General features: G+C 48.2%; 4 protein-coding genes across 5 annotated transcripts; 3 read left to right on the top strand and 1 right to left on the bottom strand.

Annotated features, from left to right (window-relative positions):
- The first annotated feature begins 7,493 nt into the window (after positions 1 to 7,493).
- On the top strand, positions 7,494 to 19,564 carry LOC119109588 (classical arabinogalactan protein 1). The gene is made up of 3 exons (XM_037233277.1): positions 7,494 to 7,569; positions 18,192 to 18,515; positions 18,901 to 19,564. The coding sequence occupies exons 1-3, from the start codon at positions 7,503 to 7,505 to the stop codon at positions 19,032 to 19,034; spliced, it is 525 nt and encodes a 174-aa protein (XP_037089172.1). The 5' UTR covers positions 7,494 to 7,502; the 3' UTR covers positions 19,035 to 19,564.
- A 102-nt stretch (positions 19,565 to 19,666) lies between these two features.
- Bub3 (mitotic checkpoint protein Bub3) lies at positions 19,667 to 28,363 on the bottom strand. 2 transcript variants are annotated; one of them, XM_037233275.1, is made up of 3 exons: positions 28,255 to 28,363; positions 22,144 to 22,406; positions 19,667 to 20,656 (listed from the first exon to the last, which is right to left on the bottom strand). In XM_037233275.1, the coding sequence occupies exons 2-3, from the start codon at positions 22,387 to 22,389 to the stop codon at positions 19,916 to 19,918; spliced, it is 987 nt and encodes a 328-aa protein (XP_037089170.1). In that variant the 5' UTR covers positions 22,390 to 22,406; positions 28,255 to 28,363; the 3' UTR covers positions 19,667 to 19,915. The 2 variants fall into 2 exon arrangements, with proteins under 2 accessions (XP_037089170.1, XP_037089171.1); XM_037233276.1 differs by lacking the exon at positions 28,255 to 28,363 and adding an exon at positions 23,160 to 25,127.
- A 10,521-nt stretch (positions 28,364 to 38,884) lies between these two features.
- On the top strand, positions 38,885 to 47,919 carry LOC119109804 (uncharacterized). The gene is made up of 3 exons (XM_037233558.1): positions 38,885 to 39,091; positions 47,410 to 47,699; positions 47,904 to 47,919. The coding sequence occupies exons 1-3, from the start codon at positions 38,885 to 38,887 to the stop codon at positions 47,917 to 47,919; spliced, it is 513 nt and encodes a 170-aa protein (XP_037089453.1).
- Positions 47,920 to 63,491: 15,572 nt separating this feature from the next.
- LOC119109096 (uncharacterized) lies at positions 63,492 to 67,194 on the top strand. Its single transcript, XM_037232641.1, has 5 exons — positions 63,492 to 63,559; positions 64,003 to 64,060; positions 64,600 to 64,734; positions 65,059 to 65,272; positions 67,134 to 67,194. The coding sequence occupies exons 2-5, from the start codon at positions 64,029 to 64,031 to the stop codon at positions 67,176 to 67,178; spliced, it is 426 nt and encodes a 141-aa protein (XP_037088536.1). The 5' UTR covers positions 63,492 to 63,559; positions 64,003 to 64,028; the 3' UTR covers positions 67,179 to 67,194.
- The last annotated feature ends 4,610 nt before the right edge of the window (positions 67,195 to 71,804 follow it).

The following is a 71,804-nucleotide window of genomic DNA, read 5'->3' on the forward strand; positions in this document are numbered from 1 at the left end:
CCTGATCTAACTAACATAATTGTGAAATACATGTTTGGTATTTCCTGATGTCTGGAATCCAACTGTGCAGCATTTGTGTCCTGAGTTCCTCATAGAAAGTGGTATTACACAAGGACGTCCGTTCAGTTGCATGCATTGGCTATAATGCAACGAGGTACTGTTGCAAACAACACTTGGAAAGCAATGTCATTCGCAGCAGTGAGGTTGCTGATGCTGAAAGCAAACTATCAGCTGATGCGGACGACTTGATAGTGATTTTAGACAGGCCGGAGCACTCAATAAAGAACATGGCGACCGCATTAAAAGGTTTCGTGCAGAAGCTGGAATAAGCTTAAACGTTGCAAAGCATTTATTTGTGTCTAGTGCAAATAACCAGCACCTGCCCACATTTTAAGATTTATACTATAACCGGCGTGAGAAATGAGAAATGCACGATCTCCTAGGGGTGCAAATTCCCACTTATATAATAACACGACCGAAATGAATTGTAGAGATATGGAGAATGACGTAAAAAAGTCACGTCCCAATGGATTCCAATAAATATGACACCACTTGGCAGAGTATTTCTTGCAAAACCACTTTATATACCAAACTGTTCAAATCATCTGGGGAAAGGGTGACAAAGAAAGCGAGCATTTGCAAAGGCACAGTTCATAGAAAGTGGTACTAGAGCTTCTGATGTTGAATCATTCGCCAGCGTGTTTAATATAACCTGAATTAGAAGATGATGGGACCCAAAACACGCTAGCTGGAAGCTCTTTGTTACCAAACAATGTCAAATTTGGAGCAGATTATGTCTTTTCAATGTCCAATAAAAGCAACCATATCCGTAGCAAGAATCGCACTGACTGCAAGGATCTGGCCTTTGTGACATGTGGCCAACTACGACGAGACTTAAGCACAATGAACGGAGCATCAGCAGCCATCATTTTTTAGTCATTTCTTGGACCTTGAAACATACTTGCTACACAGACAATTGCTGGTAATGGAGAGAGACAACTACGTATTAGATGCCAAGGACCTGTACAATTGTTCTGCTGAATTGTGATACACAGTTATGGAGTTGAAGCAAAAGTTAGGGTCTCCTCAGATGCCACGGAGTGTCATGGAGTGAGTGAATACCATGATCAGTAAAACAAACGAAGTCTGGCGGTGCTTGCAAGGACCAGGATCAGTCACAGCATCTCCTACAGCATTAAGGTAAGGTTGCGAATGATGCCATGAAATGGGCTTAAGGGGCTCTATTTGTTTCCAAACTGACTGCATTTGTTCATGCGGAGCAAAAAGTGGGAAGTGGAAAAATGGTGTTTAAGTGAAAAACTTAACTTTGTCCAACTTACCGTTATGACGACAACAGGCAAGAACTTAAGAGATACATACATATGTGTCGATCCCCGGCCCTACCAGTATAGGCGCGATCACTTTCGTTCTGTGACAGATCCCCATGCCTGTCCCGTTTCAGAACACCCAGCATGGCCACCTGTTCGTTGACGCTACCATATATCACAATATATATATCACAATAGCCATTTTAGGAGGTTGGCGATCAGGATGTACTCAGACGCTTGTCGAAGTTTCGCGTGTCACCGGAGCCCAACTTCTGCGGTATGTCAGGGATTTTCAGATCAGAGTGTGCGGAGCAGATGACCCGTCTTCGGCGGCGGGGCCAGGTCAAGAAGTGCGACAGGATGTGCAGCACAAATCGGGGTGCTTACCAGTGGACATTGACCACGGACAAGTCATAGCTTGCCCACGCTTGGGACCTCTCTACCATGCACTCACAGCTTAATGTAGACAAGTTCCCTTTACGCGATCCTAAACACACTGACCCTTCACTCTTTTCGCAACTACTTTGTGTTATTTCAAGGACGAAATACTGCATGGGCCACGTTAGCAGCATTGATTGCAAGACGCAAAACGCAACAGACCGAATTGAACCGCATGCGTTGAATCCGGTCTGATAACACAATAATCTGAGCAAATCCTGAGGAGCAAAACAGTGAGACAAGGCCGGACCATTCAGCCCACATCACCACAGCTAGAACAGCATTTTACGCTTGGGTTATATAGGGAGGCAGTCAGTGAACCCGTGTGCCGATTAGTCGTTCCTCGAATTTTCCGCTTTGTCACATCGGACCTGTCTTGGCTTCTTTGCGGCCGCCAGGCTCTGAATCTTCTTAACTCTGTTACTTCTCCAATTAAAGGGAAAGAAGTGCGGGTGTCTTTTGGAAAAGCGAGAAAAGAAAGAGATAAGCCAAAAGAAGCTTCAAAAACGATACTGCTGCCCATTCGGGACGCCTACAACTCGCCTTTAGCTCAGCGCTCAGCGAAAACAATTATCGTCCGCTAACAAATACGACCATGCATCGGATTTGATGAGGAGGCTGGGGTGGCCGAGTGCCGAAAGCCTGACAAAGACCAAACCGTGTATTTCTCACATGGTGCCTGTCCCGGCGAGCCAGCGGAATTGGCTGCAGCAATCAGCACCGTTGGTGAGACCCGTCACCGAACTAGCCGTCGAGGACATCACCCGCGTGCATCCCTGACCCGCAGCGAAGTGGGCAGGAGCTGTTTTGGCTGTCGGGGTGCGACATTACGGTGCGCTGCCGCCCGAGCTGCCTCGGGCTCGTGCGCTGCTGTTAAGCCGCTACCTAGGTGGGCATCTCCCCGTGTGTCGCCTGTGTCGGACTGATGTGCTGCTCTTCCAGATAATGTTGAATTTGATGATCAGGCCTCATATGCTCAGAATGAGTGTGGATGGTAATATTCTGCAATAATGCCGACGTACTCCCGTTGTTTTATCCATTTCCCAGTGGCTCTAATAGCCTCTAGTAACTTACCTTGAGTTCTGCAATCCCCACGATCTAAGCGCGTTATATCTTGTGTACAAAGAATGGCGGATCCAGGGGGACGGCAATTGTCCCTTGCCGTCACGTTAAAATGACCGAGGTCGGACACAATGCATATATATATATATATATATATATACGGATTTTGAAGACATTTTAGGCAATTGGTTCGTCGCAGTTTGTTTATAAAAACATTCCTTGATGTAAAAATAAAGTGACATTTTCCTCCTGCCATGAAGGCGTTCAGATCCGCTCTTGTGCACACATGAGAACAGGAATGTAATTCACCTGAGAGCAAGTATCTCTTAAATACACCGTGAAACGTGTTTCGGAGAACACAGCGCTAAACATTCAGTATCATGCAATCAGCGAAAAGTGCAGACTCATCTTGCACGGAATTCATTTAAAATCCTGCACTGATCTATTTTGTTGTAATGGCCTTGGTGATGTGGGCCCCAAACGTTAATGCATTAGCTTTACTCAAGCGCCTTACCGTCCACCGAAAGATAAAAGTCATGCCGGTACATCTTCAGTGGCAGCAGCGCAAGCGATGTGCTGGAGGCCTGCAGCCGGGTGGCGCGCCCGCCTCGTGGGAGTGCCGCTCTGCCGACGGGTGGCGCGCCCGCCTCGTGGGAGTGCCGCCGTCTGGACCGTGGACCATTCTGTCAGCCGGACACCCTTGACCCGACCCCGTCGCCCGTCTGCACTCCAGTCGGCTCGTGCTCAGGTCCACTCCGCGGGCCGCTCTGCCCCGGGGCTGCCTCATAGCTGGACTCGTCCGTGACCCGGCTGCCTGTCCGCTCCAGCTGAACGGCAGGAGCGGATGGACATTGCCCCCCCCCCTCCCCTTCCCTCACAATGCTGTCCTCGCCCCTGACGGGTACGGACGGCGCTCGCTGGCGGCGTCCGTGTCCTTGGTGACCTGCGCATTAGTGCACCGCCGTCCCGTCACCAACGGATTGGTGATGACAGGCGTGATAAGGCCGATTTTCCGCGCGCGCCATCGAGCCAGCGCAGGTGGCCCAGATCGTTCCGTGTCGCCGGCTAGAGGCGGCTGGCATGGACGCTGCGCGTGACATTTCAAGCGGGCTATGCGATTGGATTGCTGTTAACTGCAGCTTGATAGTTAAAGCTTGCATCACTAATAAAGTGGACGTCAATCGGCTCTCAATGAATGCTGCGCAAGCTGCGCTAGTTTCAGTCTCGAGACGCGTGTTGTGCTCATGCTATAAGAACTTGGATGCAATCGCTAGTTATTACGAAAATAAGCTAGTAATCGGATAATTAAGGACAAGCCTAATAGCTGACCATGTGTATACAAGCAAACATATTAAACTCGCGGATAAATTCGCAAGAACACAATGAAAAAGGACCAAAACACGAACACATTTCGCTAACCTAACACTTCCAGTACCGCCACTGCCATCTCCCGGCGAGTTTGACTACCACAAAGGAGTGCTAGGGTAGCAATTTCGCACAGCTGGTTTGGCAGCACCTAAAATACCCCAATCCTTCAAAGGTGGAATATTCCCTGTATTGTAACAACGTCCACTGCGCGTCGTCCGCGAATTCGTCGGTTGCCGTCCACCGCCCACGCCAACCGCGGATCGCCGTGCAGCGTCCTTAACGCTCCTCGAAATAAGAAAAGCTGAAGACACGTTTCTGATTTCCAAACATACGCAGTGCATTCCGCGCAGTTCCCCAAAAATATGGCGGCGGTTACATGACATGCTGGAGACATATACTCACTAAACCGCTAGGGGTAGGTCGTATCACCCCCCCCCCCCCTGGCGGTCTCATTATCCAGAAAACGGGTGTTTTGATTCAGAAAAGTGTCTTCGGAGCCGATTTCATCAAATCTAAAAAAGCCCGATCAGTAAAAGGGATGATTAATCTCTAGCTCAGTTATGGATCTTCCTTGGTCTGAATTTTGGTGATCTGCAGGTGGCTAAAAACATGTTTTTGGGGAAAAGAGGCCTCCCAAAATATGAGGGAACAAAAACATACTCCTGTTACTCCTGCCTACCGACAGAGGGCAGCTACCCCTCTGCCTTTCTCCGTGCTGCCGGCTCTGCATTACACATCAAACGGCTTTTCCACCTTTATTATTGCATGCGATTATTCCAAAAGATGGCGTGCCAGCTACAATTATGTATATATTTTACTACCCTCCTTAGTCCTCGCCGGGCCGTCGGAATTGGAATTGCGTCTCCAGGTGGCCAGACAAGGAAACGCAGCCTACAAAGTAGCACGATTGCAGGAAGCAGGCCATTGCTCCTGAAGTAAAATTATCTGAGAAAAACAGTTATGCGTCCTCTAAACTAAAGCAGGCTCTTCTTTATTCGCACATTTGGATACCCAATAGGCCATTGATCTATCATAAGTCATTGAGATTTTTGGCGGATTCGGAGAACGTTAGAAAATGAACACAAAGACTGCGATGCGTATGTGGAGATCGAAGCAAGTATAGCATGGAATGGGGCCAGTATCTATCTGCACCGCGTGTCAAACAGCAGTAAGGAGACTATCATGGAGCTATTATTTCGTACGTTTGGCAGTAGTTTCCTTTGATGGCAAGCGCAGATAAGACTTAAACGCCACAAACGTTAGGCTGCGTTTTCTTCCAGCGAACAGCATGGCACAACATGGTGGTACGAGTCGTTGCAAGAGAAATGCCAACAAATTTGCATGTGCATTCAACTATAGCTTACTCGGAACTGACTAACGTATAGTATGGAATAATAGACCATTGACCGATAATAGCTAAGCTTTTTATATTGAGGACAGCCTTTCGGTCTTAGACATCCATCAAGTTTGAGCACCACTGCCATACAATGAAACTGACAAAATCGAAGCTCATGCATTATTCTTGAAGATGTGTCGTCGTGTACGGAAATTTGTTGACATCAATATGCAAACGAAAGAAATAGGATGCTGGATGTCTAAATACATGCATGAATGCCGTGAATAATGCACCCAATTCCATCCATCACCTTCTTTAGTTCGTATACACTAATACACAATTCACTAACCAATTACAACCGTGGTTGAGTGCGTTGAGGCATGCAACATTGGAAACATGAAGTGCATATCATACGATACAGTGCCGGAGGAGCAGCAAGGCACCACTTGGTGATGCTACAATGGAGACCATACGATGGTGGTGTGGAGTTTTCCATGAAGACGTTTGCGCTTACATTGCAGGCTTCCTGTACATCTGGCTCCGTAATGTTTGGATTGCCACGTCCTTGTTTTTACAAAATGTCCGCAAGAAACGCTGTGACGCCGGTGGTTGCATCAGTCTGGTTTTGCTGAGCACGGTCGCAAAATACGTGTCCTTGGCTGTCTTTTGGTCACAAACGTTCGTCGATTCGTAATCCGAGGTAACGTTTGATTTCCCTTCGGTAGTTTACCCGCTGACATAACTGGCAAAAATTACTTATCGCAACCTGCCGCAGTGCAAAGCTGAATTATTATATTTTACCGCTATACAAAAGTGATACATATTATGCACAATGCAGCTTTGGCATTGCAAATGATGTCTCCATGTTGAGTGATGCAGTGATCCCCTTGCCCTATTTCCTTTTCTGTTTTCCTTTCCCCTTTTCGGGAAGTCCGACGTCAGCAACACGAGACTCCACATTGCATGGCCGCATCAGCCTTGTCGGATAACATTTTACAGAGCCAACGTACAAATTCCGAGTTGTTCTCACGTATTAAGATGCAGAATGCCGTCTGATATTAGAGAGCCTGTGTGCTGCTGTTCGTTATAGCTGGTGTTCTCCGCAGGCTTTCATATCATCAGCTCACATTTAGGTGATTGTTATGCGCCTCACACTGAAAGCCAGCTGCGGGCCTTCAGCGACCCACTGATATATATATATATATATAGAAAAATATATAATGATAGATGATGATAAAGAGATATACTAGCATCGCTATATATATATGATATTTATCTATATACCCCGAAGCTGGCTCTCTCTCGCTCTCTTGCGCTCTCTCTCTCCTCTCTCGCTCTTCGCTCCTCCGGCTCTCCTCTCTCTTCTCTTTCGCTCTTTCCTCTCTCTTCTCTCTTCTCTCTCTCTCTCTCGCTCGCTCTCTCTCTCTTCTCTCTCTCTCTCTTCTCCTCCTCTCTCCTCTCTCTCTCTCTCCTCTCTCTTCTCTCTTCTCTCTCTCTCTCTCTCTCTCTCTCTCTCTTTCTCTCTCTCTCTCTCCTCTCTCTCTCTCTCTCTCTCTCCTCTCTCTTCCTCTCTCTCTCTCTCTCTCTCTCTCTCTCTCTCTCTCTCTCTCTCTCTCTCTCTCTCTCTCTCTCTCTCTCTCTCTCTCTCTCTCTCTCTCTCTCTCTCTCTCTCGCTCTCTCTCTCTCTCTCTCTCTCTCTCTCTCTCTCTCTCTCTCTCTCTCTCTCTATATCTATATCTATATATCGTCGGTTCGCTTCAGCGGCATAAATTGTCATCCGGCTACAGCTAGTGGTTTCAACGGCCACTTGGCTACAACCAGTTAGCCTTCCGTGGCTCGCCTTGCACCCGCCGCCAGGTGCCCAATGTCACGTGCTCAACGGCTACGCCGGGCGCCTCAGTCGTGACGTCACAGAGCTGCCGTCGGTGAAAGGAGGGCCACGGCGTCTCAGTGGCGCAACAGCCTCGGTCATGGAGGGTAGAACGCTTCTGCTGCTGTGTCTGCTGCTAGGCGGTATCGTCGCCTTCCCCGAGACGGGTCAGTAGGCCGCTCCCCGGGCTCCGGCCACGCTTCTGCTGCTGTGTCTGCTGTTGGGCAGTATCGCCGCCTTCCCCGAAACGTATCAATAAGCCGTCCCCCGGGCTCCGCCCGGCTACGGACGGGTTTGCCCAATCTGCTAGCGTGGCGGGAGTGATCTGGTAGAAATGGGGCCCAAGGGCTAATCCAGTGACTTGCATACCGTGCCTGCAGATGTGGTTGGCATAGCTGGTCGTATCACGTTTTGCATGACTGACTAAATAAGCAAATCACTAAAACAAGCAATGATATGTGCATGGGGCAAAATGACAAACTAAACAAGCGCATGAGCTGGAGCATAGTTTCACAAAATGTGTGGGTGTGTAAGGGTACAAACTGCGCGTGCGTGTGTGCGTGTGTGTGAAAATAGCCATTGAAAAATGCCGCAACCGCACCAGAACTGCGCAACGCGTAGCATTGCTCTGCGTCTTCGGTATAACATAACATTTCGGCGGCCCTGTCGGGTCAACCCGCGACCTCCCAGAGTCTCATCAATATCCGTTCGGCGAATGCCAAAAATCAGGTGAAACAAAGCAAACGCATGTTTGGAGTGTAATTCGTTCCAAAATCATATCGAGGTAATTACTGTCGGTCAGAGAGGGTTTTTTTTTGGTCACTGACATTAGTTGACTCCGGGCCCCAGGACTCCAATCAACGGGATGACGAGGCCTTATCTGACCCATCTGCATGCTGGTAATTAGGGGAGGAACTTTGTATTTCAGTGAGGGCATGCTCCTCCCCTCCAATAATGAGGTCTTCCCTATCCCTTCCATCCAATGTGGGCTGGGCTCCCACAATACTGAGCGGGGCCTCCACAATGTAGACGTTGACGTCATCACTCCATCAATTCTTTGAAATAGAAAAAGCTTGAGCTTTGGCAACGTTAAAAAACATCTCAAATCCAGGATTTATACGCGCCCTCCATATTTGAAAAATCTCAGCACCAAACCATTTGGTTAAAAAGGCTCATGTACTGTGCTGGTTAAATGAGGCGCGAGCACCGCATTTCAGACAATTGTGACTAAATGTGAATTCAAGTGTGTATTGCCAATCGTTCTGGTGCTGCCCAGGTCACTGATCGAGCTGTGGATACTCCACAGCCACAGCGCGAGCGATAAAGAACACCAGTTTGGTTGAGTGTACCACCGGGCGGATCTAGGATTTCGCCGAGGCATGATCCTCACTTTACTGTGGTGCTTCCTGGAACTTGTGCAATACTCACACAAAAATTCCCTAGATTTTGGTCACTTCATTTTCACGTCCTTATTTTGCAATCAGAAACCACCGCCCGCTGTCCATCGTGGAGGGATAAACATGAGTAGATATGCATGGGCATGGCGCACGTGCATCTTTTCCCCGACGCTGATGGACCCTTGCATTAATATGTCGGAGAAGGTATGGCGAAAGGCGCCAAAGTAGAGCGCTAAATGCCATCAAAGTCAGGCACCACACAACTCGACTGACCAGCCACTGTCAACTTTCGTACAACTAAACCAGCAGAAAGCCGCATCTAGTAGACCTCCAATTTTTCAGTAAGTGAAGTACGAAAACCCCTAAATGGGTTCCACGTGTTAAAAAACAAGGGATATCAGGTATAGTGCGGCGCCAGCACACAAAACCGTCCCGCATTAGAGGATAAAGATTCATCGGAAAAACGCGGCTACTGTCATCTGCGGTGAAACTGTTAAGAAAAGGAACGCGACGCACGTGATCGCGCACCGCTCTATGGAGCGCCAGCGACTGCACGAGTCATATTAGCATTCAGCTGGCAATGGCGCAGCCGGGGTGCACCGGCCGCCATCTCGTATGCCTGGAACTTTTGCATCAGTATTTGTTTGATCTCGTCAGCACCCATTCACATATGTCAAGGCCCACGGGCAGTTTTGTTATGATGAAAACATGTTTTTACTGTTGCTGTTGCCAAATGCATTTACCACGCTCAATGTTTAGCGTATCTTAAAGCGAATTAATTGGCGTGTCCGGTTTTTGCGTTTAGATTTCCATTCGTTGGCTGCTTATGTGTAAAACATATGTATCAGGTCAGTGAATAATAGTTTTTTTCGCAACGCCGAAACAGAACGACCTATTTACGCGGCAAACTTTTGTATGCACCTTTTCGGCTGCGTGTTTGCGTATCGCCGGGATATTTACTCTTCTCACACCTCAGCCCTGCCATTATCGTTTTATTGGCTCCATTATGAACATATGCAACTGCTAGTGCAGTTCTCTTACATGCAAATCTACTTTATGGATCTAAGTGTAGGTAACATACCCTGATGCGGCGGGCCCTCGACTTGGACATCCGGCACAGCATCAACGAAGTAGCCGTCACTGACGCGAAAGGATCCATTACCGGCGCAGGGAGTCCACAAATTTGCCCCGAGACACCCATTCGGCTTATCGGCCTTTGGTTGAAACGGTGCGGAGGGCGCCTCGTTCGGCGCTGGAGCCTCTGAATGACACATGCTTAACTCATTGTGAATGCGAACCCATGCGTTATCCTTTCACATGCCTGCTTGCTTTGCCAAGTGGGCACTGACCAACGCAAGAGGCCTTTTAACATTCGCTCCTGACCCTGTCCAGCAAACGTGCCTCTAGCCGAGTTAAGGCTCATTACAATCACAGAGTCTCCTGTGGACCCTTTACCGTTTTAGGGGCCCGACCCAAGCAAGATGCTACTGATGTTACTGATTTGCAGGCTCCGGCCCTGTCCCTACTTATGAAGACGCCATAAAGCCCGGAACAGCGTGAATCGACTGTTCGGTATAAGTGATCGCGGTCAACCGTCTGACAAAAGCCTCCATTGTCCCAGGCGGCCCCTGATCGGTGTAAGAGGCCCGCCGACTGAATTTTGAGGGTCTGGCCTTCCGACTGGGATCCTTTCGTATGCCTCTCCCGCCCTGCCCTTCGGACCCTCCGATCAGACCCTTCGTCTCTCCGTCTTCGACCGTCGTTTCGCCTTCGTCTTCGACCGCCGGTCTCTCTGGATCTCAGGGCCTAAGGTTGGTCACGTGTTCCTGTCCCCCCGATGGTGGCGCCCTGATTCCTCGTACACGATTTAGGGAAGGTTTGTGGTGCCACCTGGCAACTGACACCATTTACCTTATAAGGTTAGGAGCCCTTCTGGTGCCTCCCCATAATCGGGTATCTCTTGAAAATTCAGGTCATAATGCCTGAAATGACGACTTTGGATATCTCTTCGCCGAAGATGCCCACCCGGTTGTTGTTGTTGTTGATTGGAGTTTTAGGGCGCGTCGACTACTGTGGTCATTTTGCGCCCATAACAACTAAATGATTAGTTTCAGAGTGTGACTATGAAATGACTAAAAATATATATTATTCAGAAATGAAAACGGCTGCGTTGTATCAGGAACGCGTCATTGATACGAAATTTTCGGCAGCCTATCGGCAGCCTACAAACTTCCTACAATGCCCACCCAGGATTTCGTCTGGGTGAAATGCACAGAAGTTGTGTTGCCCCTGATTTTGCTGCCCCTTGAAAATGTAGATGTTTGGACACTTTAAATAACCGGTTTGGATTTGGTGCCTCTTGACAGTAACAGTTATGGTGCCTCAAAATAAAGTTTTGGTGAGCCATCGGGAAATGGGCCGATCCCGGCCTTGGTCAAAGGAAGGTAAGAGCACTGCGGTGCCTTGTTGAATTTATTATCCCATGACGGTAAACGTTTTGGGGCCCTTTGTGGCGTCCACTGAAATTGCCTCTTGAAAACAAAGATTATGGGGCCGAAAATAAAATAAACATGGCACGGATATTGTAGTGTCTTTGGAATTCGGCGTGTCTTGAATGTAAGCATTTCGGATTCTTTTGGCCCCTTTAATTTGGTGCCTCTCGAAAATGGAGGCCATGTGGGTCGGAGGGCCGGAACTGAATATTTCGGTATTCTTCTTTCATGAGATTTTGGAGCCACGAAGAGACGTCAGTGGCTGATACTTCCAGGAAGATCCCAACAGCTGCTCAAATTTTATGCATCCCATAGCCCTCTGGAGGGGCCATTTGCTGACACGCGCGGTATCCAATGCAGCAGCGAGATACTGTGGCTAGATAGCGGTTGGCTCTTCTCCTTCAAATAGTCCGTCTTTGAACACAAAAAAGATGAGAAATCTTCATGTCACATTTTCTGAAACTACGAGGCGCCATGAAAAAAACGTCACTAGATAGGTACTAACACCCATCTGCTGCTCTGTGACCATCCTCCATAGATGAGCTGTAGCGGATGAGTACAACTCGAAATATTGCTTATCATGAACATAATCGTTGCACTCATAATCTCTCAAATTGCACAATCGTTGCATTATCATAGCACTCAAAGTTATTTTAGCATTGCCTCCTGGTATAATGAATGTCGTCAGCTCATCACTGAACTTGAATTCATAATACCGGAAAACCAGGACTGAAGGCGTTATGTTTATATGAAGTCCAATTTATGACCACATAATAAAGAAAGCGAATTCCGTGAAAAGTACGCCTGGGGAACAGAATGAATAAGGTCAATGGGTTCAGCCCGATGTGTCACCATTCCGCATCCTCGTGATATAACGTGAACTAAAATTATCCTGCCGTATCAAACTTGTCAAAATATTGAAAACTGTATACATGCGATGATGCTCCGCGCAGTTGCGTTACTCGAAAAAAACTGCAGTCACGTTGCGTCTATCTTGGTATGCGAGGCCACTGATCGGTCTTGACCTCTGAGAGGTCAGAGGTCAATAGATCGCCTAACTAGGCCTGGTGCAATCTGTGGACTTAAGTCTGCCCCGCATTGATGTTGAATTACCAAGCCTGTTCATTGCACACCCGGAAAAACTAGGAAAACGGCCCCGTGCAAACAATCGATAATTTTTTACATCTTCGTTACGTGACATGATATAAGGTCGCAGTTGGTCTCCAAATGTAAGAAATTCACTTTTACGCACAAATGTAAGGTTGTGGCGCTCGGCCGCGCGCCATTTTCCCCTTAAATCAACAAAAACTGGGAGGGACTGATGCACCACGGTTTTGCAAGGGCCAAACTCTTGGTTCCCACAGAAAGGGAACGAATCGCAGCGGATGTCTAGATGCAATCGGCTGGATTAGCATTAACATCACGCGCCGAAATTCATTACATATTTTGGCGTGTAAACAGCAGACACAACCCTTTCTCCCAGCAACAAGCCCTTTTCCCTACCTTTCTCCCAGCAACAAGCTCTGCTTAGCTGGGTGGACTCCCTGGACATCCAGCTCAAAACCCAGCACAAAAATGACCAGGTAATTGCCCCCTCCGACTTGTGACTGTATAGCCCTTACTAACACGGGGAGTTGAGTGGTTGTAGATTATTGGGCGGTTGTAGCGGGCTGTCATTAGCTGACCTTGGCTAATGACTACTTTAAGCCTTTTCATCTATGATTTTTCCCTACCTATCACATAACACAATTCCTTCGGGTCTGCTCCACCTCTTCGCCTGTTTTTTTTACGTTTGTTTCATCTTCCTAGCTGGGAGTGCCGCGACTTGATTTTATGTTTTCTGGTGTTAACGTACGGTTTACTGCGTCGCTGGGATTGAGGGAGGGGCACTCCTGGTTACCTGTTCTTGGGTAACGGCGTAAAAAGACACTACATTTCATGCCAGGCCAGGGCCAAAACAACTGGCTGAAGACCAACCGGCTCGTTGGTTGGCCCTGGTTAGAGGCTAGAATAACTAGAACTAACTAACCTAAAACTAGAGGCTAGAATAACGTGATAGCCAGCGTCGTGGTAAGGAGGGAGCACCAGGTATGACAAAGGGCCGTTGCTGCTGAAACGCCCCCGTTTCCCCGCAAACACCTCCCGCCAAAGCAAAAAGCAAAACAAAAACAAAACCACCACATTCGTCCCACTTGGCTTCGAGTGAGCCCAGTCGCCTTCTATGTCTAATCGCATTTTTCCTCCTTTCATTGCAGCAGTGGATGGAATCTGCCAGAAAATGTCCTATTGCTTGCATTAAGAAGTGGATAAAAGGAAGGAGCCAGGCATTTAATGATTGTATCGAGTAATCCGCCGGCGCAATTCAGTTTACAGTAGTACAGTGGGCTTTTCCTAAACCGATTACAGCTCTTTATCGAAACTGGCGGATTGATCGCATGTCGTAGAGCGAGATGCAATCAAACAGCTGTACTGGCATGACCAACCAATGTTCACATGGCGATGCTCATCTTTTTTAAGAAACAATGAGTGAAAACAACTGTGAAGTAGCTTTGAGCACACGTGCTCGCAAGTCCTTAGAAACAGAAACACCACCACCCAGCGTTGATGTCTGCATACGGCGCTCGCCGCCGGCTTCAGGGCGAACATTGTGCCCCTGGCCATAGATTCTACCTGCGCTTACTTCATGCGTATAATGAACTCCACGAGCTGCTGACGTATTGGAGAAGTAATAAGATTTATGATGCGTGAACGTGAATACGCTGTACGTAAATGCGTGAACAATTGCTCACGTTGTAACTGTTAACTCGTCCGGAAGATCAACCAAAACAACAAGTGAAATGTACGTTTCAGTATAACCTTTAGATGGTACAAATTAATGCTAAATGCGCTCGGAAGTCTTATTGTACACATGGTCGTTTTCGCGCACGCGGCACCCGACGCCCTAGTGTTAGCTGCAGTTGCCAACGCTACGCGCTTCGAGGGAAACTGCAACGCCAGGTATTGTCGTCCCTGCAGATGGCGAACGCGCATTTTCGGAACTGTTTTGTATAAGATTACCACTATTTTCTGCACTTTTCAGTGCCATTCCGAAAAAAGGATGGATGCCGCAGACAAATATGCGTTGGCCATATCAATACAAATGTTTTATCAATTCTGACATAACCATGACAAGATGCTCCTTACCTTTCTCGGGCAGGGGGCCCGTCGGCATTACACTGGGAGGCGCTTTTTCTTTCCCAGTTCGGGACTGAAGGGCTTCGCTGTCTCATTATGGGTGCCTACCGGTTACCACTCTGGCGGCACGTAGCTAGCGCCCTGGTCGACCCTGAGGTCCTGAGTGAATACATCAACATATCGATACATGCATCGATCCATTCCCTGTCGCCAAAGCCCTCTTGCCAGGGCGGTCGGCCCCGGATCGGCGCAGAGCTCTCACTGGCGTAAAATGGTCCCTCACCGGCGCAGCTGGTCCAACAACTGGTACAAAGGTCGACATGTCGAGTCCATGGTTGAATTGGGGCTGAGGCCGCCGTTTGTTGGCGTGGTTCGTGCTTGGCACGGAACCATTTTATTGTTTTGCCGCAGGGATTTTTCGGGAGCCGCGACCAATGGTTAGCGTCGGCTCAACCTTGTTCCCGCTTGAAAGGGCACCAGGCCCCGGACCAACACAAAACCGGCTGTTGAGTGTGGAAGGTTCCTCACCGCCATAAAGGCCCGCATTGGCCCATTGGCCCGCAAGGCCCGCCGTAAAGGCCCAGGCGGCCCACGACCGGCGCAAGAGACCCTCTAACATTTGAGGGCCCAGCCCTGTGGGGCGAATTCTTTATACGGCCTTCGACCAGCCCTTGAGGCCCTTCAACCGGACCCTTGATCCTCTATCCAGTTACGCTTAGCATTTCATGCTTGGAGTCACTCAACGAACTACCTTGCACTGCACGGTAACATGGTATCTCATTTGCACATGCACTGTGCACGTTATACTGAAAGGAAAAGAAGGTTCAGTTCCCTTGAAATTGCATTGTCATATTGGCAACACAGTTGCGTGCATGCCATCATATCAGTCGCTGCACCTCCCTGCATCATTGCAATATCACCGAGTCTTGACCTTCCCCGTCCTATTAACTCTGAAATCGTAGAATTAGCATAGTGCGGGCAGCTTGGAAAGTACGGGTCAAACCGCGTCCTGCTCACGACGACCCCAGGTTGCAGCCGCGTGCGGTCAACATCATGACATCTAATGTTTGTCATTTGACGAGAGAACGGACAGTGTAGTGGGAAAAGTGTGGGTCGCTATGCGTAGCTGGTCACTCGCGCATGGATCTACTGGCCTTGACATGTTTTGTATTGTAACACTAAAATCAGATCTGGGCAGGTGGGGGAAAATAAAGGCGTGAAACCTACTCCTGGTGCAGGCGAATGTGTTCTCCGAAAAAGTTTGAGCGCGCTCAATGCTGCTTTATCCAGAGCAATGCCAGCAAGAGAGTAGGAAGCGGCCAGTGTCCTGTTTATGAGAGCAGGCCTTGATTACCATGCGTTGGGGCCTAAGCAAAGGGAGAATGGGTCATTCAAGCTTCGCAAGCGTTTAAAATCTTATCGTCAGCTGGCGACCAGTTAACTGTGACCAATGTCCGAAAGGTATGCGTTTTCACAAAGCTCACATCCTGTGACCAAGCGCGTAAATCATTCGCAATTCACCGAGTTCGTTCACGTAGATAATCTGGCAGTGTGACGCAAAATGGCGTCGATTTTCATGAATTTTTTAACTGGCTGAGATTTCTAACGATGATTGGGTCATGAAGATACGTCTACTGCAAACGGACGAGTTGAGACAGTGACATTTGGGTTTATGATTGATAGGTGATCCAAATGGAATCGTGAGCATTCCTATATGTGTGTGCATGTGATAAAGGGGCACGCTCAAGCAAGGTATCCAGCCGTGAATAATCATATTGCTGGGCCTATGCAGTTCATATAATCTCAAACATACAACACCACTAGACGTTCATGGTTGATGAAACAAGACCAGAAAGTAACATACCGTCCAGAGAAGTTAATTAACCACACCAATGAATCTCGAATAGCCTCCCCCAGAATCACTGACACGAAACAGGTCACTCCGTCCTACGGAATGGTTCCTTGCACAGCTAACAGGTCAGAGAGGGTCACATGCCCCTCCGACATATAGCTATACACGCGCTACCCGGCTGAGCGACTCCCGGCAGCGAACGAGTCGAGCGCGGAGTAAACGAAGCCTTACGCAACGTAACACAGCAATGGGCGAGTGCAGGCTGGATACCGGTGTGGGTGCGATCTTGCTTAACTGAATTCCTGCGTCACGAAGCCTTACGCTTGCATCGTTTTCCTGCACATCACATTCTTTATCTTCCGCTCCTACGACAGAATGAGCAGGGCGGCTGGCTACTCTGCAACGGCTGACGCTGAACTGACTGGCAGCGACACTAGGTCAGTCAGGTTGAACAAAACACCTTTGGGCGCTGGCCTTGGCTTTCGTTCATTGTCACGGCGTAACTCTGCTTGACAGGAAACTGAACCGTCAATCGAGCATGTGCCAGATGGGATCAGTGTCATTCTTGTGGTAAAAATCTTCGCTGTTGTGGTCTTGCCTGTCGTAAAGGTCGCTGATGCAGAGCTTGGGTTCACCACGTTGGTGGTGGAATGACTGTTAACATTCTGCCCGTCACGTACTATTCGTCACACATAGTTTGCAACGCCGATAAACAGTCGCGTGGGGAAAGTCTTTTTAGAAGCATCACTCACTTGGCGTTGATAGGTTCCAATGGTCATGATATGCTGGCGTTCAATCTGTCGGTCTCCTCACAACTGGCAGACATGCAATCGCTTGGCGCGCGATGTTTTTCGCTGTTCTGATGTTCCAAATGGCGCGGAGCCCACCGACGTCAATGCTAATCGCATGAGGAACGTTTGCTCGCGCCGCTTCACACATGGTGACCCAATCTGGACCGAAGTGTGACCGACCTGGCTCTCGCCATGCTGATCAGATTATGTGAGCTTTTGGGGGCCTGCCTCCTTTTGAGGGTTCCCGAGTTTTAGAGGCCAAACGACAGAGTTCCTCACCTATGACATAAAATTTCCTTGCGGAGGCAGTTCACAGCAAGTGGACACCTACTTCCGCTACACTCCGGAAGAACAAACATTTCAATCCACAGATAACGCCTATTTGACATGGGTTCCAGCGGGAACAGGGTTTATTCACTCATTTAGGTATGATCAAATGTATCATTTCAGCACGTTACGTGCATCCAAAGGTATCACGCCCGCACGTTAGGTACAACCAAAGGTATCACGTCAGCATGTTAGGAATAACCAAAAGTATCTCGTCAGCACGTTATTTATAACCCAACCGATGACAAGACTCAGTGCTTCCTCACGTCGTAAAAGACGGCGTGATGGTTATATAAGTAGCACTGCTAAGACGAGCGCTGTTAATGCGTTGCTCACCGTCCCTGGTAAACAGGCATTACGAAACCAGCAAGTCTGATGCGAAACTAAGATATGGCACGAATGCGATTTAATGCACTGATGCACACCAGAAAACAATCGCATTCCCTTTTAGGCTGTGTCAACGAAGAGACGCTGACGATGATGTGCCGGTCGGTTGGCGTCTCCACATAGGACCCACGGTGTCCGCTTTCGTTTCGCTGCATACTGTTCCAAGAAACACATAAGGCCTGCTTACCTAGGGAACCATATAGCCGAACGATTGGTTCGCCGATACAAAGGCAGCCTGAATGTGGAGAGGATTGGAACTGTCACACACTGTGCAGCATGTACCTATTCATATCGTTTTTGCGCTGTGACGGCTGCAAGGCAGCCATGCCAGCAAGATCGACACGAAGGTCGCGTTTCTTTTTGACGCAGGCATAGGAAGAAGGGACCACCATGAACCAAAGCCAGAGCCAGAGCCAGAGCCGGAGCCAGAGCCGGAGCCAGAGCCAGAACCGGAACCGACGCCCGAGCCAGAGCCGACACCAACGCCACCTGCCCAATCCGGATCGAAAACAGCGTCACCTGCAGCGTCCGAGTCCGACGCGGTGGTGATCGAGGCGCCGACCAACGCGGCCGAGTGCGCCCAGGTCGGCGGCAAGTGCATCCTCAAGGACGACTGTCCGAACTCCGAGTATGGCTGGAACCAGCCGTACAAGGGAATCTGCGACCAGGAGGGCTACGAGTGCTGCTTCAAGGGTAAGGGTTGTTTGCGTTGTTCTGTTTTTAAGGGTTCTCTGCGTTGTTTACATCCATCAATATCGGCTTTATCTTAAATTACGCTAAACTGAAAGCCGCCGTCCTTCTTATCCCACGTTCCTCTTCCATGTGCTCATGTTAAATGCAAAACATCCCAGGACCATTAACGCGCGAAAAGTTCTGGGCAAAAAGAGACACGTCAAATGAAATGGATCCTTCCCACCCTCCTAAAGATCTGAAAAAACGCAAATTCCGTTCGACCCGATGCCATTGTCAACAATGCGGTGTCTGCAATTCCGAAGGGCTGTCACACTCCTCAGTCTGTGCCTTTACATGACCCCTGACACCGGGTGGTTCGCCGACTATTCCCTTGCGCCGTTTTCAGACATCTCATCGCACTCGATGCGGTGCGGCGTGTTCGGGGGCGACTGCGCGCCGGAGAGGAGCTGCGGATACGTACGACACGCCTCCGCCCACTGCGCCCGCGCCGGAGACGTCTGCTGTATTTGGCTGACGTGAGCCGGCACCGATGGATGCCCTTGGACTCGTCACGGGATCAGCGCCGTAACAGGGCACCGAGAAACGCTTAATGTTATCCTGGCTTGCCAGAGGTTGGTGAATATCGATTTTCATTTGACTGATGTCCAATAATTCCTGCTCTGCCTCCATTTTAGCGACTGGCTAAGTTCACGTGCATTTCAATGCGGGTAAACATGGCGCCGCCTTTATCAGAGGCCAACGCATATCTGTGCAAGGGTGGCATGGAAAACATGACCACACAACTCGCTCCTTAAACCTTTCTAACTCTTGTTCGAACGCCTGTAGTTCCGTCCGATTGCAAAAGTTTCCATGCTTTAACTGTATCCATGCTTAGCAGACGTGCTCATTACATTTTACACGCCGTGCACATCGTGTCGCTGCCACTGTTTGGGCGCATGTATGCGCGTAAACAACGGCGCAGCTGGCGAAGTCAAAAGGAAAAGACCCGGCGGGCCTCCCTAAACTCAACACCGTCACGCCCGCAAACGTTTCATTTTCATGGTCTTTTGACGATAAGGGTAAAAATAAAACCTAGTGAAACACAATCGTGGAAAATCGCCTGCTTTTCTTGCTTCATGTTCGTCTCTTCGACGACCCCGTCCAAACATCTATACGTCTTGGGCATTTTATATCAGCAGCAGACAACCGATCGCAATGATTTGGCCGGACACTAATGAGGCGATGAAGGAACACACGAACGCAGTGACGGGTCAGCCAGAGGAGCGTGCCGGGCAGACACCCTGTCAGCGGCAGCTCACTGAGCCCAGCCGATCGCGAGACAGAGCACTCCCTCTGGTCGAGGAGTGTCAGCGTCACATGGCGCAGACTACGCGCCGCGCACGGGGTGCCAGCTCGTCCGCCTACTTGGGCTTGGCCTCCTGGTCGGTGACGTGTCTGATGTACACCGCGTCGGGTGGGATGGTCTCTGGCGTCTCCTTCTGCTCATACAGGTAGGAGCAGGCGATGGCCAGCACGCTACCGTCTGGCGAGAACGCCAGCGACGCGATAGACGTTGGGTAACGGTGGAACTGGCACAGCCGCTTCTTGTTCAGCCCGTCCCAGATATTGACGTAGCCGTCCGAGCCCCCCGTCGCAAACGTGTTGTACTGGCTGTGGAAGCTGATGGCGTTCACGGGGTACACGTACTCCATGCCGGCCTCCTTGATGCGGTGGCACTTGAACGCGTACTTTTTCTTCTGCACCTCGGGACTCGGATCGAAATACTCGACGGCGACCCTGCCTTCGATCGAGCTCAGCACGTAACCCAGCTTGTTGGGGAAACAGCGGATGCAGCGCGTCTGGTACTTCAGCGACGCCTCCTTCTTTTGCAGCGGCTGCGCCATGTTGCGCAAATCCCAAATGTGCACCTTGCGGCCGGCCGTACCTACCACCAGTCGGTCGCCGCACGTGCTGAGCGCATACACGCGGTCGGGCTGCGCGTGCACGCCGGTGCCGCGTGCCTGGCGCGGGTCCCACAGCTTGACGTAGTTGTCCCAGCCGCCGGTGACGACGCAGCCGGCGTCGGCGGCGTACTCGACGCAGCGGATCGGCGCGCCGTGCTGCCCCACCACCGTCTCCGTGCTCGTGTTGAAGTCGAACACCTGCGGCGCGGGTGAGCGAGCTGTCACGGAGGCTGGGCGGGGAGACAGTGCCAGTGATGGGAGTTGGTGATGTCCAGGCGACGGTAGATACGACATCATGTGAGGGAATCCCCGCAGCAGTGTGTTCGTAACAGCATTACAGTGCGGTAATTCGAGAGACTGCTGAATGATTAATGGTCAATATTGGGCGCTGCCAAATAGACTCCGGCTGGAAAGGGGCGACGAGGTCATTTCGTCGGGCCACGAGATCATTTGATTTCCGTTTCTGACAAGCGTGACTGCCAGGTCGGTCAACTGAGATAAAAAAAAACACCCCGACCGTGCAGGCGAGACTCGCCAGGCTTGCTGGCCTCGATACTAACCGCTCGTCAATATCTACATGTGGGGAAAGAGCTTTGAGCAAGTTGGGAGAACAATTATAATTCCTCGGAAGCATAACGAAGCATCCGCGAACGAATATCGCATCAATAAATGGCATAGCAGAAATCTTTTCCTATATACACGCGCAAATGGAATCGTGCGGGCCTATGTCGCTAGGCTTTATTTACTAGTGACGCATCGTTCATGACAACAGAGTTTCTACTATGTTCTTGACATCAACATGCCTCAACATGGTTCACGAACGCTATCAACTGGCGTACTGGCAACTATATCACCCTTGCAACTGTTTACTGAAATAGGTTGAGATTTCTTACGCCACACTACTACGCTTCCTTAAAACGCTGGCTCAGCTGTGTTTGCCTCAAAATACGTGGTCGAGCAGAGCTCCTTTCGAGGAGATACGTTTAAGATTTACAATTTGTGTGGCAACAAGTTGCGGCAACAACAGCCAAACCACCACGGTGAGCTGAGCACCAGATATGTGGCGTCACAGTGCATGCATGTCACACCACGAAGGCAGACGTCAACGAATCAGATGCACGATCATTGATGGTTACAACCACAATTAGGCATACATAATACAGCAAGCGTAGACAGGCATCCGTGAAAGCCTTTCGCTCTCCACGCACCTTATCCCCCCCCCCCCCGCCTTCCAGGCCGCAGTGTTTTGTAGGTCTGCACAGGCGCACGGCCAGGGCCAGCACGCCTTGCAGATCTACCTTAGGTGCGAGGTTGAGGTCGGCACGTCTTGTGCGTAGACACTTTGAGTGTGTGGTCGGCACGCCTTGTGCGTAACCTACCGTGAATGTGCGGTCAGCACGCCATATGTAGACCTACCTTGAGTGTGTGGTCGGCACGCCTTGTGTGTGGACCTACCTTGAACGTGTGGTCAGCATGCCATGTGTAGACCTACCTCGAGTGTGTAGTCAGCACACCATGTGTAGACCTACCTTGAGTGTGTGGTTGGCACGCCTTGTGTGTGGACATATCCTGAGTGTGTGGTCGGCACGCCTTGTGCGCAGGCCTACCTTAAGTGTGTGGTCGGCACGCCTTGTGTGTGGACCTACCTTGAGTGTGTGGTCGGCACGCCTTGTGTGAGGACCTACCTTGAGTGTGTGGTCGAGGCCGCCGCTCCACGCGTGCACGGCATCGTGGAAGCAGCAGTCGAGCACGGGCGCCGAGTGCGAGTACTTGAGACGCTGCGTGTTGGACAGCACGTCATATAGTCGCACCGTCTTGTCCCAGGACGCGACGAGCAGGAACTGGGACGATGTAGGGCCGAACTTGACGGACGAGATGCCGTCCTCGGGCGGCGAGTTCAGCTTCAGCTCCGACCGACTGGGGTCGGCCATCTCCGGCACACGGCACGCTGCAATGAGAACGATCATTGCAGAATCGAAAAATGTATCCGAGTTCTGCTGGGTGCAAAACGTGATATCCGCAAGCACTCCACGTACATCTTCCTGCAGGGCTAAAGCAAGGATATAACCGTTTGAATACAACCAATGTACGAGAACAATCCAATTCATGACAGACCGAGGTACAAAGTAAGTTAATTGCAAAATTCAATCGACCAAAGTAACGGTATGAAGTGGTCAACCTTCAAACGACAGGATGTGCGAAGCATCAGTTAACCCTCGCCCTGACGAGGGATGCGATCCCCTAAGGTGTTCTAAGGGTACCTCTCCGGCATATCGTGCAAGCGCACACAAATTTTCGGTAGCCTCAGGGGCATCCACTGTGTATGTTTTGACGCTGAAACGCGATTCTGGATTTTTCAGAAGCAACTGTTATTTAGTGCACGGCGATGCATGGCCATCCACGGCCGGCGCCGGCGGCGAACGGCAACATACAAAGCCGGCGACGACGGGAGGAGGGGGGGGGGGGGGGGGGGGGGGCAGGGCGGGGACACTGCCATATTAACGAGACTTTACGGTCATAACTGTATGCTCAATAGCGCATAAAATGCATGCCATTACGCTTAGAACTGAACATAGAACACGCCTGTTTCCATTTCGTATCGGTAAGGTGAATGATCACGCACATAAGAGCGGGCATGGACGAAAGGTTCAATTTTCAGCGCAATCTGACCTTCGATAGCAAAGTAGGGTCAATTATTTACCTAGACATAAAACGGATCACTAATGGCGAGATCTCGTTGAGACCAATCGACTGTTTTCTTCCGCGAAGCTCTGTCCATCATAACTTGGAAACGGCAGGGTCACATCGATGCCCCCAAAGTAGTCCGCGTTATGAAAAACGGCGAGCAAGGGCGTGGGTCAACATATTGCATGTTCTTTGTATTAACACCAACCTCCGACGTTTGGGTAACACCACCGCTCTATCCCGAGTCATATAGGACCTCGGGCCACGCCATGTGCGATGACCGCAAGACGTATTAATTAGGTGAAAAAGCAATATTTATATAATTCATAAATAATATCATTTATAAATTCAAATACAGCTACTGGCACTCCATTGTTACCTTTTCTTGTAAAGAAGCCCCATTAATTCCATTATTATTGCTGTAGTCATTTTGTTGCTGAAGTCAATCGTTTGGCGTAAACATTTGAGCTTCTACATTTTGTTAGTATTTGTGCGTACTAAGTAAGATAGATGCGTAAGAATTCCGGTTAGCATAAATGTTTTGCCATAAGTACCAGCCATAGCGACGAAGCCAGGCTTCTAGCTTCGAAGCCGAATCTGAAGCCAAGAAAATGATGTAAAGGTGAAGTTGGACCCACAGCCAGTGGCTTCGAACTTTGCATACGCAAAGCCGAGACTGAACCCAGCGGCCCGGTACTTGGGAAGCGTGAAGCCAAGCCAAAATATAAATGTTCAAAATATCGATGTCAAAGCCAAAACCTAAGCTAAAATGCATCACTGCCGAGGAAAAAATCGCGTTTACTTGAACTGCATGAGATCAGGAGGGATTGAAAGAATTTTGGGGAGTGGTCCAGACAAAGTGTTACATGATGCCTTGCGCCCTGGGACGGCAAAGGACCCTTCTGCGTCATTAACAGTCCTGTGTCAATCCTGTGCAATGTGCCCAGGTCAGAGGGCCCGTCGCATCGGGGAACGGACCAGTGCATGATGTATCCTTCTGAAGGCCTCCGTTCGCCCAGGGGGCCCCGGCCCTCGTGCCACCAGAGTAGCAGCTGCTAAGTACCCCGGGCTGAGACAGAGGTGCCTTCCAGCGTCTAACCAGGAAACTTCTCCATTGCCAGTCCGAGGTTGCTTTTCTTAACGGAATTTTAAAATACAGCAACGCGAGCAATCGAAATCAGAGCATTGGGTCATGAGTCCGTGGTGCTGTGCGTGCTTATAAGTTCCGAGTACCATCCTGAATATTGCATAGGTAAAACCTACGACCCGGGATGCCTTTTGCACACATAAAAATTATACACACGACAGAAGAAAACGTGAAAAGCATACGAACTTGAATAGCTTCCCGCTACTTGCTACCGTCAATGCTGCAATATTCGCGTAATGACATGGTACTTGGATGACATCACAATTAAGATATGAACAAGTTATTGTTCTGGGGTTAACCATTCACTACGGGTTTCCAGTGCCCGCGGTGCCCACCCTGTCTACCATGTCGAGAGACAGGCGTCGCCATATTGCCTCAGTTACACACAACTTTTCATTGTAAGGTCAACGACCTACAAAATGCAGCTTTCCGCTGGTCCCGTTGTACGCAAGCTGACGTTGGCTAATCAGTCGAGTCGTGTCGCGCATGACTTCGAAGATAATTAGAGGTTAACTTTAACTCGGTTTGCTTTATCTTCTCCGAGATAGTAATAAGATACATCCGTCTCCGGAAAAAGGAATGTGCGCCCTACACATGTACATACCCATCTACCTATGCCTAGACCTCCACGATACGAAGAGGACGATAGTCTCCCGATTACGAAACGAAGACCTGAAAATAAGGTGGCCAAAATTCGCAGAAAGTCACCGAAATCCTGGGAAGTTTCATTTGATTTTGGATCATCCTGGCAGTGTTTGCGCTTCATTTCAGCAGCGCGAGACAACAATTTTCTTGACCAGGGCTGGTAAGCCTAATTGGTGTAGTTATATGTTGTTACATTTCAGGTTATTTAGTATATGTACCATGTTTATTGATTTATTGCTATATATACATATATATATATATATATATATATATATATATATATATGTATATGTATATAATCTGTGTATATTATGTTCTAATTTTGCCATAATTACTGAACCAATTGGTTCAGTAGCCATATTTCCCATATCTTGGACATGCACACAAATGTAATCCTGCAATATGAAGTATACCTCCAATTTGCCAAATTTTGGGTGCAAAAAAATTGCATCATCCTCATTTCCAAGGAGTGATGTGGTCTTTGGACCATGCTCTGCACTGTGGAGACCCAGCCTCATATTGTACAAACCCAGCCCAGCATTGGGGACCTGCAGCTTAACCTTGGAGGTGGACATGCTTTCCCCAGAGAGACTCAAAGTTCCAAGTCTTCCTTCACCCACCTGGCAGGAGGGCAGGCACAGTGGGAGTCAACTGTGTATGTCTAGTGTGTGTACCTGGGTGTACAGCATAACGATCATACTTATGGCAAAACAGGAGCCAAAAATCACATTGTTTCATAGTTGAAGCCAAAGCCAAGCCAATCATTAAAAATGTCACAAATCCAAAGTTAAAGCCAGCCTTGGGAAATGCCTCGAAACCATAGCTGAACCCAATGGAGGAAAACAGAGGCTTCATAAAGCCAGAGTCAGCTTTATCCACATGCCTGGCAGTTACTCTATGCAGCTTATCTTGTGGCAAAACTTCAACAGCTGGGAGTAATCCCCTCCTGCCATGCACAACATACATATTTTTGCCTTTGTGAAACTAGCTCTGCATGATCCTTATCATGTATGTCCTAGTTTCTGAAAATATTCTGAATCAATCAGCCTTTTTCAACCTGTTGTAGTATGCATCCCCACATATGGTGAACATGTGACTTTATTATGGGCCCTCAGCATTTTCAGAAGTGACAAGTACATTACCAACCTGCAGCATTCCAAAATGCATACAGTAAGGTGTGCAGGACATAAATATGAATTCATGCTGCAAGAATCCTGGCTCTCTGGCGGCCCCTGCATGCAATTCGTTGGCACTAATTCCTTGCCCCTTGACCTCGAGCCCAGATATCTGACCTGCACAGCCCCTTTGTCAAGCCTGAGGCACTTAGATACTTGGTTGGCAGCCAACCGGTTTGATGCTGATTGGCTGATTTTGAACAAGGGAGGAGCAAAAGACAGTGATGCCCAATCTGGGGTGTAGAGCTTGAAAAAATATCCACATCCCCGCCACCCAAGTGGAAGAAAATTGGGACACTGCCAACTAGTACCTGAATGAAACCATTCTAAATGTGATTACTGCACAGCCCATACTAATATCAAGTATCACACAGGATTGTAATATCTCAATTCCAAAACACCATTGTCAGCATTGATATCACACATCTCCTCATTACTGACATTTACCTGATAACCCAGACATACTATTTCTAATTGGGCTGGGCAGGCTCCAGCTCCTTACCCAAGCTTCTGCTTCAGTCCCCAAAATTGTTAACTGGGCCACACCTGAACAGAAGTCTGTATGATGGCAAATTTTGCAGGCAGGTTGAGATTTTCTGCTGTTCAGCCCCCTCTACTCATTTTGTGAAATCACACTGTGCTACTTTATTGATTTATTTGGGCATTGTGTATCCTTGATATTATATCACTGAAAAAGCTTGGAGGACACCAAACAGGCCAATAAAATCATGGCAGGTGTGGCATAAATTCATTGCATGGTACCATGGTCTTTACAAGCCCATGGCCAGGCAGTTATGCTGGGTGCCTGTGCATCCCCTTAAGCTTGGAATTCACCCCCACCTCATTCACTGCAACCACTATGCTTCAGTATGGGGTATACAGATATTGATCATAGTATGTTTTGTGTTGAGACCTGTAGAACATTGAAACAAAATTGTGCCAACAATTTTGCTGTAACTCTGGTGCAACACTGGGAGTTTGGTCCAGCTATGGGCCTGCTGCACAGCTGTAACTGGGATTGAAAACATGCCTTATGAAATTACATTCTTTAAACCAATGCTGGAAAATGTTACATGAAGTAATATTTCATTACAGGAAACAGAGTCACACCAAAATCTAACATATAAAATGCAGGGTTATTTCTAATATGCAGGGTTGTATTTCCTAGCACACTTGGAAGTTCCTAAGCCTGCCACTTCTAGAAGAAACTGGACCAAACCAGGGTAAAACCTATTCTACCATATTTGAGCATAGGCTTGGCATTCTTCTCAAGTCATTCCCAGTTTCTACACAAAACAACCAACACTGCTAAATAAGAGTTCTGTTCAATGTAATGCAGGCATTCAGCATCCATGTTGGCATTCCTTGAGGCTCACAATGCCTTTTAGAATTAGAAATATTTACTACAAGACCATATCAGAAACCCTTGGCTACAATATGTCTCGCCAACCAGCAATGGAAAACAGTGGCAAATAGCATCTCATTCTTGAAACTAAAGTAATAACTATCTCATACTGGAGGCATCATTTACAGTATGCCACAGCATCAAAAAATGGCATTAGCTGCTGATTGATGGGTAATTCAGCTGAGCATGGGGCAAAGCCCCCTCCCCCTTGTGGTAGCAAGAAAAGGGGTAGGGGTAGTAGTAAAGGCAGGGGTATGGGCAAGCATCTGGGCAAGAGTACAAGGAAGAGGAGAGATATGGGTAGAGCTAGAAGTAGGGGTGAATAGGTGCGGGGATATGTTGGGTTGCACTAGGTCAGGTTAAATCCCTGGAAATTGGCAGCCTTATTACACCAATGGCATCATTTGGTGCTCAGCAAATCAAAAAAAAATCTAGAATCATTGTGCAATGCACATGGTGTGGCTGTGATAGCACCCAGTGAGTTAATTACTGCACTTTGCAAACATTGTTCTGCCGAGATATTTATGTGAGTATGGGAAAACAAGGCATGGTATGGTGAAACAGCAGCGCAGATAATACAAATCACAGTTTTAACTTAAGTTATGACCTTCATTTTTTCGTCTCACCGATTTCTACTGTTCTGAGCCACTATAATAAAACTACAATAACAAATCCGTAAAAACAACCAAACCAACATAGGAACAACACCGTGCAATCCTGACACTAACTAGCAGCTTACTTCAATCGGTTCTCAAAAACTTCGCACACGGAGAACGCGCGTAAACCCGGGGCTCCAACTCCCAAGAAACAATATCCTCCCACCCGCTCCAACTCCGTGGTTTTGCCAGCAATCGTTAAAAGCGAGGTAGCTTGGTCTAAAGCCATCCATATTGATTAGTCCCCAATCGACTACACAATTCTCAGCAAAAATCCGTTTGTGACGTCACTGAAACTACACTAACACCGGGACGGCCGCACAATTGGTATAGGAAGTGAACGATTACATATGTTTCAGCACTTTTGATGGGTGGAACATCTAGTAAAATCGAGGAAAATATGAATAAATGAATGAAATTCATAGTTTTGTTTAATGTTGAAGGTAATTCAACAGGCTAGCGGTAATATAGCACCAGCAGCACAGGCATGGGGGAGGGGGGGGGGGGGGGGGGGCACAAGGGGTCAGTTGGGGCAAACGCTATGGATGGCCTCGGTGGCGTTCCTGAATGAGACCTCCAGCTGGCATACGGGGCCAGTTGGAGGTCCCATTCGGGGGACCCGGCCTGCAGGGCCGGGCATTCCAGTGCCAGCCAGAGCACCGTGCGTGCTGATCAGGAGCCCACGGAGTCGATAAGGACCTATTTTACGGTCAGACACCACCAATAACGCACAGTCGGCTCCGTGGCGGCATGGGCTTAAGGGCCCAATTCCCAAGCAGGGAATAAGCCGGGGTCAGTGATTTACATTGCTCAGGGCCCAACAGCGCCTAATAGTGTTGTCAAGAGCCCCAAATCAGCCAGAGGAAGTGTTCGAGGAGGCCCGAAGAGCCTAAAGGGCCCACCGGGTCCGACGATCAAGAGCGCGATTGGGGGGTCTAAAGTCATGCAGGGATAGTCGAAGTCTCATTCAGGGTCGAAGTCTTCGCATAGCGGGGCCCTGCCCCGCCATGCGAAGACGGCCTTTCAAATAACGGTCAGAGGGCTCTGCGCTGATCGGGGAACCCTGAGTCGACATGGGCCTATATATCGGTCAGCTACCACCGTACCACGCAGTCGGCCGCGTGTCGGTATGGGAACACACACACACACACACACACACACACGCAGAGAGAGAGAGAGAGAGAGAGAGAGAGAGAGAGAGAGAGAGAGAGAGAGAGAGAGAGAGAGGAGAGAGAGAGAGAGAGAGAGAGAGAGAGAGAGAGAGAGAGAGAGAGAGAGAGAGAGAGAGAGAGAGAGAGAGAGAGATATATATATATATATATATATATATATATATATATATATATATATATATATACATATATGACATCTAAGAAAAGCGTAGACAAAGCCGGGGCAATAAGAGACCCTCAATAATAAATTGGTCATATCCAGCGATTTCTTATGGGGGCCCTTTTACTACCGGGGGTTCTTTGTCAACCCTGTGCCCCCCCTTGCCAAGTCTCTGACTGAGCCTCCGTATAACACCCAGGAAGCAAGCCATTTGAGGAGGCCCCGCCGCGTTTTACGCCATAGAAACGCTAGGCATAACGAACTGGCTACGGCTTCGGAAACACCAGATGGTCTTAATGCTGCGCCCCAAGTTACCAATTTATTTTTTGAGTCACAGCTGCCGCTCTCCCGTGAACTTACCCCAGGCGAATCCATCAAGCTTCTAGCTCCCAGTTGGACTTAAGATAGGGCCCGGTTACACAGATCACCCTACGGGACGAAGTGGTCAGATATCGATGCAGCCTGAGACGGTGTACCGAAACGAGTGTCCGCGTATCTCCCAACTTCTTGGCTGAGATATCTTTCAGGAACGGTTGGTATAAGATGTCATGTCATGTATTTAATACGAATCGTTTCATATGTATGGCGCAGTGCTTGATTCCATTCAATGGGCTACAAGTTACTCGATGAAAACGAAGATGCGGCGATGATGATGTCACGTCAATAGCTCAAGAAAGTCCTTCAAAGTCAAGCAAAACCCATCTTCTTCACATTGATCAAGTTGAGATACGAGTCCAGCACGGCTCTGAAATGTCACAACGACCGGCGGTAGGCGATTCCAAAACGAGTCCGCACGATACGAGAGCATCCCATACGACATGGACAGCTGGAAAAGGGGCAGCCCCAAAGCGCCAGCAATCGCCGACCTCGTGATACACTCACTCCCAGCGGTCCGAGGGGTGAATGAACAGCGGCCGGACCGCCACCGGGACACAGGGGTCATTTAGGGCCCTGAAAACGCCAATGTGATCGCGGTACGTGACAATTTCACTGATTCTGCGCCAGCCCAGCGACCTCACGACCAGCAAAATATAATATAGGCCCCACGCCCGCACCCGGCCGAGATAGCAGGGCGGCAGCCCCGCCCCAGACTCAGAGGCAGTGCAGGATGTGGGGGAAACCATGGGTCTGGATGAGGAGCTAGCGGGCTTCGGGTGCGAGATGATGACAAGATGGAGTGGCACTTTTGGCTAATTCGGATATATACCCCTCCCATGATAAGGTACGATCGATTGCCATTCCCAGCTTCTCCATGGACGGCGGGGGCTTAATATTAAGTTGGAGACCTTAAGATGGAAAGATGAGGTCATTTCGATGGCCTGGGGAGTGCCGACTAAAAGAACGATGGTCTTGGTAGAGTTCGTCTTCAGGGAATTGGCAGAGAAATAGCATTAGAGGGCAAGGAGGATTTCGCTCTCAGGGGATTTTGGGTTGAACAAGTGTGCGGGTGGACAGAGTCGAGAAGTTGGGTATCGTCGACGTACGAAACCAGACGCCCGTGAGACAGATAGGATGGAAGGTCGTTCATGAAGATGCTGAAGAGGAATGGACTAACCAGGGACCCCTGATGGACATCGTGGGACAAGAGAAGGGATAATGAACCACCTCTCACCACCTGACGCCGTCCATCAAGATAACTTTTAAACCACCGAGGATCCATGCCGTACCATCGCAGCTTGGTCAGGAAGACGCCACTGTCCACGCTGTCGAAAGCTCGACTTAGGTCTACGGAGGTGGTGGTGACGACATGTCCAGAGTCGATCCGACACGTTATCCCCTACAGGGCGTCGACCACGGCGTCCTTCGTTGAATGGCGCGGCCTACACGCATATTGTGAAGGTGCTAAGAAGCTGTAGACATCCAGATATGCCGACAACTGCTGACAGACAACCTTTCCGCATCATTTCCACAACACAGATTAGATTAACATAGACTCAAAATTGCTGGCAACGTAACGTTCACCAAACCTGTGAAGAGAAAGAACTGGAAATCAATGCCACGCACAGGGAAAAACGCAGGTGACGAAGGAATTACCAGGTGAAGCAGGTGAAGTCCTATGAGAAAGAAACAGCTGTTTAGCGCAAGCAGCGGCACACCACTAACCCCAGCAGCTCTAGATGAAGAAAACACACTCATCGCCTTTGAAAGCTCGGGTAAAGTCACAGGGTGTCAAAATAGCCTAGCTGTGGTCGCACGTGGTGGTCTCCTAGGGAGTGGCAGGACGTCATGGCTGTTCGCTCTCAGCTCGGCCGCGGTTTTTGGACCAACTGAGGCGAAGTGACGGTCAAAATCATAGGCCATGTCAGCGGGCATTACCTCCTCGGCGCACCCCCCCCCCCTCCCCCTGGCGGGTTTGAGGCCAAGCCTACGGATAGTCCGCCAGAAACTAGCCCGGTCGGATAACATGCTTACGGATAGTCCGCCAGAAACTAGCCCGGTCGGATAACATGCTTACGGATAGTCCGCCAGAAACTAGCCCGGTCGGATAACATGCTCGCGCATAGAAAATCGCGCTTGGCCTGAGCACAGCACAATGCATGAGCACAGCACGCCGGCATCAAGATGAATGTCACGCCTCAACGTGCTATGAAGGCATGGGATGTTTATGGCATGTTTGACGGATGCATAGGTCTTCCGGCTGATGGGGTGTAGTGCGACAGTTTTGGCGACAGTTCTTTGTAGTGCGACAGTTTTGGCGACAGTTCTTTGAAGTGCGACAGTGTTGGCATAGTGTGCAGTCGCGCACTGCTTGCAGGTAGACTCTGGAAGAGTCGAGGCAGGCTAAGCACGCAATGCCGACAATAACGCTAGCAACTTCCTCCCCGGCACAACGACGGGCGAGGATACCCTTGAAGCCGGCAGTTTGGGCTATGTCAGACGCGGGAGCTAGGAACCCGGACACACGAGCAAGATTCGTGATTCATTTATTACACAGTCACATATTTTTGGAATATTTTACGTATATTTGGAACAGAGTTCTGTTGATCAGTACTGATCGCTCCAGGCTTATGGGATGAAAGAGTTGGATAACGGTGGGGCAGGACTCATGCGTAAAGGGGGGGGGGGGGGGGCGGGGGATTTCAAATTTGATTAAGGGATGACATTTCAAGTTTGCAGATATTTTCCGACATACCGCCGTCATGCATATTAAGATGAAAGGAGAAGATACAGACCTTGAGTTGTCCTATCGCTTCTTTATTTCTGTTCCATCTGACTTTTGGTGCCTATGACTAGCAAGACGTGTTTTTTTACGAAGTCAGGCCGAGGTCAGGGTGAGATAAATCACATGATTTTAACGCCGAACCCATCAAGAAAAAACTCATCATTGTCACTGATTGATCGCAACGGGGTTCTGCCGCCATGCAGTTTGTATCTTATTTGAAAATGTAACTCCTGCTGCTTGTAAGGATTTCTCCGGGGTGTTTTTTGCGAATATTGTTTGTCGTAAAACGCTTGAAATATGTGTTGTTTTGTGCCACGCTTCTGACAACGAAATAGCAGTGCGTGGAAACAAACCGAATAATGCTCTCTCCGTTGACCGGCAGATTGGATGGAATACTCCATACTTAAAGCACTAGCATGCACATAAAGCAAGCACCATATGTTATTAAATAAGCTAGCTTATAATTGTTGGCATATCTTCAAGCAGAGCAGACTGCTCGAGACAAGTCCAGTTTTCTGTTAAGTAAATATACTTTTTAGTACGTCATTGTTTAATTGCGTCATCGTACCTCGTATGACATTGATTGAGAGCCAACTGACAGCTGTTACATATGGAAATCGTGCTTACAAACGCAATATATGAAAGGCTCGACAGTTCTATTTCTTGGCCTTGATCGCCGCATGACTGATGGAATGACAAGATTTGAAGGACGTTATAAGGGCGTCATGGATGTTTAGGTGGCATTGAAACACTCTCCACAAAATAGTCTGCACATCTTCGTGGGTGTTTTGCTTGGAAACTAGGTTATAGTCCTTAAGAAGGGCAGGGCTGTGAACTTCACCGAATGATATTCAAGATGGCTATGTCAGTTCAAAACCCCATGCAAATGTGGAACACTCCCTTTAAGACTTCGCATTAAGATAATGGCCTGTCAGATGTTGTTCTATGGTGTACCATGTTTGACAGCGCATTACCATGTTGAGCTGGGTCTCGCAATGTTTCCTGACTTTTCCTGGGTTGGCGAGCAGCATGGGAGAAGAAAATAACAAAACTTGACACTTCGTGGGTAGTTTGGTGCGCACCAATTGAGGCAGCTGGTTGACCGATCAACTTGCATCTTCTAGCCGACCTTAGGACTGGCAGCGTAAATTTATTTTTACCCTTTGGTTCAGACTTTGATTAGTCACCAGCCATGATCACGTTATGGGCGATTAAGGCGAAGCGTTTCCTGACTTGTTACATTTAGATGGAAGAGAACAGATTCTACAGGAAGGCAGAAGTCGGCCAAGTAAAATGCAGCTGGATGAATTCCTTTGCGCTCATATTTTTTAGGGCCGAAGATGTCAAAAATTGTATGGGTATACAGCTTTGAATACGAGTACTCGACAACAGAAAATTTCACGGTTTGGATAAATCCGTGGTCACCCATATGAAATGAGAAACGGGTTGGGTCTGCATAGATTGTGGGAAAAAAACTACGAGCGTGAGCACGAGCACGAGAATGAACATGAGTGCTTTGCGGAGCATTGCGTAGATACCTCAAGGAAATATCATCTAATCTTAATGCTTACGACTCTTTTAGTCAGTATTAGCGACATGCACATTTATTTTGCAATTGTCAACGAAGGCCAGCATGTTTGGGTGCAAAGCTTATGACAACATGTACTGTGTTTTTAAGTTTTGTCAGACTTTTTGATAGGATGGATTCCTGGGGTCAGTTCCCACGTTAAGCATTGGTCCTTGTGAGAGCGCTGATACCACCGTCCGATGGCAGAATTCCAAGTCAACAGCCGTTTTGACGAATGATTGCGCTGCGAGGCTTGGAAAATGCTTTTGTAAAAGGTTTTCGGCGTCTGTTTTCGACAAAATTTCATCGGTGGTTTTTAAACAGAAATATCTTGCAGTGATTTAAAACTATGTTTGTAAAGATACATAGTTTGATAACATTGCAGTTGGCTGGCTATAAGCCAGATCATTATTTTACGGGCTGGTATAATGCGAGATCCCTTCCTCCCAAAACTTCTCTAAGCTTCCAACAAAAGTTAATGCTATGTCTGACGTAAAGACGACAAGATAAACTCATAAATCCTGACCGCCTCCCTGCTCATAGGTAGCTTACCACAGCTCAGAAGAATGCGTGGCGGTACTTACAAAGCTTGCGTGGTTCAACATGATCCATGATTCTTGAATGGAATGAAACTCAAAACCCGCTTTGCTCCCCACAGCACCCATGTAAGCAGTAATCACGCAGCCAGCATCCAACGCTTTCAACAGCTCACACGGCTTATTGCCAGGCCTGGTATGCCCCCAGAATGTGAACAAACGCAAGGCATGAGCTGAAAACAAAATGTCCACAAAGAGCATCGTTTCATGTAATAAATGTATCAGTAGTTTGATGCATGTCGCTTAGCAACTGGATGCCAGTGAAATTGTATCACAACAATAATTTTCTCGCCAGAGTGCTTAATAAAAAAACTTCGTGATTTCCTTACATCCCGTTCTGCCTCTCAGTCTGGGACGAACCGGCGCATGCATTTTGGTGTGACCTAGATGACTATGTGCTAAAAGATGGCGATATGATCTAGTGTGCTGTCTTAACTGGTGCGCTGGGTTTTGTTGGTGCTGTTCTTTTATATGCATAAGTGCAGGCTATTCATTAAATAACTGACGAAGTGAATTGTCACTTTTGCTCGCGTGCAGTTTTCTTGCCACGCAGCGTCAGTCTATGCGGCGTGCATAGAGAGAGAATGGATGTCAGAAGCCTTGCTCTCCTCATATGTGAGCTCTATAACCGTAGCGAACTTAGTGGCCTGTATCACAGCTGCAAATGCCCACCTCCACGCGCGCACCGAGCTGATGTCCGTCCTTAAATGGTATGTTTCACATCCGAGGATATTAGAGCAAGCATCAGATATGATGAAACAAGCTTACGCATTACTATTGGTATGCTTTTTTGAGAAGAAAGGAATGTTCAAGACGTATGCATGTTCATATGTTCTGAATGACAGTAGCGGGAGTGCTTGTGTAGCGGTCCAGAGGGGACCGTTTGAGCGGCTCAGATTGGATCACCGTGCGAGGTGTGGCGCAAGCAAACCTGCCTCAGAAGGCCAGCATTGGCTAGTGATGAATCCTGCGTCAGCACTGATACGCAATCCATGCCGCGGAATAAAACGGGAATCAGGCTACCCAGTTCCATCCATGACATATTTGGAAGGGGGCTAGGGGAGGCCAGGCGTGTAGTTTCCTATGCATCACGGTAGGGGGCCTCAACAGCTCGGCATTCGTGTCATGCGATGTCATCCGAGTCATTACGATTTAGAGCTTCTATTGCTGAGCCATCGGCCCGGTTTCTGAGGTCCGTTGCGCCAAGTGATACAAGCAAACGACCTTCCGAAAGGCCCCTCAAAAATGCTTGAACACCAACGAAGAAGGCCCTGCGACGCGGACCCCCAGCGTTCGTTAACTGTGCGACAATGGCGCTCTAACGGTCAGCCTGCTGCTGATGTGCGTTAAGTGCAAGTTTCAGCAGCCGCAATGGCTGTCTTGCATCAGCAAGCATCCTTCGGAAAACCTGGAAGTGGGTGACGAGCCTCAAAAGCAGCCATCAAGTTCAGCACATCTCAGTGCTGGAAATGCGTGAAGGACATACAGGAATATATGCGGGAATTCATGACAGACAGACAGTAACGCAATATGCTATGCATTGAGTCCAGGATGAATTTTGTGTGTTTTTATTGTCGGGAAATTTTGGCACTTTCGACCATGCAAAATTTGTTCTTCTCTGCTCGTACACAACAGTTTGTCGATTTCACTCGTCACGAACCGGGCTACCAATCGGTATCCGTTTCGCGTAGATTAACACGCGCCCGGGTGGACGGTTGAATACCCTTCGCTCTGGCGGGGGTCGAGTTGACCCCCTATCATCTAAAAAAAAAACTTACAGGTAGACGTACAAAATTCACAGGGCGGACTGACCTGTACGTTAACTCATTTTTGTGTCAAAACTTGAGGTTACTAGGTGCAGGTTACTAGGCGAACCCTCTACAGCTGTGCGAAGGTAATCATCCATGGAGATTTTCCATTTACACTCGACCGGTCAGGAAATTATCCCCCAGATAAGTCTCCCAGGCGCCATCCGCTTGATGCACAGTAATGTTGTGACCGCGCGCAGTAATGGCGCCGGTGTCGCGGCTGCTGTGTGTGTGCGGCGCTCGGGAGCTCACCATCGTAATTGTAAAAAGTCGAAGGTAAGAGCATGAATCTACCTGTTTTGTGATTATTTACGATATGACCTGCCTTAAACACGACGAATGGTGTACAATGATTTTTTTCTAACGTTAGGTAGGGAAGTATACCCTGACCGAAAATAGCAAGAGCTCATGAGACAAGACTAAGCTGGCCAAGACAAGACGTAAACTAGACAGTGAAAGCCACTGCTTGTCTCGTCATTTTATCATAATGACAGAGTCAAACGGGTGTTTTGAAACAGATGGGTGTTCTAGTTCTTTGCACTCCAAGAAATCCTTGCAACAGTCAAAACTGTACCAAATGCAACATTTTGTAATCCAGTTCAAGCTCAGGTAACAACGAAACTTGTGTATACTTCATAGAGCCCAGAATTTAGGCTTTTATTTAAACACTCACAGTAAAAAATTGTGTGCAAAACACCTTAAAAAAATGTTATTGCTGGCTTGGGCCTTGCACACTGCTTGCAGCACCACAGATTTAGTGGATTGACTGATTGACAGGTATGTGAAAAGATGCTTTTTATTATCATCATATTGTATATAGAGCTAGATGAAGGTGATAGAGGTGTTCACAAATGTGCTGTGCATCTGCTGACAACAAAATTGTATGACTTTCGTGCTAGATTCTGTTGATTGAGACTGTGCTGGGTAGTGAGAGACCCACACCGGTGATGCCCAAATTTCAACTTTCCAGACATTGTCTAAGTGCGCAGATTCACATGGAACTTGTTATCAAGTTGCCTCGCTATTGTCTGAAGGGAATATACAATGAAATTCCAGCTTGCAGCCCACTTGCAACCACAAATTTTCTTTGGAGCACAAAGACACAACCAGACATAACCCCATCTAAGGGACATGTTCTGTGTCATGAAATATGAATGGCAGACAAAGCCAGTGGCACGCAAAAATCCCCAAAAGCGTGTTGGCCCATGCACAGCTCCACCCAAGCCAAAGCATGCCAGGCGCCTGCTTCTCGGGCAGCCACACCAGCCCGCTCCAGAGGAGGCACAGGCGCAGCCTGTCCCAGAGGAGGTGTCGCTGCAGCCTGCCCCAGAGGATGCACTGCTACAGCCTGCCTCAAAGCTGCAACAGCTTCAGCCTGCACTAGAGCAGCAGCTGCTACAGCACGCCCCAGCGAAGCTCCAACATCACCCAGGTGGCCCAGAGCATAGCTATAGCTCAAGTGCAACACCTCGACACATTTCCAGTCCACTGAAAAAGATGGCTGCAAAGGTTCGAAAATTGCGCTACTAGCAGAAGAACCTGCGACAGAAGCTGCAGAGGCGCGACAGGCGGTCCAAGTGCCTCAAAAGTACTCTGGATGCCCTCAAAGAAAGCCGGATCGTCGATGCCGAGCTTCTCGAGGTTATCCGATCTCGATTTGAAAACCCAATGGTGTCGGCGCTTTTCACCAACAAAGTTGTCGATGGTGGCAGGAAGAAGAGAAGTGGCCAGAGGTATTCAGGAGATATCAGGAAGCTCTGCCTCACCTTTCACTACCATTCCCCGAGAGCATATAGATTCCTCTCCAAAAACTTCTCTCTGCCGGGTGCAACATCGCTACGAGAGTGGACGAGAAGCGTCAGCTGTGAGGTGGGCGTCCTCCACGAGGTGCTACAGACGCTGTGCTGTGAAGTGACAGCCACGAAAGTCGACCCCAACTGCTGCTTGATGGTTGATGAGATGGCAATCCGAAAGGCGAAGGTGTACTCGCAACCCAAAGACAAGTTCGTTGGTCATGTTGATCTGGGTGCAGGGGACGTGGAGGACACGAGAATGGCAACAAATGCCCTAGTGTTCATGGCCGTCGGTCTCAAAGGTGTGTGGCGCCATCCTGTCGCCTACTTTCTCACAGACCACATTTCAATTGAGACTCAGACAGAACTGGCCAAGACTGTCCTGTGTGCTTTGAGCGATGCAGGACTGAAGGTGCGAGCATTCGTGGCCGATGGATTCCAAGCCAACCTGTCCATGTTCGGCCACTTGGGCGTTCAGAACCTGCAGCCAAAACAACTTCAGCTTCCCATTGTTCCTAACTACTTCCTGCATCCTGCAACCAACCAGAAGGTGTATGTTCTACTGGATGTGGTGCACATGCTGAAACTGCAGCGAAACCTCCTTGGTGAATACAAGAGCTTTCAGCTGGATGGTGAAGAGGTATCCTGGAAGTATATTCAGGTAAGAGCAGCATCTGAAATTTGCTTTCAGCTCTTGGGGAGGGAGAACAAAAATGTTATGATCACGGCTTGCAGAGAGAACAAAATATATTCCTAGCAAATTTACACTATATCCACAGCTGACATTTTGGGACCATGGTATGGTAAGAGTGACAGCAGATGCCAAGCACAGAAACACTGACTAGGCTTATTCATAACCACAAAAATTGCAGATGAGCTCACAATTCTGAAAGTTTCCAACTGTCTGAAAGGCAATCTTTTAAATAAATTATACTAATGCAACAGGCATGGACAACTATAACACAATGTATATCAAATGCTGCTGAATGTAATACATGTTCTGCTGAATGTAAGGCATAAATGCCAAATGTAACACATGCTCTGCTGAATGTAATACACAATCTCTGCTGAATGGTACATACTCCTTGCTGTTGAGCTGAATATAAATACCCAATGACGTCACAAACCTAATCAAGCCGACAATTTCCCGGGATTCCACATGGGCCAACTTAAATAAGACGTAAGTAATAGCTTTCGTCCTCGGAAAATTATCGAAACAACGCCTATACGTTAACTCGGAAACAATAGCACCTCTGATTGTTTCGACAGAGGCATGCTGCCAAAGTATCAACACTCTAAATTTGCACAGTCGGTTTTCCGATGAGCCAGGTCTTTTCAGTCTTATCTGTGCGCACAATGTTCCTCGCAAACGCATCTCACAACTTACCCAACCTAGCCTTTTCCTTACTAACGTGGCAGGGAATTTTGTCCCATGCTCAACTGGTCGACCGGTCAGCTGACTAGTCTACCCGCGACCAATCAGCGCCATAGCCTGACGATGTAGTGTGCTGCGGACATCGTCGCCGGTGCGAGATCGTAACTACTTTAATTTTCAAAGGTTTTGATACAATTCATTGCTTTCTGATTACGGTGGATGCATTGTGGTTTAAAAAGACCATATACAGCCGCCTTATGTGGATAGTTCCATTCTGAAATGAGACGAAAGTCTCATTTTACGCACCCTTCGGCGATCAAACATACATTGCATATGGTCACATCCCTCATCCGCCGCAGCCACAGAAATTTGAGCTGTGTGGCAAAGCCTGCAAAATTCGAGCACTTCTGTTGCACCGGCATTGCCTCGCCTTACCGCGCGTAGGCGGTGCGGGCAGAATCCGGGTCATCTGTCCACGCGCGTAAGAATGGGCGTCATGGCATGTCCATGTCCATGTATGTCCCATGGGTGTCATGGTAACCAATTATGTTGGGTACTGCGACATAAGAAAGCGACTTCAGAATTGACTTAAATGCCTTTAATGCCTCACCTTCGTGCATTCGCTTTCTCCTGTCCACGTTCTACGCTGCACCACATCCTGTCGCGGCCAAGCACCACGTTGCCGTCCTTTTATATCGCGAGAGTTGCGATGGGTATAGGTGACGCCACCACACCTCATTTCGTGTTTTTTCAATACAAAAGTACGCACGCATGAAGTATGTAAGCTAGCAAATATAGGTAAGGTAGAAATATCATACGGCAGAAGAACATATGCTTTCCACTTCCGATTGCAAATGTGGTAGGGTTATCTGCGCTAGGGTATTCAGCGTCTCAACAGCCTTCGTAAATCTTGCATAACATCTTGGGAGGAAAGCGTCTTTGCCATGCCCCGGGGTACGCGTGCCAGCAGTGCCAGCTGCGATGTCATCAATTCTGTCGTCTGGTGCGTTAGCGCTTGGTGTATCAAGCATTGTGGGGCTGAGATCAGTGAAATGACTAGCAATTTCTGTCCATTCTCCTCTCACAATCGACGAATGAATGCCGTCCCCTGCCTGACGCGCGGTGGGCACAGCAGATTGTGAAAGAACATCTCCTGTATTACCAGAACCGGTACATGAGACGACTCCTTCAATGACAGACGAATCAACCGTTACATACATGACACTAGGTGATGTTATTGGTGTATTTTCACCAGTGACAACTGTCACACTTTCATCAACCCCTTGAAAAGACGTGCTCTGTTGGGGAAACGTTGGGCGTGGAGAAATTGATGCACATCTCATGTCATGACCAGCTTTTTCAATGAGAGAGCCAGCCACATATCGTGTTTTTTTAACGAGAATGTCATATTCCACCCTATACTTACATTTCATGTGGCTGGGCAAATTTTTGGCTATGACCTTAACGTTGCACGCGTAGCATTTGAGGGCGTTTATCCTTTTGTGCGATGAATAACTCGATCGAGGTTTAGGCATTTCTGCAAAGCAACGCCTATCCCAACTGTCCAAGCAAATGCCGATGGTATAATACTATCCGATACCTAGCCAGTGCCCTTACAAACGCTGGCAGCAAGGACTCCTCACCAGGTGGACGAGACGCACTGAAAAAGACATTGGCAATTAGCAATGCATCTCTGTCATGCTGACCTATTAACTTTGCACTGACCTGAGTGTGACTAGTCATACGTAATGTCGCACCCTGGGGCAAAGCACAACATTCAAGACACGGCAATATCAGCACATGTCGATTACAAACATATTACCACGCTGGACCATGTGTTACTGAACGACTTCGCCGTTTCAACACCCTTCATAGTACAACCAATAAAGGAGAAGGGACACCTATGACACCTATTTGATGTAATGTACAGAAGTTCATGCCACAAGGCAATCGGCGCAAAACTTAGTAGCAGCACAAAGAGCACATGTCATGTACACATCATTGTCGAGGGACCACAGAGCACCCCGCTGTCCATGCGGGCGGCGACATAGTGACGCTGGGGATATTGCGACACAAATGACAGTGAGATTTACAAACGCAACGCCGTAATCAATCCCACGCAGATCAATACGCTCACGAAGGAAAAACCAAGACCAAGGCGAGACGTGAAAAATAACCGACCGTGCATAACCATGATAAAATTGCCGAGATCCCGGGTGAAACGAAGTCAAATAGAGATGTCGTCAGCAAAATCAGATGTGATGCCAGGTGGATCAGGCGGACCAAGTTGTGTTGGGCCAATGAGTCCATACAACGCACGGCACAAATAGATTGACGCTTTTGTTTTATTGAATAGAAACCCCGCTTGCTCCTCCTTAGTCAACTGCCAGCTGACATTTCGATAGGGGGGGGGGGGGGGGGGCAAATCACGCACCCGCTTCCGACCGCAGATACGGCAATTGGAGAAGGTGATGTCCCGTTCAACTCAACTGTCGAGGGATCAGGGCGTGATATGTGGAGTTTCTCCCAGTAGTGTCACCAATGTTTTAGTCTTGGCGTTGGCATTTCAGGTCACCAATGTTTTAGTCTCGGCGTTGGCATTTCAGCTTGGAGTATGAGGCAGTGCTCTGACTGAAATGCCTGCCAACCTCTTACCCTTTCTAGATTTCGGAAAGAATCCCAGATTTAACGAATTTCATTCTGACATCAGCAAGATAATTCCTGTTGTTGGCTTGGTTTCTGGGGCACCTTTACTGTTCTTTCGGGTTCCACCTCATAGTCAGGCTAACGCTCGCCCTGACAGGGGGAGGAGGGTTTCCCCCTGGGTTTTCTGAGGGTATCTCTCCGGCATACCGTGAGATCGCATTCATATTCTCGGTAGTCTATGGTGGTTTTATTGTGCGTATTTTGACATACCAATGAACCTCTTACCTTTCCAAGCAGTGACCTTTTTAGGAAGGTAGCACGCCGATTTATGCCAGGCGCTGGCAGCAGGCGGCAACTCACGTATTCGTCGACCGCCCGCGGCGGCCCGACTCCGTTACATCAACGGAGCTCACCCCCATGAACATATGCCCAAAATGCATTAAACTGCATGTTAACTGCACTGCACCCAGTGTTATACAAAATGCGTGTGTACATTTCGTGTCGTTGCATGAACTGGCTTCATAAATGTCGGTATGCACAGCTGGAAAAGTGAGCTTTTCGGGGAAATTTGACCTTTGACTGGGCATAGTGAGAGCAATCATTGACCTAACAACCAATAATTGATTGCCAATCTCTGAAACTCGTTGAGAGCAATCAACTTGAGTTCAGTTCCGCGAGACTCTCCTTCTTAGCTTGGAAAAGGCAGGGGATCGTATTGACTCTCTGCCCTCTACAACGTCCACTACCACCAACATCAGCCGGCGTTATGGAACAGCGTGAATCAGGGCAAGGCTTCATGACAAAGGTATGCAAATCAATGCCTCGATCTCCGTTCCATTCTTCTGATGACTTACCTAACCAGCATATGACAGGGCGCTGACCACCTGAGTGACAAACACTCAAACACGTCAAACACTCGCCATGTGGTTGACACAGTAAGGGCTGCCAGCCAACGATTCGGCGCTGCTTAACTTTTGTATATTGTTTCCACGTTTAAGTTAGTCAGAGCCAACGAGCTGCTCTTGGGAGCACTTATTGGTGAACGAATAAACCAGGCATGTATGCAAATTAGGCAACTAAGCATTTTCCCCATGCTGCCATGTTGTCGGGGACAGGCCGACGAAACACTCTGGACCAACTAACAACTTATCGGGCGCGTGAGGCCAAAGACAACAATGTAAGCAGGGCCTCCACGCCCATAGTGTCCGCCGACACTGCTAACTTTACGGATCGAGGAGACCGGACTTCAGACTGTCAGAACAGAATTCATCTCGTGGAGAGGGAGGGGTAGGCTGTCAAAGTGGCCCTCATAAAACAGGAACTTTGCCTACAGGACGTGGGAGATGTGACTCGCGGGATGGGGCGAAGTTAATTGGGAGTACGATGAATGATTGTAGTATATGGCGATTGTGGGATGAATGAGCAGAACAGAAAACAAAACAACATATGATAAGGGCCAATAGGAACAACGAGAGCTCAACAGAGCGAAGGGATGGGTTTTTATCTCCATCTCAAATCAAGTAATGCTTAAGCCAAATACAAACTAGGAGAGAGTAGGCGACATTCTCTGCTGGCCGTAACGTAACCCAAGTCATGTCGGGCGGGTACAGCAGGGACCACTCAACAGACTTCTCCCAATATCATTTCCCAAGCTCAACCTCCACCCGGAGCAGTGACGTGACATTACCTAAATGTCTCTCAAGGAATTGCTCATCCTCACACATGAACAGCGCGGGTACAGCTCATTGCTCATCTCACACATTCTGAGCACGGAGTTCAGTGGTTCTTTGCAGGACGGCCAGGTTGCATGAACATATGGGTACATTACTGGCCCACAATGAAAAAGGTCATGAAAAACGAAATAAACACTGTCGCCGACTTCGCAAAGTGCAAATGGTCCAGAAACCAAATTAACAATAGTTACAAATATTGCAGAATATTGCAGCCATTCATAATGCAAAATAAGCACCAATGAGCCCTATGATTATCACAAACAGCCCCAGGAAAGATGAAGCCAATCAATGGTGAAATTGTGCGATTGCTCGAAAACTGCAGGACGTTGCAACACCGTCTGGGGGTTAAAAAAGCGAGATATATCCATAGCACCACCTCCATTATTCACACAACGCACGGAAGCTTCTATAAAGATGATTTGAGAAATCGTTGCAAAGGGTTGCTACGCATTGCAAAAACGATTAACGACGGTACAAAGCCAAATGGCGCCTAGAATCACATCCGGCCTACTCGTAAGTAGAAGCCCTCCAAGATAAAACCATGCATAACTGCAGTGCTGCGAAAACGTCGCACACTGCAAGCAGCACACCACGTTGCAACACTTCAATGGTACGTGATATTTAGCAATCATCCATTGTTATGCTTCACATAAGCTTATGTGATGATATACTTATACGTGATGTAACTTCGTACGACTAAGGCTGCTCAACTCGTAAAATTAATGCAATACAGACTCATCCATCCGGGATTAGAGCACGCGAATCGTAGATGGCTGAGCACTTAGACGATATTGCATGACAAGCTTAATAGCTACCCCATCCCTGGTGATTCCCAGATTCATATTGAGATATAATTGATATATCAGTTATAAGAAATTTGGTATCGTGATTACGAATCTTGAAATGTGAGTCTTGCACAAAGAGAATGAAACAGGATCCAGGAAGGTAGCTAAAAAACGATACAACAGATTCATGGATTAGAACTGGATGCAGACACACATGCAAACACACATGCATGCATGCACGCACAACACACCACATACGCACGCACGCACGCACGCACGCACGCACGCACGCACGCACGCACGCACGCACACACACACACACACACACACACACACACACACACACACACACACACACAGACCTGTTCACAAACTCCTTTATGCAGACAAAACCTGTGACAAGACCCACCAAATCAGGTGGCATATAGCAGCTGTACTACACTTAAGCAACATGACACATTAGAAAGTATATAACCAACAGCCATCAGTATGCAAACACTATAGATGCTGAGTACAATCCAGTAAAACTTACCTCAGAATTCCAGTAGGGCATTGAAGTTTAACAGCAGCTCTGTTCAGCAAAGCAAAATCTGAAGAAATTAAAACAGACTAACAATCTGCATTTTAATCACAAACCCTCAGCAGTTGTTATGTACCCTAAATTCTGAATTACTTTTGGGCAGAACTGGCATAAAAATGTCTGAAAGTAAATATAATTCAAACAATTTGTACAATTTGCCCTGGCCTGAGCTGGGTACACGGCTACACAAATGCTCTGGGTTGAGTGCACTCAAATCATGTAAGCATCCCAGCTGTGGATGGATTTTTTACAGACTGACATGATCACAAGTAAATTAGCCACTATCTGACATAAGTTTTAAGAAATTCATTTGCAAAATGAAAAATACTATCTTTTAACACTGAAGGACAGAGGATTTATGAAAAACGAGGACACATATCAAACATAAACTGCAAAATGACCGTGGCAGTCGAAGCACCTCCAAAATGAAAGATACTTCATAAGTGTGAAGAACATACAGCAACCTAGATCCCCAAAAACAGGAACGTAATAAGCAGCTATTGCAGCCTTTGCACGAGCACACGTTCCACGTCAGGAATCACTTGTCGCTAGGTACTCACCGATATGAATCTCCACTTGGCGCCTGGCGCTGTCGACTGTACGCGAACACGGACCAAGTCATACAGGCGCCGCCTGAGCCCTAAGGTAGGCCAAGAGCCGCTGGCCCATTACGGAGAACAGAGGGGGCCGCCGGCTGATGAGAGCCGGCCAGCCTGCGCGGCGAGTCGTCCAGACGCAAACAGTTCGAGAAACACGACCCGTACACGACCCAAACACGACACGACTCGGGCACGGTAACGCAGCCAACTCAGGCATAACAGGAAAAAGGCCGTAAACCCCCAACCACCACTCTGCGACTGCACCGCACGGCCCCGAACCACGGCTCCGTTCCCGGGAGACGACCGCACAGGGGAACAGTCTTCAACGACAGAAATGGCCCCAATTACTGCTTCCATTCTCTTTTAATGCTGCTTGGTTAGGACTTTGCCGAATTCTTAGAAATTATCCATTGGCAAAACCTAGCTTCAATAAAAAGGCAACTTAAACAAATCTACAAAATTATTTCACTTCAAAACCAATAGGTCTTCCCAATGGAGAACAAGGCATACCTATGTAGCTTTACACTCACATACAAGTTTAATGAGGCCGCTCCGTAGATTGATGACAACAATTACGTTCTTTCCTTCCATATCCCTTTTGTACGTTTTCATGGCGTATTCAGCTCGGATTTCTTGGTGGAATATACGCGTTCTCTCCAATGCTAAATCCTCCCCAGGAGCCAGACTTCGGAGCACATGATTCTGCGTGTCCGCACGAGTGTTTAGGATGCTTTGTGACGTCATTGTAATACCTTACATAGAATTTCTCATTCTGATAGCTTGACATGAAAATTGGATAAAGAACACATATGAAAAGTCTGAATCGCTTTTTTACTCCATATGTGCTAAGTCAACGTTATGTTTGTGTATGTATTTATATATCTCTAAATGCATTGCTTACTGTGACGTCATTTGTTTTCATATCAATTTAATTGTGTAATCCAGAAAAGTTGAATCATGTCGTGACAGCCGATCCCGTGTTATTTCTCCTCCTTGGCTATCCGCCCCGCCAGGAGAGCCGATTGTTTGCGGTTCGGCGTTCTGGCTTCCGTGTGGGGTAGGGAGTGTCGTCGGTAGACGGTAGGTGAGTTGAAAATATGCTGGTGAGCGGGGTCAGACCTGAGTGCGTAGTGCATTGTGAGGAAAGTTGTGTGCCATTGCCAATGTTGAAAATGATTCAGCTGAAACCCGCCAGCAGCGTGCCTCTTTCAGTCGTGGTGAGTGCGGCGCGCGGCCTTGGCGATTTTCGATGCCTTCACAGGCGCTGTACGACCTGCAACACAGCGGGAGTATCTGGGCGGCCAACAAGCTCTCTGGCCTGCACGTTCAGTACGAAAAGAACAAAATGAAAGTTAAGCCTGCTGCCCAGCTGTTCAGCAGCTTGGTGGGCAAAGCTCTGCTGTACCTAGAAGAGCCAGGCCACCATGAGTTCATCGGAGCGGGGGCAACGGCGCGCTTCATCCTGCTTGTTGATCAGGTATTCAACTACCTCAACAGCAGCAACCCATACGGGAAGGGCTTCAAGACTCCTGTAACTGCCAACAACTTGATGTGAGTTAAATTAATTAGCATTAAGAACAACCTGATAGATCGAAAGTGTGTGTTTTCTTTCCCCTAAGTAAATATATTAGGATTGCCAAATACCAGCTATCACATACACAGCATCAACAATCATGCTAGTGGAATGTTCTTTGAAAATGGCGTTGGCATATGGCGTGATGTGCGTTTGTGTTTGATCGCCCGTTATCCCCATAGGCAGATCAAGCGATAGGAGCAAAATGTCCCAAAGTGAAATGTGGGGCCAAATGTGGGGTGAAATGTGGAGTGGAAACGAGCACGATCGGGTGTGGTGAGTGCATTGGTGCACTTCTATGCAACGAGGACGACCCTCCGTCGCATGAAGTGATGGGTCTCGTAAAAGTGCGGGACGACGGCGGGCTGCTCATCCCGTCAGCGTCGACGCACGCGATCGTCACGACAGCTGAGCGGCATTTGACCGCCTTGCATAAGTGTGGTAGGATGGACCGAGCTGAACTGTCACTGAGTATCCAGTGCAATGTCCTGGCGCAGTTAATGACTGAATGAATGACAGCCACGAACTGTTCCCTGGTGTGCAAGACCACATGTTCGAGCCGCGAGCGGATGACTGCCATGCTGTGGTAATGGTAAAGCAGATCGTGGCCAGGTATCTGCGTGTCCGCCTCCATGCCTATGGACAAAGTGCTACAGTGAGTGGAATGCTCCGTACCCATGTGAGGCACAACCTGTACAAGCAGGTGCTCTTTGCACACCAGTAGTCAAATACATCAGTAAATACATGTGCTGGTGACCGCAAGTAGATTTACTAGTTATATAGTTTTGGGGCTGTAAGGTGCGTGGACATGCAAGTTCTGTGCATTAGCATTGTTAGTAGTACGGAGTACATACTCTGAACAACATAATATACTGTGCGTAGTCTTAGGGCTGTAATGTGTGTCGACGCGTAAGTCCTGTGCATTAACGTTGTCAATAGTACGGTGTACGTATTCTGAATAACAATATACTATGCGCATATCTCGGTGCCTACACAGCTCGCAGGAGTACCGAGCCGACGGTGCTGGACATAGCTTATATTCTTATAACGTACCAAATCGAGACATTAGCTCTGGTCTTATCTGGGTGTAGATGGGGACAGACCTATTCTCTCACGCAGGTGAACAGCATGCATGCAGTGCAGACAAGGGGATAACCATAGCCCGAACTTCAGCAACCCACCGGGGCAGTTACTTCGCCCATAAACAAAGACGGGAATGTCCTCAGTCTCCCAACAGGCTGATGCAAATGATGACATTGGCGTCAGTCGAAGTGCCGCCTGCGAAAAGATTCGCGCTTTGCAATGATTTTGGGTCGTCGATCCGACCTGGGAGAACCCAACTGTCGAATACATTTAAAGCTGAATAGAGTTGGCTAACATTCATGACAATTATCTTGCTCGGCTTTGCTTCTGACCATCTCAAGCCGAAGCCACAAGCCAGGAGAGGGTGATACGACTGGCCCGGCCCCTCCGCCCGCTAGAATGTTGCAAAGGACCACATCCGGATGAGGGTTAAGAACAACCGTTTCCAGCGTTGTCGTTATGGCATCTTTTCTGTCTTAGAAGGACCATCTGGTTTCTTCTGAGACCAGATATTACCTTGTCCCCCCCCCCTCACTTCCGCTGCGGCGCAAAATTGCAAAATCAGTATGCTTAGATCAGTCTGTCAAGCCGCTACCCATGACCTCAGAGCAACCTTTGCTGTGCCGTGTTGCGATGATGTCTTAAACAGCCCCAGAATTTTCAAGGCCCTCGCTCCCATCATTTCCCAATCACACGCCTCCGAAGGTCGGCCATCCGCCATAGGATTATCATTGCGAAGCTAACTCTTGCCCCTCTCCGCGTGGTGGCGCTAGTGTCGCAAGACAGGAACAATGGGCCGGTCGCCGCGCCAATGGGAGTAGGCCAAGGCCGTGTAATAAGGTATGATCATCCCGGGATTTCTCCCGCACTTTTTCTTCACCATTACAGTGATGTCACAAAGTCGCAGCCTAGCGTCGTCGCCCCGCCTGCATTACGTTCGCGTCTATCACACCGGTATACCTACGACCAAATGCATTTGGTGATTGCCGCGGGGCACTTCAAGAACCTTGTGTCCTGCTCACAGGTGGGTAGGTATTGCGTCGGCCTGAACGTACGCTGTGGGTTTGTGCCTAATAACCAGTGTTTGCCCGCGGCAGTAATCGGCCGAGAGATACATATTACATTTATTTTCTGAGCATTTTGGAAATAATTTCAACATTGCTCAATATTTCAGCATCATTCAACTCTGTGAATTAATGATTTCTGACATCGATATATGCTTACGGCCACTCATTAAATAATGAGATGTACATGGATGTTGATGTACCTATTAGTATAGTAGAAGCATGTAGTGATATATGTATATACATATATATATATATATATATATATATATACATATATATATATATATATATATGCATTTATACATATATATATACATATATACATACACATATATGTATATACATATATATATATATATATATATACATATACATATATGTATATATACATATTTTGTGTTATTTTTGACGACAGACAGACGAATCTCGCAGAACTTGCACGCTTGCTTTGCTGTGCGCTGGTGCGATATGGGTTGGAGTGTTGTAGGTGATCAGTAGAAATGGTGTTCTCGTATTGCTCTGGATCTAACACGGATTATACGCCTCTGTATGCCCCATCACACATCACGCTAATGATCTTCGCGATGTTGTTGTCAATCGACTAACCTGATCTCTGCTGCCGTTGCATGGAAAGTCAAGGGGCGCTGAAAAGTCAAATACTCCAAAATGACAGTCCAACCATGAACATGAGCTATCAACACCATAAAAGCGTATTAACAGTACACAACGAGCAATACCACATACTTGGCGATTCGTCAGACCCCAGCCGTACAGCCATTCTCGTCATTCCGATGCTCGGTTGTGCATAGGCTATTAGACACATGATGGGTCATCTGAACTCGAAATTACCTACCACAAATCAAATCAAGGTTAAGAACTTCATTCAAGGCTGGTTAACAATGCACGCTTCACCGCCTCAATGCGTAACTAGTCATTTTTCGTCATTCGTCATTTGCCTCCATGCGTGTACTGAGTCCCTGTACGCTAGTTTTTCCGTGTGGATCTGATTGTGTACAATCTGGGTCTATGGCTGGAAATCCCCTTTACATATTCCGCAGTGTTATTTCTACGTTTTACATAACTGGTGCCTCTGGCACGAGACGTGCGTGCACTGGCCTATGGTGTCTCTGCCCTCTCCCCACCCAGTCTCTAAGCGCACGCCTCCTCAAAATTAACGGACACGCACCATTCGCTCCCTCTCTCGTGGCGCATCATGTTTAATGCCGACAGTATCAAAATACTCTGGCATTTGACGGGGTGTTGCTACATGCGGTCCGCTGCTAGACGCCTAACGCCTACTCTGTCGCGCATCATACTTCAGGAGGATTCGCAATAAGCACCACAAAACTGTTCTCTGCTGCCCTTGCCCTGAGCACACCTCCATTACTAAAGACTTCGTAAAACAGTGGAGCGAACTGTACTTTTGCAAAACTTTTGCTATCTCACCCACATTATACATTCCTGTATTATTGTTATACATTCCTCGGTCTTATTCGATGCTGGGTTCACCGCAATCTGGCCTATGCTGTTACGGCGATCGATGGCCTTGGCCGATCAGCTGATCGTTCGCGCCATTTTCGTTCGCGCCAAATCGCCTGTCGTCAAGTGCGTCAAGTGTCGTCACTTTGGCGCGGGTATGAAGATGTTCTAATTGGTCGGGCGGGAGAAGTTTCAAAAGCGTCAAAGTCAATCACCGGACCGGACTGCGGACAGATGGAGATCTGGCGCACTGGGTTGGTCTTTGGAGGCGGGATCTAGGTGAGGTCAAGCAAGGAGCAAGCAAATATGGAGGAAAGCGAATATATCGCCTGCTGTGACTGTAATTATAACAACATAACAATTAGCTTGTCACGAAGCATCATTGCTTATACTCAGTGCAGCAATAACAAAGTGCATGACGCAGCAAGAAGAGTCACTTTCGAGAAGCTTCACAAGAGCACAATGCTGGCACCTTTCGCTTACGGGGACGCTTCCATCCGGAATTTAATTCACTTGAGCTACCATGACCTTTAAGGTCGGCACTAGACCACTCCTTGACGCTAAGTCTGATGCGTGACGTAGCCACATGTTCAATGAGTAGCGAAATGCATTTACATGCATATATATGGCACACCTGTCTGGGAAGGTTTTTGCCGAGTGGTTTATATATATATATATATATATATATATATATGTATATATATTTATGTATATATATATATATATATATATATATTTGTATTTATTACTACATGCTTTAATGACAGATTACATTTATGCGCTTTTCATTATTCAGTGAGGAACCGCAAACATATACAGATATAAGAGGCCATTAACCCGTAGAGTTGAATGATGTTGATAAGACAATAGTACCTTATTGCTCGCAGAAAAACCAGGACAATGGAGATATGGTTCGGTTGAAATTTCGGCACCATGTCTCTATTGAAACAATAGCAGAAGTTTGCTACTGCTCTTGCTTTTTAATTGCTATTGCTATTGCTATTTGAAGGTTGCTTCTGCTATCGTTTCGATAAAGTACCTTGCCGAAATATCAACCGAACTATATCCCCATTGTCCAGGTTTTTCTCCGAGGAATAAGGCCAATCCTCCGTCTTATCTATGTGAGTAATGTTCCTCGCTAATGCACTTAACAACACGTAATTCTGAATGATGTTGAATGATGATGAAATCATTTTAAAAATGTTCAGAAAACAAATGCTGGTTATTAGGCACAAATGCACAGCGTACGTTCAGGCCGACGCAATACCTACCCGCTGTGAGCATGACACAAGGTTCGCATGCAGCTATATGTGAATGTCATGAAACGTGTCCTTGTTTTACAAATTTAGTATAATAGTCACACATGACATGAGAAAGAAGCCATCACCTTTGGGACGGGGAAATCAATCACGTTGTGCCTTTTTGGACTGTTAACGTACAAACGTAGGATCTCTACGTTTCATGGCACTCCGCCCCCACCCACCCCCGTTCCAAAATTTTTAACATTTACCCCATGCAACCAATGAAAAATTAAATTCAAAATGAGTATGCGTGACACCTTTTTTTGAGCCGTTCCTCTGCCTAGGTCTCGGCACGCAGCGCCAGTCCACATATTACCTTTCCAGCCGAGCACTTCCATTTACCTTCCGGCCGTCTGATGTGAAATCTCGAATTTCACTGCATGGCATAGCTGTTCCGCATTTATAAACTACTGCAAGGTGCTCCAGATGATTCCTAGACACAACGTCATTGAGCTAAGTCCACTCCGAGTTACCAATAGGGCCGGCGATAGCCATGAACGGACTCTTCACGTTTCGGCCGCCAGCACCATCTACCCATTTCAAACGTGTCAGTATACTTTCGATCGGTGCAACGACTGGTGGACATTATTATAAAGCTGTAAAGAGTCGGTTAAAATAGCAACTGAAATATTCTGGCTCTGGGAAGCTTTTCACGGGCAGTGCCACGGCCTCCAGGTCAAATAACCAGAGCCTGCGTTAAGGTCTACGCAATACCGACACGAGCCTTCGAACGTGAAACACGGTGTGTCTGTGGCTAACTGCATTTAGCATGAAAGGTATGTTTATCTGAAAAATCAAGTCCAACGGTCACATATGACACGTTGAAACGGAGCACACATCCCAACGAGCGCACAAGAGAAGCAGAGTTAGCAATGTGGCCGGCGATAGATATGAGCGGACTCTACGATTCGGCCGTCAGCATTATCGCCGATTTCGAGCGTGTCAGTTTAGTTTCCATTAATGAAATCACTTGCCGACACTATTCCAAAACTGTCTGAATGGCAATTCGTATATTCTTGTTGGCGGGTTATTCCCGGGGACCAGCGCTGCTGCTAACTGAGCAAATAGGAGCAGCGTGCCATGTGCCCAGTCGTCCGACGAAACACCTAACAGCCTGCCAGCCGAAACTCGCTTGTTTTCGCTGTACAGTGTACCATAGAACGTGTGTTCATCTGAACATTCATGTATCATGGTCAGCACCCTGAAAGCATTGTAGCCGCGATGGATTATTCCTCGGGGCCCACCATGACCTGTTGGGACCAAAGCCACAGCGTGCGTTAAGGCCAACGCAATACCTAACCGCCTGCAAGCCTGATACAAGGCTTGTATGCGGTTATGTGTATATACCATAAAGCGCGTTGGTCACACATTACAAAACAGAGAAAGTGCTACGTCAGTACAGGAAAATGAATAAGGAAGTCCACTTCCGGCTGGTAGCGCCCGTCGCCAAATCACCATTTCGAATCAATACTCATTTCCATTACGACCGCCTGCCATGAAATGTCCAATTTGACTCCATGACCTAACTTTGCTACAGTTAGAAAGTACTGGAAATCCAAATGATTCGTGAATATACTTGCATTGAAATATGTCCACTCGATGTTACCAATAGTGACCGTTGATAGACATAAGCGGACTCTACGCTTCGGCCGCTACCATTGTCTGGCCATTTCAAGCGTGCCAGCATGGTTTAAATCGATGATATCACTACCAACATCATTTTAAGACTATGCATACAATTCCACTATCATCATGGTAACAGTGGACCCATCCTTCATTAACAAACTGTCATTCGGGTGTACCCACTCAGAGTTACCAATAGGGCCGATGTTAGGCGTAAAGCGAACTCTTTACGTTTCGGCCGCCAGTATCATTTGTCCATTTCAAACGCGTCAATATAGCTTCCATCAGTGCAACGACTAGCTGACATCATTCTAAAGCTGTTTAAAAAGGGCATCTCAAATATTCTAGCCTCGGTTAGCTTTTCACGGACAGCACCACGGCCTACTGGGCACATTGCCAGGGCTTGAGTTCAGGCCTGAACAATACCCACACGCCTGCGAGCGAGAAACACGGTGTGCATGCTGCTAAATGTGTATGCCATGAAAGGTATGTTTACCTGAAGAATCAAGTCCAACGGTCGCACATGACACGTGGAAAAGCGTACTTATCCCAACCAGCACACGATGCAACAAGAGTTACCAATAGGGCCGGTGATAGGCTTAAAACACAGCTCTTTACGTATCGGCCGACAGCGTGGTCTGTCCATATCAAACACTTTCTTAAAATGGTGTTGCTGACAGTTGCATCGATTGAAAGTAAATTGGCACGTTTGAAATGGGTGTATAACGCTGACGGCCGAAAGGTAAAAATTACGATTATGCGCATCAACGGCCATACTATTGACTCGAAGTGGACTCACCTAAAAGGCATTTTGTTCAGAAATAATTTCGAACACTTTGCAGTCGTTTCCAAACGCAGCAAAGCAACGCCACGCATTGCAATTGGAGAGTTCATAGCAGACGGCCGGAAGGTAAATTAAAGAGTTGGGCTGCAAATGTAATACAAAATCTGGCGTTGGCACCCGAAACATAGACGGAGGAACGTCTCAGAAAGTAAGGAAGCTCATGGTCATATTGTAGTCGATTCTTCCCATCCATTGTCATAACGTTAATGCTCTACATACATTCTCAGACAGTGTCTAATGGTGAGGGTGCCATAACACTCACGGTACCCGCGTTTCAAGTCTAGGAGAAACCATTGCCGTCTAAACCGTGTCAAAATGGTGTCCACCAGTGGTTGCACCGATGGACACTATTTTGGAATGTTTTTTAAAGACCGATAATGCCGGTAGCCGAAAATGTTGAGCCAGTTCATGTCTTTTTCCGGCCCCATTGGCAGCTCAGTGTGGACATGCCTGAATGCGGTTTGTTCATGGATTACTTGGACCTTCTTGCAGTAGTTTCTTGAGGAAGCCTGCTGGGAAAGGTGGTTTTCTGCCATTATCAGGTTCCACGGTGATACGAAACGAAGACCATAACTCGTGTCACGTGACGTCATGAGCAGAAGGTAAAACGCAGCTTATTTTTCTTCATTTATTTTTCGAATGGCACAAGAATGTAAACCACGAGTACGTAGGTAGATGCACGTACACCAGAACAGTCTCCCGGAACGACGTGAGCAGCGGGAAAATACAGCCCGAAAAACGTGTCCCACTGATAGTTTTCTACTGATGACCGATTCATTCGTAGCAGTGACGCCATCAGTGGGATGAAGGACACGTGCTATTACGAATACCTGCTTGGTTTTCAATGTTGCCATCATAAGTGGCTTGTAAATCCTTGTGATATTGTGAGAAGTAAAAGAAGTTCGTTTTTACATTTCTACGAGTGACGTCATGACTAGCAACAAACTTGTCATCGAGATGACTTAACCAGCCTGGCAGCGGCGTTTCGTCAGCTGATTAGCCGGCCCTCATTACAGACCTAAGCCGACGCTCTTCCCTCCGCAATCATTGTCAGCCGGAAGGTAAAGAACACCGCCTGGAACACCCCGCCCTGCGCTGAAAACAATTCAGGACATCAATGATCAGAATCAGAAAGATTAATAATGAACAAAGCTGTCACACAATGTACATGTCATAGGGTAGCACTTTGACATGTGCACCAAGTATAACACAAAGAATGTTTCACTTGCATCATATAAATTTTGGTCAGAAATGACTGCACCGCACTGAAATGCATGAATGAATAAAGACTCAGAGGACATGGAATTGAAAAAGACAAAAGGTGATCACAGAAATGCCATGTGTGTTCTAATGTTAAATAAGTTCAAGCCTGAATGCCAAGGCTAAATATGAAGTGTCTGACAAAAAGAAATACAGAAAACATAGGCATTCGCACACCTGCAGAGAGAGTACAGCACTGGCCCCAAGCCTTTTCCTTCTGGCTGCCGGTCTGGAAAAGGCATGTGATGGAAAATGTGCCTGGCACACTCGCCTTTTTTTACTTTGGTACCTGTACTGCCGGCAGAGGGAAGAGCTACCCTGGATGTAGGGTTCGTGTACTGTCGTACTGGGGAAATGCTGTGAGGCGTCAGCTGACATTGTGACGTCACTGAAAATGGTTTTGCACCGATCGGGGTTCTTTTGGGCCGACTGAAGGCCATAAGGCATTTGCTGGCGATATGATGTCACTGGTATTCGACTGGGTATGTGACGTCACTGGTCGTGAGGTTTTAGGGCTCTTTCGGGTGAAATGAATGCCGTAAGGCATCACCTGACGATATGCCGTCACTGGTATTCGATTAAACATCAGGCGCAACAGGCCTCATTCCATCTTTACCTTTTGTACCTGTCTGTTGCAAGCATTTTTGTGCCGAATAAAGGTTTGACCGAATCACCTGAATGTGTGATGTCACTAATTTTCCCTTGTACGAGTGCGCTTAGGCCCCACGGCCTCGGTGTATCATGTTCCGTGACGCATCATCGGATAGCGTGACGTCACTGATATTCGTCACCAAACATTGGTTCCAGCAGGCCATGCCTCATTTCTACCATCGTACCTGTCTACTGCAAACGTTGGCATGCTGAATGAAAGATACCAAATCGCGTGGGTGTGTGACGTCACTGGTCATGAGTTTCATCGATGTTTTTGGGCCCACTGAAGACCACACGGTATCAGCTAAGGACATCACTGCTATACGACTGATTGTGTGACGTCAATGGTCGTGGGTTTTCACGGGCTCTTCCGGACCGGCTGAATGCCGTAAGGCATCAGCTGACGATATGACGTCACGGATATTTGGCTGAACATCAGGCAGCAGGCCATGCTTCATCTATACCTTTCGTACCTGTCTGCTGAAAGTATTGGCGTGCTGAGGGGAGGCTCTGCCAAATGGCCTGTGTATGTGCGACGTCACTAGTCATGAGTTTTTATGGATTTTTGGGGGCCAACTAAAGGCCATAAAGCATAAGCTAATGATATGACGTCACTGGCATTGGACTGTGTGTGATGTCACTGGTCATGAGATTGGACGGCCTCTTTTTGGCCGACGAAAGGTCATACGGCATTAACTGACGATGTGACGTCACTGGTGTTCGAATAAACTTCAGGCACGACAGGCCATGCTCCACCTTTACCTTTGGTACCTGTCTGTTGCAAGGATTGGCATGCTGAAGGAAGGCTCTGCCGAATTACCTCAGCTTGTGACGTCACTGACCATGAATTTTTATAGACTGTTTTGAACCCACTATAGGGCATGCCACATCAGCTCACCATATGACGTCACTGGTGTTCGACTAGACATCATGCGTAACAGGCTATGTTCTATCTGTACCTTTCGTACCTGCCAACTGCAAGCATTCGCGTGCTATAGCAAGGCGATGCTGAACCATCTGAGTGTGTGAAGTCACCGGTCACGAGTTTATACAGGTGCACTTAGGCCGCCCAATGTGACAAAGCATCATATCCCGTGAAGCATCGCGGGATGATATGACGTCACTGGTATTCCACTCAACCTCAAGCGCAATGTTCCATGTAACATCTTTACCTTTCGTACCTGTCGTTTACAAGCATTGGCGTGCTGAATGGAAGACTCTGTCGAATCTCCTGAGTGTGTAACGTCACTGGTTAAGAGTTGTTATGGGTTTTTCCAACCCGCTATATGGTATAATGCATCAGCTGACGATAGGACGTCACTGGTATTTGACTTAACCTCGGCGCAACAGGCCATGTTCCATCTTCACTTGGCTGCTGCAAGCATTCACGTGCTATATGAAGGCTTTGCCGATTCACCTGAGTATCTACCCACACTCAGGAGACTCGACAGAGCCTTAATTCAGCACGTCAATACTTGTAATAGACAGGTACGGAAGGTAAAGATAGAACATGGCCTGTTGCGCCTGATATTAAGTCGGACACCAGTGACGTCATATCGTCAGCTTGTGCGTTATGCCGTATAGGGGCTTGAAATGAGCCCGTAAAAACTCTTGACCAGTGACATTACACACTCAGGAGAGTCGACAGAGCCTTCATTCAGCACGCCAATACTTGCAATAGACAGGAGTGTTTGCCCGCGGCAGTAATCGGCCGAGCGATACATATTGCATTTATTCTCTGAGCACGTTGGAAATAATGTCAACATTATTCAATATTTCAGCATCATTCAACTCGGTGAATTAATGATTTCTGACAATGATATATGCTTACGGCCACCCATTAAATAATGAAATGTACATGGATGTTGACGTACCTATTACTATCGTAGAAGCATGTAGTCATATACATATATATATATATATATATATATATATATATGTGTGTGTGTGCATATATATACATATACATATATATGTATATATACATATATGTATATATCTGGGTAGTGTTATTTTTCACGACAGACAGACGAATCTCGCAGAACTTGCACGCTTGCTTTGCTGTGCGCTGGTGCGATATGGGTTGGAGTATTGTAGGTGATCAGTAGAAATGGTGTTCTCGTATTGCTCTGGATCTAACACGGATTATACGCCTCTGTATGCCCCATCACACATCACGCTAATGATCTTTGCAATGTTGTTGTCAATCGACTAACCTGATCTCTGCTGCCGTTGCATGGAAAGTCAAAGGGCGCTGAAAAGTCAAATGCTCCATAATGACAGTCCAACCATGAACATGAGCTATCAGCACCATAAAAGCGTATTAACAGTACACAACGAGCAATACCACATACTTGGCGATTCGTCAGACCCCAGCCGTACAGCCATTCTCGTCATTCCGATGCTCGGTTGTGCATAGGCTATTAGACACATGATGGGTCATCTGAACTCGAAATTACCTACCACAAATCAAATCAAGGTTAAGAACTTCATTCAAGGCTGGTTAACAATGCACGCTTCACCGCCTCAATGCGTAACTAGTCATTTTTCGTCATTCGTCATTTGCCTCCATGCGTGTACTGAGTCCCTGTACGCTAGTTTTTCCGTGTGGATCTGATTGTGTACAATCTGGGTCTATGGCTGGAAATCCCCTTTACATATTCCGCAGTGTTATTTCTACGTTTTACATAACTGGTGCCTCTGGCACGAGACGTGCGTGCACTGGCCTATGGTGTCTCTGCCCTCTCCCCACCCAGTCTCTAAGCGCACGCCTCCTCAAAATTAACGGACACGCACCATTCGCTCCCTCTCTCGTGGCGCATCATGTTTAATGCCGACAGTGTCAAAATACTCTGGCATTTGACGGGGTGTTGCCACATGCGGTCCGCTGCTAGACGCCTAACGCCTACTCTATCGCGCATCATACTTCAGGAGGATTCGCAATAAGCACCACAAAACTGTTCTCTGCTGCCCTTGCCCTGAGCACACCTCCATTACTAAAGACTTCGTAAAACAGTGGAGCGAACTGTACTTTTGCAAAACTTTTGCATGTTTCACCAACGGTCACATATGACACGTTGAAACGAAGTACACATCCCAACGAGCACACAAGAGAAGCAGAGCTGACAGTAGAGTTGGCCGGTGATAGGTATGAGCAGACTATACCATTCGGCCGTCAGCATTATCTGCCGATTTCAAGCGTGTCAGTTCAGTTTCCATCAGTAAAATCGGTAGCCGACACTTTCCAAAAACTACCTAAATGACAATTCATATATTCTTGTTGGCGGGCTATTCCCGGGGACCAGCGCTGCTAACTGGGCAAATAGGAGCAGCGTGCCATGTGCCCAGTTATCCGACGTAATACCTAACAAGTCCACTTCCGGCTGGTAGCGCCCGTCGCCAAATCACCATTTTGAACCAATACTGATTTCCATTACGACCGCCTGCCATGAAATGTCTAATTTGACTACATGACCAAACTTTGCTGCATTTAGAAAGTACTGGAGATCCCAATGATTCGTGAATAAACTTCCATTGAAATATGTCCACTCGATGTTACCAATAGTGACCGTTAGTGATAGACAGAAGCGGACTCGACGCCTCGGCCGCTACCATTGTCTGGCCATTTCAAACGTGCCAGCGTAGTTTAAATCGATGCTATCACTAGCAACATCATTTTAAAACTATGCATACAATTCCGCTATCATCATGGAGACAGTGGACCCATCCTTCATGAACAAAATATCATTCGGGTGCACCCACTCGGAGTTACCAATAGGGCCGATGCTAGGCGTAAAGCGAACTCTACGTTTCGGCCGCCAGTATCATTTGTCCATTTCAAACGTGTCAATATAGCTTCCATCGGTGCAACGACTAGCTGACATCATTCTAAAGCTGTTTAAAAAGGGCATCTCAAATATTCTAGCCTCGGTTAGCTTTTCACGGACAGCACCACGGCCTACTGGGCACATAGCCAGGGCTTGCGTTCAGGCCTAAACAATACCCACACGCCTGCGAGCGAGAAACACGATGTGCATGCGGCTAAATGTGTATACCATGAAAGGTACGTTTACCTGAAGAATCAAGTCCAACGTTCACGTATGACAGGCGGAAAAGCAGCATACATCCCAACGAGCGCACCAGAGACGCAGAGTTAACAATAGGGCCGGTGATATGCGTGGGCGGACTCTTTACGTTTCGGCCGCCAGTATCATTTGTCCATTTCAAAAGTGTCAGTATAGTTTCCATTGGTGCAACGACAAGTGGACATCATTATAAAGCTGTTCAAAAAGCATCTGAAATATTCTAGATCCGGGAAGCTTTTCACTGGCGGTACCACGGCCTCCAGGGCACATAACCAGAGCGCGCTTTAAGGCCCACGCATTACCCACACGAGCTTTCGAGCGTGAGCATGGTGTGCATGCGGCTAAATGTATATACAATGAAGGTATTTTTACCTGAAAAATCAAGTCCAACGATCGCACATGACACGTGGAAAAGCGTACTTATCCCAACCGGCACACGATGCAACAAGAGTTACCAATAGAGCCGGTGATAGGCTTAAAATACAGCTCTACGTATCGGCCGACAGCATGATCTGTCCATATCAAACACTTTCCTAAAATGGTGTTGCTGATAGTTGCATCGATTGAAAGTAAATTGACACGTTTGAAATGGGTGTATAACGCTGACGGCCGAAAGGTAAAAATTACGATTATGCGCATCAATGGCCATACTACTGAATCGAAGTGGACTCACCTAAAAGGCATTTTGTTCAGGAATAATTTCGAACACTTCGCAGTCGTTTCCAAACGCAGCAAAGCAACGCCACGCATTGCAATTGAAGAGTTCATAGCAGACGGCCGGAAGGTAAATTAAAGAGTTGGGCTGCAAATGTAATACAAAATCTGGCGTTGGCACCCGAAACATAGACGGAGGAACGTCTCAGAAAGTAAGGAAGCTCATGGTCATATTGTAGTCGATTCTTCCCATCCATTGTCATAACGTTAATGCTCTACATACATTCTCAGACAGTGTCTAATGGTGAGGGTGCCATAACACTCACGGTACCCGCGTTTCAAGTCTAGGAGAAACCATTGCCGTCTAAACCGTGTCAAAATGGTGTCCACCAGTGGTTGCACCGATGGACACTATTTTGGAATGTTTTTTAAAGACCGATGATGCCGGTAGCCGAAAACGTTGAGCCAGTTCATGTCTTTTTCCGGCCCCATTGGCAGCCCAGTGTGGACATGCCTGAATGCGGTTTGTTCATGGATTACTTGGACCTTCTTGCAGTAATTTCTTGAGGAATCCTGCTGGGAGAGGTGGCTTTCTGCCATTATCAGCTTCCACAGTGATACGAAACGAAGACCATACCTCGTGTTACGTGACGTCACGAGCAGAAGGTAAAACGCAGCTTATTTTTCTTCATTTATTTTTCAAATGGCACAAGAATGTAAACCACGAGTACGTAGGTAGATGCACGTACACCAGAACAGTCTCCCGGAACGACGTGAGCAGCGGGAAAATACAGCCCGAAAAACGTGTCCCACTGATAGTTTTCAACTGATGACCGATTCATTCGTAGCAGTGACGCCATCAGTGGGATGAAGGACACGTGTTATTACGAATACCTGCTTGGTTTTCAATGTTGCCATCATAAGTGGCTTGTAAATCCTTGTGATATTGTGAGAAGTAAAAGAAGTTCGTTTTTACACTTCTACGAGTGACGTCATGACTAGAAACAAACTTGTCATTGAGATGACTTAACCAGCCTGGCAGCGACGTTTCGTCAGCTGATTAGCCGGCTCTCATTACAGACCTAAGCCGACGCCCTTCCCTCCGCAAACATTGTCGGCCGGAAGGTAAAGAACACTGTTCCAGGCACCTCGGTGCTTCCTGTGTCTAAACCATCTCGAAGACCAGGTTCTGGGTCAGTGTTGTCTTTTTGGGTTGGATTTTGAAAGTTAGTTTACTTTTTGAACAAGAATATTGAAATTTGTTATACAAAAATTGTACTAAAACTGCATTGAGTAATGGCATAAAGATGATTAAATTTGCAATAATGACTGATATTGACATTGTCTTGTAATGACCATATCATGCCAAACACAAAGACCTTTGTGAGACCTACAGGAACTTAAAATTAAAAGACTACAGGAAAGGCTTAAATGACTTAAGGGACTAATAGCCTGGAATCTGTCTAATTAGCAGAATTGCACATTTTCATGTAGTATTGTATAAACAATGCTGTATAAAACATTAATGCAGCTTGTTTGCTCCTATGTGTTAAAGCCAGAACAGAGTTACCAAGAAGTCCCCCACCTTAGTCGTTGCAGTCATCGTCATAGGTATGAACTCCACATCTGCAGTCTATTACAATTTCCATTTCACACTGTGCTATGTTCCAGATGATCGGCAACAAGCAAGAAGCTGGTGGTATCCAGCAGCATGTATATGATTCTGCGACGTGCGATGCGAAAGGCCGGCCTACCAACAGTCAAGCGTACCATCCTGCACCTTGCTAAAGGATAACCATTGGTTTGTTCAGGCAGCAGAGTGCTGTTCAGACTACACAACCTTGTACCGTGCAGCGTGCACACAGCTTCAGGAGCACTGCTTGTTTGTACTGCACTTGGATGTGATTGTTTTACAACATTGTCTAAGCCTATAAGGAAAGGGTTATCACCCATTTTTCTGTGCAGATTTTCTCGTATCTCAAAGATCTTTATAGTACGATGTGAGTTGTTCCAAACATGTTCCAAAACATGTTCCAAACATGTTCCAAACACACCTTACTACCTTACTGGATGTTTGAATTAAACTAGACATCAGCAATTAATTCCGAGCCTGTGAACGGTGTTTGCCATCTGCATGATTGTCGTGAGTGCAAAATAAATACGCATCTTTCAATCATGTTCATCCTGTGGTTCCCCTGTTTTGCGTTTTTAAGCAGTGCTTCATTTCACTACAGGTACCTGAGGGAACCTGGTGGTGGCGATGGCGATAGAGGACACGCCGGAGGCGACAATGTGGGTGGCGATGGCGACACGGGTGACAATGCGCACTTGGCCATGCCGAGTACATCACGGACGTTTCATTCGCCGATGTTAGTGATGTCTTCTAATGATGTGCATAGTATACCTTTATTAAGAACAATTGATAACATAACCGTAACAATTTCTGTTGTGATACAGGCCTCCCGGCGCCGGGTCATGTGACCTGTCAGATCAATTGACGGATCACCAGCTGACTCGTGCCCAAACCCGCGGGGCAGTGATAATCCGGTCGCTCGCGCGTGCGCGCGTCGCTGTCATGGGGTAATGTACGAGCCGAGCTAAGAGCCTGCAAGTGAGACCAAAACAGCTTCAACACTGTTGATTTCATGCCAGCGCCAATGCTAGTTAACGGCAGTGATAGGTATTCCGCTTGTCATTAAGGCTCGGTAACTTTCTTCGCGGGCTGTGATCAGCCTCCTCTAATAACGCATATGGTCTTCATAAGCTGAAGCCTTAAGCTAAAGCCGAGTCGAACCGTGCTGTTTCCACCGCTCGTTATTTTTTGCTTGCAGAACCTCACAGACTACCAGGGAGCCAGCCGACGTTGCATGGACCCCGAGCGCCTTGACACCCGGCGGCAGCCAGGGCTCGGCGCCGACTCCCGACCATGCAACCACTTTGGACGCAGCTGTGGAGCTCGAACAGATGTACGATGACGAGATTAGTGGTGAACTTGCACTACGTCATGTCACTCAGCTTGACGCGTGAATGTATTGTTTGGCCACAGTATGATAATGTTGTAGATGCATGTAGAAGTCCCTTCTTCGTTCCATATTGTTTGGCTGTGGTATGAGAAGATTTTAACGTATGTCATGCGTATTACCCTACCATGGTCTTTCATCAGGTGCTTCCTCTTTGGTGTTCTCGCTTTTGTGGCTCTAAAGCATACATTCCCAAATTTGAAGAGTGCCGTGACCTCGCCAGGTATGGGTCCTGCTGGTGCTCTTGTTTTAGTGCGGACCTGTTTTCAGCGATGCTTACATGGAGGTGGAAACCGCGGGGGAAGAAGACGTGAACGTCGGAGCGACGGCGGAGTACGACTGTCATTGGGGCACCCGCAGTGCTCTCGTCTCCGAGTCCCAGCTGAGGAAGATGGCCGAGGCCGCCGTGGTGCTCTGCACCCGTTGCGGTGCTAGGTGCGACGTGAATGTTACTCGTATCACCGTATCGTTCACGGTCACATGGGTGAGTCTCAGTTGGGGATGCTGTCAGAACTGCATATTGATATCATTGACCAGAAAAAAACCTTGAAAATAACTGTTGTATGCTTCTTTTTGTTGTTTTCTAGTAATGTTGCATAGTGTGCTAATTTGTTGCAAGCTGTGCTTGACGTCATTGACTTAAATACTGCATTTAACATCACTCACGCGTAACTAGCTGCACGCAATTTAATTTGTGGTTTTCACCATTTCTTAGTACCCTTCGTCTTTTTAGTTCCGTCTTCGTCAAATCAATGCCCAGCTATGCTTGAAACTACATTGGTGTAAACCATAGCATGATCGGTGCTGTAAGTGTTGGCTGCCAGAGGCCTGTCGTATCTGCAATGTCCGAGTTATGACGTCACGCTGCCACTCGTGCAGAGATACATGCTGTTTTCGTGACAGGCTGGCCTTTCAGTCCTCCGGTTATCTCCCTCAGGAATGCAAAGCATGTGCCACTGTCACCAATAAGTGGGTGTCAACGCCGAAGGAAGGCCACACAATGGTCATAGACACCCTACTTGCTGCGGCCGTCGTACTCAGCGGCAGTCATCTGGGAAAGCTGAACAAGATATTAGCCCTCGCCAACATAGGGCAGCTCAGTCAGACTGCGCACAGCCGTATCACACAAAGGGTGGTAGCACCAGTGATTGAGGAGGCGTTCAACAAGACTCTAACCGAAAACCGAGAGGCGGCTCTCGCGGCATCACCTGATGGTCTTGTCGTTGCTGGTAGGTCCCCATGACTGACGTTAACCCCAATGTATGTGTCTCTGTATTGGGTGCACCCTGTCAGGCCCACCTTGCTTCGATCTGGCACTATGTGGCGCGTCCATGATTTTCTACACGTCGTTTTACGTTTGTTCTGATCACGGCACCCGCACCCAGTACGCTATCCAGTGCGGGAAACCGACGAACGCTCGCTCTGTGCAGCTGACATTTGTCATGACTCGTTCAGTATCCGAAACTGCCCATCCCGCCTGGTAGGACGTTTGACTTCCAGAGTTCGCCCGCGCTGCACCACGGAAGTGTGGGTTGGGTGGCGCGCCTGCCTGCGAGGGCGGCTGTTTACGCACCGCTGCTGGGCCACGCTCCCGGAGCAGGCGCGACCCGACCTGCCGCACCGCTGCACGGGCTACGGCCGGCCATTCTTCACTGGCAACGGGCTTCGCAACCGCCGGGTCCGGTGCCAGGGGGACGGCGACCGCCGCCCTGTACAAAACGGCTCTGGGGATCGCCGCGTAACGCCTGCCGCCGACTCGCCACCCGGCCCCTCCGCAGCCGAGTTTGTGACGTCCCGCTTTGCACTGCGCGCCGGCCGCCGGCGGGCGCGCGGGACAGGCTGTCGGCCTGGCTGTCGCCGGCCGTGCCTGAGACGTCGCCGTGGCACCTGGACGTGCCGCCGCTGATGCCCGCCTCTACCGCCCCGCCTGCTGCGTTCGACGGGCCGTGGGCGGATGACTCGACGCTGCCGGTGCTCGGCCCCATCCCAGCGGCCAGGTCCTCACCGGCGTTGACCCGCGGCACCACTGTGTCGCCGGCGCCCTCAATGCTGCCGGCCCTGCTGTCGCCCGCGCTTGTCGGCGCGGCGGTTCAAGGTGCGGTGTCGCCAGCGCCGGAGAGTGCCGCGTCGCTGAGTGGCGGGGTGCCGCGGCCGGCCGGCCGGCCGGTGGCTGTCTCCAGTGCTCCCCCCGTGCCGACCGCGCCAGTGCTTTTTCAGTGCCGACCACCGCCAGTGCTCCTCCAGTGCCGACCGCCGCCGAAGCGGTCTCGTTGCCGCCTCCCGTCGCCGCGTCGCCCGGCACCGTGTTGCCGCCGTGTCACGGTACAAAACTTATCTGCTTGCAGCACTGCTATCTGCTTACTACCTGCTTCCGACGATCACCTAAGTGATAGTAACAAACCGCTCAGAAAAAGTCAAGGTAGCAAAACCATCTCATGTGATGACAAAGATCATACTGATGTGAAAGATGGTGCTGCCTCAGATGACTGCCATAATGACAGCCCTGGCTTCTCGGCGTCACATGGGTGCTACACCATAATGACAGCCCTGGCTTCTCGGCGTCACATGGGTGCTACACCATAATGACAGCCCTGGCTTCTCGGCGTCACATGGGTGCTACACCATAATGACAGCCCTGGCTTCTCGGCGTCACATGGGTGCTACACCATAATGACAGCCCTGGCTTCTCGGCGTCACATGGGTGCTACACCATAATGACAGCCCTGGCTTCTCGGCGTCACATGGGTGTTACACCATAATGACAGCCCTGGCTTCTCGGCGTCACATGGGTGCTACACCATAATGACAGCCCTGGCTTCTCGGCGTCACATGGGTGTTACACCATAATGGACCACACAACTGGCCACATCATGGCGCAGGTATGGCAGTGAGCATTTCGTAATTATTTCTTCGAGAATGTTTGTCCGGTGAGCACTGACGACTTGCCAATCGAATTCGGGTTTTATGTTGTTGTGATGGGTTAAACTGCAATCAGAAGCTGCATAGGGCGCCTTTGGTATACATTACTTGAGAATGGTACATCAATGCAGTCATTTCTTGACATCTGAGTGACAAATATCCATTTTTGATGTGTATTCTGGTGAGAATTTTGCTTATAATTATCCACCGTAAACCATTTGTGTAGTCGTTGCATGGCCAATCGTAGTTGACGCATCGCACGCACGCAAAAGCTGCAAATCGTCGTCGACTTCCAGCATTTCCATTTGTGTTGCGAATACTGAGCCATTTCCAAACGTGCATGCACACAGAACACTGTGCGCCGTGAGGAGGTCGGCTTCTCCAGCCCGAAACTGGAGGTGGAAGGCCTCTCACGCTGCCTTAGCGGCCTCGAGGGACTGCCCATCAAGGAGTTCATCTCTGATCAGCACTTGGGTGTCGGGAAGCTTGTCAGTAAGTCGAACACAATGGTGGCGGTTGTGATAACTTATCAGTCAGACTTGCTTCATAGCCTGTCACTGGTTGCTGTGCTTCCTTGGGTCCTCTGTGTTTTCTCCTGTGTTTCCTATTTTCTATATCAGTCCTGTGCGTTGCACAAAACGCCGTGTGGCCATATTGGTAATCACGGCATTCGATGTTTATAACCGGGCATTTAGCATCCCGGGTGCACTTTTCCCGCCAAAACATTTTTGCCCCACTCCCCATGAGCTCAAATAAACAGTCCCTCACACTTAAATAGCTGTCTGGTATCGGATTGTTGGCATGGTGATCGAAGTCTTAATGCCACCATCACCTCCGTCACTACAGGACAACGTCTACCAGAAGTGCAGCACTCGTATGACATCTGGCACGTTGCAAAGAACGTGGCGAAGCGCCTGCGCCAACATGCAGCAAGGGCTCCAAACTGGGCGCTGGGACATTGGGTGCGCCACGTCAAAAATCACTCCTGGTGGTGCGCCCAAACGTGGAAACATCGACGTCTTCAAGGTGAAAATGTCACATTACAGCATTGGGACCATGAACTGAATACGCGCGTGTGGGGCCCGTTGTCGTTATATGTCGACCCGCCTGCACAGGAAAATTTCGCGTAATTTACGATTGTTGTCATATAGAATGATCGCGAATTTGGATATGACGGAAATACCTCCAAGTCCCATGGCATGCTTAACATTTACCTAGCACGTTCAGTTTCGCTGTGGCTCTGGTGTTTCTGTTGTTTGGCTTCCTTACTTTACCTAGCATAGACAATGCGTCGTAAATGCATTACCCGGATCCAGGAGGTGGGGGGCATAGGACAGCCGTTTTAGTCTCATCAGATTGCAGCTTTTGTTTGTCTTCTTCAGAACCGGTGGATGATGGTTATGATATGGTGATAAACATCCACGCTACACCCAGCGGCCTCAGCCGCTGTCACCATGATGACCTGGCGGAGGGCGAGTCCCGGGAACCGCCGTGGCTGCTGCCGGGATCTTCGGCGCACAACGCCCTGTGGGATGTCGTGGCTAGCTACCGCACACTGAACCTCGCTGCCTTCGTGGTGAACTACAGTGTCTGAATGATTTCCTGTGTTCCCAGTCGTATAGCTTTCCTACGATGTCGTCTTCTGATGCGTTAGATTTCGTTATCCAGGACATCTAGCCTATGTACGATGGACAGCTTTAGTCAAACCCGCGCATTAGCTCGACGACCTTTTGAATGAATGGATTTCTGGGATCAGTGCCCACACTAAGCTGCGATTATGTGAGCCCAGACCCTCACCATCCGATCGCGCAACTCCATGAAGCGGCGAAATTTAATGGTAAAAGCTTAACGTGCTGCAGTGCTCGGTACGGTCCGTACTGCCCTCTGACGTCAACTGATCTGTATCACGACCGCTGCCACCGACCACAGGCCATAGCTGTCAAGGGCAAATAGCGAGCGCCCTTAAGTGACTTGAACCCACCCAGCCACGGATGGGTGGATCGAAAGGCAGGCACTCTGACCATCTGAGCCACTAGGATGGATAAATTCCTGATTACTCCCATGCGAATAGGAACAGTTGTCGGTTTGGTGGTGCTGCATATACTTAAGTTGTTGCCACTTGTTACACAATTGCGGTACCGGCAGCGGTGGCACTTGCATTACGGGTAACACTGCACAGATCACAGCCAGCATGTCTAAAAGCATAATCATTGGACTTTTGTGCGTCACACTTAGTGTATGCATCACTGCAGGCACACTGGCAGCCTGGAGGTGTTTCGCGCTGCCAGCCTTGTGTACACTCCAAAGCTGAGATACTTTGCGTAAGTGCTAAATGACATGCGTTCGTTACAAAATTTTCCTTTTGGGAAAGCGCCTGGTCTAGGTTCTTCTTGACTGGTCAACCGCTACAATCGTAACGTGTCAGCGGGTTCAGCAAAGCCGCTGCTTCTGTTTACAAAGTCACGTCGTGGTTTATAATTATAAGCGTTGTTCTTATCTTGTCAGTATGCGCTTTTGCGCAGTGCTGAGCACGACAAATACATAACATATCTTGTTACAGGCCTCCCAACTTTGTTACCCGGAAGCGCGCAGCCGTGCCGGACTGGTCCACGCATCGCAGCCGATACTATGCCAGGGACGAGGAGGGCAACGTCAAGTGAGCAGTCATTCACTGCAGTGTTTGTGTCTCGCCGTGAGGTAATGCATGACGTGGTGTCACTGCCCTCCACCACCACTCAAAATGCAATGAATGCGATGTTCCTAGCGGTGAATCCCATTGGCGTTTGTCCGCCTCAGTTTGTGGGTCGTGGCACACGTGGCGCTGCGGGTGAGTGCGAACAGTTGTGTTGCTCGCTGTTTTGCCAATGGCTTGGACCGCCTGCATCTGGTGGCAGTGGCCGCTCAAGGACAGTTGATGTCAGAGGGCGGGATGGACTCTGCTAGGCAACGTGGCACATGAAGGAACACCGTGCATTCGTCTGCGAACTGTACACCCGCGATCAGACCGTGTGCTCAGGGTGATACCATGTTTTTGTTATTTTGATTAATGATGCGAGGCATTAACTCACGGGAAACGGTGTGGACAAGGCTAGAACTTTTTGTCATCTGACAGTTTGTAGTTGCTCGGCGACAAGTCATTTCTGCAATATCATGCGATGTTATGCTTGTTTTTGTTATTTGCCAGGCATCTCCTTTTTGTAGACGATTATTTAGTTAGGCTAGCTAGGCGGTAACAGAAGGCCACAGTGATGGGTGTAAATATGAATTAGTTATGACCCAACTTTGTCGCATGGTTCGAGAACGTCTCGCGTCTACAGCCGTGTCTCCGATCAGTACATCCTACGGCCGGTGAAGGCGCCGAGACCTTCCCGCACGTGCGCCCACTTCTGGAGGCCATCGTGGACAGGCGTATGCAGGTCACCATCACCGGTCCGTCGGAGCACTCCGATGTGGCACACCCGCTTGTGCAACGCGGAACCCGGGCAGACGAAAGCCGGGAGAGCCTGGCGGAGGGCCGCGCCCGGCACAGCCGTTTCAAGTAGATTTTCTGTCATTTGTCACACCATTGTCATGTCATAGCTGCTTTGCTTTGTTTTGTCATATTAGTTATCATCATTTGTCATGACTGCTAGCCCTGCTTTGCTTACCCTGGTGGACGTAATACGATGTTCATCAAGGACCGGAAGCTCCTGATGAATTGTCATATGCGGTGTGTGGGCGAGCGATAGGTCAGTTTTCATTATCGTTTGATGCGTAATCGCCGAGGATGTGTGTCTTTTTTACGTACGTTTTGTCGATTCGAAAAACAGGCTGAACAAATAACTCCACGTGGTTGTGCCTGGCCGAAAGTGATGTGCGCATCGCATCGGATGTGTTTTTGGCCCATGATACATAGGATGCAGAGGTAATACAGGAATGCACGCTTGACCAGTCTTGACTGCCCACTCCGGAGCGTCACCTCGAACAGACGCAAGCACCTAAGTGGTGCACCTGCACAAGGTGTGTATTATGATCATTGTCCACGTGGCATGTTAAGGCATATTCTGAACTGTGAATGTATTGTGTAAGTCTGTATGTGCTTCTGTTGAGTTATTCTT

Source organism: Pollicipes pollicipes, unplaced genomic scaffold (assembly GCF_011947565.3).
Source record: "Pollicipes pollicipes isolate AB1234 unplaced genomic scaffold, Ppol_2.1 Scaffold_7231;HRSCAF=8579_pilon_pilon_pilon, whole genome shotgun sequence".
In the NCBI taxonomy this organism is placed as follows: Eukaryota; Metazoa; Arthropoda; class Thecostraca; order Pollicipedomorpha; family Pollicipedidae; genus Pollicipes; species Pollicipes pollicipes.

Bases quoted from the DNA above. Each gene is read 5' to 3' on its own strand.
- Bub3 (XM_037233275.1), bottom strand. From the start codon at position 22,389: ATGGCCGACCCCAGTCGGTCGGAGCTGAAGCTGAACTCGCCGCCCGAG. The intron at 20,657-22,143 runs GTAGGTCCTCAC...CCCGCGCCGCAG, and splicing joins GCCTCGACCACACACTCAAG to GTGTTCGACTTCAACACGAG.
- LOC119109096 (XM_037232641.1), top strand. From the start codon at position 64,029: ATGGCGATAGAGGACACGCCGGAGGCGACAAT. The intron at 64,061-64,599 runs GTGGGTGGCGAT...TTTTGCTTGCAG, and splicing joins GACACGCCGGAGGCGACAAT to AACCTCACAGACTACCAGGG. The intron at 64,735-65,058 runs GTACGATGACGA...ACCTGTTTTCAG, and splicing joins GCTGTGGAGCTCGAACAGAT to CGATGCTTACATGGAGGTGG.
- LOC119109804 (XM_037233558.1), top strand. From the start codon at position 38,885: ATGTTCGGCCACTTGGGCGTTCAGAACCTGCAGCCAAAACAACTTCAG. The intron at 39,092-47,409 runs GTAAGAGCAGCA...ATGCCTTCACAG, and splicing joins TATCCTGGAAGTATATTCAG to GCGCTGTACGACCTGCAACA.
- LOC119109588 (XM_037233277.1), top strand. From the start codon at position 7,503: ATGGAGGGTAGAACGCTTCTGCTGCTGTGTCTGCTGCTAGGCGGTATC. The intron at 7,570-18,191 runs GTCAGTAGGCCG...TTTTTGACGCAG, and splicing joins CGTCGCCTTCCCCGAGACGG to GCATAGGAAGAAGGGACCAC. The intron at 18,516-18,900 runs GTAAGGGTTGTT...CGCCGTTTTCAG, and splicing joins CTACGAGTGCTGCTTCAAGG to ACATCTCATCGCACTCGATG.